Source organism: Macrosteles quadrilineatus, unplaced genomic scaffold (assembly GCF_028750875.1).
Source record: "Macrosteles quadrilineatus isolate MER2022 unplaced genomic scaffold, UCM_ALF_1.0 Scaffold_6__1_contigs__length_79288215, whole genome shotgun sequence".
NCBI lineage: Eukaryota > Metazoa > Arthropoda > Insecta > Hemiptera > Cicadellidae > Macrosteles > Macrosteles quadrilineatus.
Window position 1 is genome coordinate 72206473 of NW_026542599.1, and position 72089 is coordinate 72278561.

Sequence of the window (72089 nt, forward strand, 5' to 3'; positions counted from 1 at the left end):
TGAAATTGTGAATATTTTAAATTAAAATTTGTGAAATTGGAGTTGTGGAATCAAATGGAAATTGTGAAATGGAATTGGGAAATAAAATTATGAAATTGAAATTTTGGAATCGGAATTGAAATTGAGAAATGAAATTGTAAAATAAAATTGTGAAATAACATTGTGAAATGGAAATTGTGAAATGTAATTGTGAAATTGAAATAGTGAAATGGAAATTGTGAAATGAAATTGCAAATGGAATTGGGAAATGGAATTGTAAAACGGAATTGTGAAATTGAAATTGTAGAATCGAAATTGCAAATTTGAAATTGTAAACTGAAATTGTAAAATTGAAATTGTGAAATGAAATTGTAAAATTGAAATTGTAAATGAAAATTGTTAAATTGAAATTTTGAAATTGAAACCTCTGAAATTGAAATTGTGAAATAAAATGTTGGAATCGAAATTTGTATTATTGATGTTAGAATGCAATTGTGAATTCGAAATTGTGAAATTGAAATTTTGGAATCGAAATTGTGAAATGAAATTGTGAATTCGAAATTGTGAAATGAAATTGTGAATTCGAAATTGTGAAATTGATTTTTGGAATTGAAATTGAAATTAAATTGAAAAGTTTGAGAACTTAGAAGTTTCGGAACCGCATTTAGTTAAATGCGAACTATCAACTCCGAATGAGAAGATCGGAAATATTTCGATAAACTTAAAAGCAAGATACGGATTCTCATTAAACTGGAACACTAGGCCTTTGTGAAAACATACAAATTTTAACACGATAAAAAAAAATTTTCACCATTTTAAAGTTTTCTAAGAAAATTTTTATTTAAATAACTAACATTTGATAAATAAGTTCCATGTTGATTTGTTAAAAGTACAGTAGCATCTTTGATATCACCAAACAAAATTACTTTTTTAATATTTATTTAACGACAAAGCTCGCAATAACTAAACCCTGTGCTGTGTACATTAGGCACAGAGCCAACAGTGTTATTAAGACGGTTTAAGTGTTTCTATATGAAATTAAAACTATAATAATGTATATTTAAATATGCATGACCACACATATAAACATATTTTTAAATGACTTTATGAATAAACAATAAAAAGCAATATTTACATGCCATAACGTTACACTTAAAAAAAAAAAATCACACGGATCTTCCAAAATAGAAAAAGTAGTAACTTTCACGTTTTAAACAATGACGAAAAATCCACTAATCATTATTTTACACTTTTTTATTCGAAATTTGCACTAAAAAGATTGGCGTCTCCTCAATCGTCCAACTAACAGTAAACTCCATACAACATTTTTTTGAAGGACTTTACAGATTCATCGTAAAAATTTTCATTCTACTACTTACTACTGTTATATTTATACTATTTAAAAACTAAACCAATGTTTACAAAAATCTTCAAGATCAGCTTTTGAAAAATGATTAGATATTTACAGGAAATTTGGATTATATCGATTTGTTACGTACAACTTGATCATTTCCATCATCTTTGAGTTGAATCTTTTAAAGTCATCAGAAATTATGACTGTTATTCGTTTAAAAATATCGCCTGTAATACTTAAGTAGTTGCTCGAATTCGAGCAACAGGGACACTAGTTTATTTTAACTATAAAAATAAGGAAAAGGGACGGGTGAAACTATATTATGTCCAAACTATATCCATGATAATTTTTACAGACCCAAATGTTACAAAGGGTTTTATTGACTAGAAATAGTCATCATGATATAGAATTTTATAATTGAAAATGACCATTGTTAGTTTATTCAAGTTGGATAATTTGATAGACTAAACAATGACATTTTCCACACTTGTGTTTTAGAAAACATAACCAGGGCAAGTAGCAAAAAATAGAATACCATCATCAGATATAAAAATGTATGTCAAGAATACCCGATTAAAGTAGGAACTCCAGTTAAACCCAGAACGTCCAATTAAAATGTAAATGTATAGTTTTATATTTAGATTCTTTTCAAACGTGGATTTAAATGGAATGATTTTACTTATCTTTAGCAATTCAATAACCAAGATGCCTCATTTTATTAGATTTAATGACTTTTAAAATGTAAAAAAATGTAATCATAGAATGTTATTTATAACATAATTTATAACTTATAGGGAAAACTTGATGTTTGGCTTCTACGTTCATAACGACTTTCCTGTTAAATTTGCAAGTAGCTTAAACCTTTTAATTTCCTACATGAGTAATCCTCCTAGTTTACAATATAATATTCATAGAAGAGGAATTATTGTTTGTGTTTTACTTAAATATTATATCATTCAATATTATTTTTTATCAGTATAGATAAATGTTACGTTCCATCCATATCAAAACGTATATGTCTCTGAAATTAATTGGAATATTATTTATTAAAACTATACTCACCTGAAAAAACTGGCTTTTTTGTTGGTTTCATTTATTATTTTATTATTTATTATTTTGCATTTGTTGGTTTTTTTAACCAACAAATGCGTTACAATGCGATTTTTGGGTCCTTATTTTTACTAGCAAAACTGTTTCAGTTAACCCTTAAAGGTCAATTTTTTTATTTTTTCGACGTATAGATTACCGTTGAAGCAGTCGGGAAAATGGCGCACGGCGACCTATACTCGCCATTCGACCGCAAAGGGTTTTAATAGAAGTAGGTTTTAAATGATTTCTTGATATTATTGTCTATGTATATTGGCATCGTTAAACATATATTATAAAATATGTCTTAAAAATTATAAAGTACATTCGAATTCTCTTCTTTGTGATTTTTGACGAAATGGTAAATGTGTATAAGAGAAAGTGGAGACAGACTTGGTCAAGACAAAAATTTTATCCAAAATTTAAAAACTGTGTTTTTAGGAGGTTCAAAAAGACTCGAGCTCTATCCCCTAGGAAACAAACTAGTCAAATATATGATTTTTATTTGTAAACCTTATTAACATATTTATCAAAGCTCAGGTTTCCAGGTACGTGGGTAATGAGGTAAGTTTCTCCTCAAGCCTTATTACATCATATTTACATGAGGAACTCATAAAGGGGATCTCTTTTCATGCATTTCTCTAACATGGTGTTCCTGGGACTTTGACACTTACATACATTATTTTTTTGGAAATGGTTACTGCACTTTGGAGTTTAAGCTCAACACAAGTTTATAATTTTAATGATAAAATTGTATGCTGATAAGCACGAAGGGATTACTAAGGTGCCATGTCTTTTTTTATATATTTGAAAACCTACCAAGCATCCGTAGTTAAATATGTAAAAATATTGAAACCTCTTTGATTCACACATTAGGTCTTCCAACATCATAACCATAAATAAATCGTTTAGAAACATTATATTTAGTTGTAGTAGTAAATATACAATATACCTTGTTTTACAAAGCAAACCTAAACATGGAAAATTGAGCTTTTGTCATTTTATTAAGATTGTTTTTTCACCCAAACGTAAATAGTAAAATAATAGTTAGCTGTTAATTTTATTATTATATTGTCTAATATTTGAACTTAGAGTACATTCTGATACTTATTTTCTTGGGTTATTATTATTTAGTGAAAAGGACCTCATTTAAATAGTAGAAATACCTTAAATAAAAGTCTAGAGGCTTCCACTAAATATTATTGTTTAATTTATCATACTTTTAAAAGTAATTATCAATTAATTGTTTATAGCAAATCAAATTGAACCACTTTTGTTTGAAAAAGCCTAAAAGAATGTCTCTTTGTTAATTTTTCTCTTCTTTGCAACCAGAATCCAATAAAACTATTTAAAACATCTGTCAGCTCACTACAATTATTTATTGAACATTTAAGGAAGATGGCGTAAGTTTGAGGAATATTTTTAATACCTTTCAAACACCTAACACTTTAACTACCCAACTAAGCATCACTAATTTAGTCTCCAAACTTATAATGTTCCTTTTAAATAGTTTTTGACCAGTGGTGCGGCTTGCAAACTCGATAATTCTCTAAAGTAATTTAATTCCGATAAATATCCCTGTTTAATGCTTGGAATATTTTTTTAGGATTCGTTTAGTTTATTTTACTAAACATAATAATATGATGGAAATAGAGTATCTTAAATTTATCAACACCTCGATAAAATAAATAGTTTAACTGTGATTAGTTATGAAAGCAATCAAAAAGAAGAAAATTTATACTTTCGATAACATAAATTTATATAGGGAAACGGTTATTTTCTTTATTGACAACAAGTAATTTACTTCGTTGACAGATTGTGGTAATTGTTATTATTAAAAACATTTAAAAACACATTTAACTTTTTTGGATTAACTTTTTAAACCTCTTCCTCTTGGTTTATTGAAAATGGTATTAAACAAAAATACATAAGACATTTTATGATAATATTTTCAAAATAACTCTTTATTCAACAGTCATCTTTAGATTAGCATCTAAACTAAGATCAGCTGTTTCTTTAGCCAAGAGCTTGGTCTAGTTTTGATATTACAAAAAGCTACTAAAACCTTTAGGAACTCCCGTAACCTATACAATATACGATTGTTTTAAAAGTATTTGGTATTTGCTGACCCCTCCCTGAATAAACATTGTGTTTAGCAAATAATAGGAAATAAGTTTTGCAGCAAAATTAATTGGAACAATAGCTAGATTTTGAAATCCAATCAATTCTGATATGATCTTTATTATTCCAATCGCTGGATGTAAACATTTACTTAACCGAGTCAGCACTGCATCGCCCGCTTGCAAACGTTAACTTTCTATGTCATAGCCAAGGTTCGAAGTTTTTAGTGATATTCAATGGCATTTTTGTAAATAAACAATCAAGTTGCATTTGATAAAACATAATTTAAATCATGTTTACCAAATATATTTTAAGTGTAAGTAAATGTAGTTGTACGAAATTATTATAATTCTTGAAAAAATCCATCAGTTAAACAAATATCCTGTATCATCTGGCCATCTTAGAGTATAGAGGATGGATATAAAAATATACCCTTTATTGGATAGTAAATACCAGTAAATTTGATATATTATATTTAATCCAAAAAGAGTTATATTCAAGCCTATGTATTCTCTAGTGCTATTTTATTTACGAATTAGATCAATTTCTTCACAATAACCCGACGAACATTCTTATTCACCTAGTACTTTAAAGATGGCGATTTATTTTAACTGTTCCGTTGTTTAACGAAGTACTTAATCTGGTCTAGGTGAGCTGGTCTAAATGTATAGAGCTGGAATTAGGTCCCGAAGTCTCGGGTTCAAATCCCATTAATCACCAACGGAGTGTATGTAAGTGATAATGCTTTAACCTCTAAGCCTAGCCTGAAGTAATGCAGAAACAATGGTGCGATGATAGAGCATAGTTCAGCAAATAATCACAGTTTATTACCTTTTGAATTAACAATCATCCAAAACACAAATAATAGTACATTTTGTATCTATGGCCGAAAAGAGGGTATTGCTGACTCGAGATAGTTTTTAAGTTCGAGACGAATTCGAGGACTTATACCGATCGAGAGCTGCAAAACCATTTCGGCCCGTGGTACGCTATTATTCACCACACTTTACTCTATTACCATTATTTGCCACAATAATAATGCACACTAACAGTCAACGCAACTACAACTTTAAGGTTATGTAAAGAAATAATTTGAGGAATCAGCAAAAAAAAAAATGGTAATTAGTTGCTAGAAAACGGTGAAAATAAAACAAGTCCATAGCAATGCTAGGGATGGATACTGATTGTGTATATGCATTAATGTTTTAAGTAAGTAAGCAAACAGCTGGTTTTCGGCCCTAGGTATGTAAAAACCTGCTCGGTCCCCAAACAACGACGACAGCTGGCATATACATCAATACGTAAATTTCGGCCTCCAATAAACGTTTGTAAATGGCTTGATGTCACAAAACATTCTTTCTTGAAAATATGTAATTTTGTGTGGAAAATACATTTGCTGGCTTGCTGCTGGGTTAAGATGAGTAAACATATTTAGGGACTTGTCTAATGGAGTCAACATAGGGGCTAGGTTAATGATGAGGGTGTAGTTAACAAGTTGGTATGTATCTTGAATAATTTACATTGACTCGATTTCTACCATTAACTTTGTTGTCCAATATGTGTCTAGTGTATGTTGAAGTCGGACGGATTAAATACTGAATTTCTAACGATTATGGCAATACTCTTAACTTTTAGAGTAGGCCTCATTATGTTTTTAAGGTCGTGCGGACCTATTGGTTACCCTGGGAAATCATGTTTTTTCCTTATTCCGATGACTTTGAGAAATGGTACTACCAAATTCGATTATGGTAAGGTTACCTAACCTTTAGTGTCAATCAACATGTTTATGTTTTAATTTTTTCTACGGCTTATCATACTTAAAGAAAACCTTTAAGGACAGAGTAAACAATTATATTTATTTGGTGTTATCACATCTAAGATGCATCATAGTTTGCAAAACAATTTCAATATCTGAATATCAAAGAGCGTAAAAAACATTAATTAAACTTAATACAAATTAAAATGAACCGTTCATAAGATAAAATATCATAGTAATTTCTTCTTGGGCCTTGGGTGAATTACTTTCTACAAAGTTTGGTTACACTTATTTATCTTTGACATTTACAACTTGAAAGGATTATGACTTGATTTATGGCATGTTTTGGGGTGATTCATTTTGCAAGTAATAGCTATTTACCTTACAAGTGTAGTAAGAGCGTTTTTACATCACGCAGGTGAATGTTGTGCAACGAGCGGAAGCGAGTTGCATAATTTACCTAAGTGCAATATGCTTCATTATCAATTTCACTCATCTTCTAACATCATTCATTTACAAACAAAAGCTAGGTTACCGTCAACCGGGGTTAGATTGACCCCTTTTTTGATGTTTTTGTTGATTAATTTTTGTTTATATTGATTAATATTCACAATATATTTTTTAAATGATATACAGGTTCTGTGTGAATACCTACCAGTAATTATTTTGTTTTTTATTGTCATATGTTAATCATAAAAAAAATTATAAAAGGGGTCAATGTTACCCCGTGTCTTGGGGTGACATTGACCCCCTACATTTATTATACTAAAATTGTACATAATAAAGCACTGGGGTCAATGTTACTAGTGTACAATGAAACTTTGACCCCTGTAAAAGGGGTCAATGTTACTTAAGAACAATAGAGTGGTAACAACATCAAGGAGTGAACATAAAAATCTTTTTTATGAACTCACCTAGGCTATAATGATGGAATAAATCAAATTAGCAATTTTTTTTTATCACATGATTAGGATGTAACACCAAGGTAAAACATCAAAACTACAAGTTATTAGTGACTAAAATCATTAAATTTCCTTTACTCAAACCCTTCCAAAAAAGTTATAGAAAATTTTGCGCCCATTAGATTCCAGAGTTCCCGGCAACTTATCAATCAGATCTACAGATGGGGCAGAATAGAAAACACATCATTTATTTTTGGATGTAAATTTGTCCCCATAGTTAGTGTCAACAGAATTAAGTCACATTGCTTCAACAAACTGTTAATTTTTTTAACTTAACAGGCAAAGACCTGGTTTAAAGTGTTGTTTTCCTCGCTTTCCACAGATTGCTTTTACCTCAACTTCATAGATAAAAATAAAACAATTATAAATCAACATTTTTAGTAGGTCTATTACATTATATACATAAATCAATTAAATTAAATATACCAGAATTAATAAAAATGATGTGTAGGCTAATTACTAATTAGTAACTTGGAATTATAACGAGGGGTCAAAGTTATCCGAAGGCAAAAAAAAAGGGGTCAATGTTACAAGGCCTTAAAAAATAATTATTAATTTATTAAATTTTCTTTATTTGCTTGTAATAAGTGCTCAAATATTCCTAAAAAAATATATATTTTACCATATAAAATCCTGACAGTGCCAGAACCAACAGTTTTTGCTGGGCTGAAAAAGTTTTTTATTATGAAATTATACAGCTGTATTGTAGATGATTGTATTATAATTTTTTTGTATTGTTATAAAACTAATTTCTGCTAAATATTATTTGTTTTCAAATTGCTACCAAACTACTGAAATTTATGTTAAGTTTTATTTTCAATTCATTTATAACCTACTATTTAAAAAAGAATATAATAAAAATAATTGACCCCGGGGTCAATGTTACCCCTGGGGGGTCAGAATTACCCCGCTTGACGGTAGGGAAATTATTCAAAGCATAACAATAACAATAAAAATCAAACACAGCTGATTTCTAGCGTTGAACGTCGTTGGCTCCATAGAGGTATAATTTTTAAGTTATCCACTCAATGTTATTTAAATAGGTTTCATTACATCACCGAGTGAGTTTTTTTCAACTTTACATCACTCGAGAAGTAAGGAAGTTGTATACATCACGCTTGGGATAGGGAAGTTTAACATGGCGGGTTAGGTAAAATATTTAATAGTTTATCTTATTTAGTTTTATCATTTCTTTTAGTCGAAGTTTCCTAAGTTCTTATACTGATTCTAAGTATTGATTAAGAGTAGTAAGAAATGACAGAGCAGAGGTCTGCTCTGTGTATGAAACAGCTAACGAAGATGTACTCTTATGTTGAACATTTAAGGTAAAAGTTTTGTTATAAAATCCACAAAATATATTTATGAGGTCTCCAGAATCAAAGAAAATAATTAAAATTTTGCCCTTTTTTTAAGTAATAGAGTAATTGTATGATACAAGTTTTTAATGTCCTAGCGTAACTGTTGTTAGTTTTACGTATCTGCAGAATTAATAAAAAAAGAAAATAATAAATAAACATAAACATACAGTATGTATTTTTACTAAACTAATAAAATTGTTACAATCAAAAACTTTAAATTGGTATTTTATCAAATATTAAAAAGCTAGCAAGCATACTAACTACAGCGTAGTATTCATTGTTAAAGTTCTTAATTTTTATACTTTATAAATGGACAAAAACGAAAATTTTTCTAACAAACTATTACTGGCATTTCATTAAAAAATAATAAATGAGAGGGCAATTTGAAAAACATAATTATAAACACATTGACAGGCCATTTTATTCCCAGTTATCTTGTGTAAAAACAGTATATTTTTGAATTAAGTAAAGACAAAACAGAAACTCAAAGACATATTTTTTTCTAATTTTAGGCCTAAGGCATTTGACCTATACTAATTGATTTTACCATTCAAAGTTTAATTCGATGAATGCATTTTGAAAATACAAAACCTAGGTTTTCATTTCCTATCTTTATCGGTCAAATCACCAAGAATATTAACTTATGAATAGACAATTGCACAATTACAATTACAGCCATTCTACTTAAAAGAAAGCCATTTAAAGAAATATTAAAAATAAATAAGGATATTTATTTGATTATATCAAATTGAAGATTCATCAAACAGAATTAGTTCAAAAGGAATTTAAATAACCAAATAGCAATGGCGTCAAAAATCCTTATTATGTTCGAATACTAATTAAGATAAACCGTTCCCAAGATGAAATATTATTGTAACTTCTGATTCAGCTTCGGGTAAATTACCTTACACAGAGTTGGACCTCATTTATTTATCTTCTGACATTCACAACTGGAAAAATGAATTAATACATTTTACGAATAAAATATTAAAATAGTTTAACTTATTGAGTTTAATAATTTCTTTTACTTGAAGTTTTCTAAGTTCTGATTCAGCTTATGAAAGTATACTCCCATATTAGGTATTCTGTTAAATAAAGGAATATCAATGAATTAAATTGACAATCCAAATCCTGGATCTCAAACCAAAAAATCAGTTGTTGATATAAATAATTATTTTTATCGATAGCTTGACCTATTTTATAAGACTCAAAGAAATTCCTAATCAGGAACTGGTTCACAAGACTCTGCAAGGCTTAGGTGTGGAAATGTTTTTATTATAATTTGCTAAAAAATTCTGGATTCTTTAAAAACCTAAAGCCTAGATGGTTTTGAACTCCTTTTTGATATAAAATATTGTAAAAATTGAGAAAAAGGAGATTTTAGATGATTTAAATCATAATAATTGAAGAAAGTATACATAAAAAAAATACTTTAGTACAACACCTGAACGTTTCTTATTCTTTTATAATTTTAAATACACATGTTGATTTGAATTTACTAAAATAACACAAGCAGTTAATGTGAATTCCCTCTCACATATTTTTTATATTGATTAATTAAAAATCGGTTTATAACTTGATAAAAAAAACTAATTATTTATGCAAAATCACTAAATCTAGGTATTAAAAATCAAACCAAGGCACATTCTGTTATACCGACTGATAATCCATTTATTTAACCGATTGAAGCAGGTAATCGAATTAAATGATCAGTTTGAACTGAAACTGGGGTTAAACCTGATCAGGTAGAAATGAAATGTTATAAGTTACATTAAAGTTTGTATGAAAGTGAGTGCAAGGTACAACAAATGAAAATGCGTTTAGTATTATTTGCACACAATAAATTCATAGAAAATATGTGGATGACGTCACACAAATATAAATATATTCCTATCACTAGTAAAAAATTACAAATTTGTAACAGTTACATAATATTTTAATAGACGAACGCACACAAAATAAAATAACAACAAGAAATACTTTAATGGACAGATATGACTCCTTTTAAGGACTTAAACACAAGTTAGTAAGAAATTTTTATGTAAACAAATCTCGTGAAGAATTAATATATGTATAATATTGGCTACCGTTGATATAAACACACGTTCGAATAGGAATAGGTCATAGGTTTATATGTTTGCAACAAATTTCATCAAAGTTGGATCATTGTTACTTAAGTTATCGTGCTAACGGACACACATAAATTTAAAATAATTGTGTTTTTGGCCTCTATGGACATCACAACGAAAAAATAAATCGGCTTTGGGTCTAGGTCTTGCCATGATTCCTACGGTAATAGCTTATTTGAGATAGTCAATAAGATTAATTTGTTGTGAAATTTATATTTAACACAATATTATCTCTAACGTTAATAAAATATGTTAGCTGCAATGAAGTACTGTATACATGAAAATCAGCAATTATGCGTATGTGCATTAAATAAAATGATATAAACACCTTAACCGATCAAACATTTTTATTAGGATAACAAAATTTATTTCTGGACTAAAAAGAATCATAAATGCAGCAGAGGGAATACTGTTTGCACTAGATAAGCACACTCCAATACAATATAATGGAAGCTTTCAAAAGCTTAAAGCAAATATGATAAGTTATGACACAAATTTATCAAACTGTTTTGACCTACACATCGAAACCTATCAATAAAACTCGGATAAGCACTACCAATTCTTGTAAACAATTTAAACGAACATTAATTTACGTACAGTATTTATAAAAAAAACATCCATGGAAAAATATAGTTATAAATATATTACATAACGCGATATTTTGTTGTAAAAAAGTTAGGAAACCTCCTTAATTCACGTTTTGATGAAACAATCGTTGTGTATTGTTTTTTTACCATCGCGATGGAAAATGTCCACAATAATCCTTTGAACAACGTTTAAGTTTGTTTATAAGTTGTTTTTTTTAAAGTAAATAGCATCTATGAGCTGCCTTGGATCTGAATATGGGATTAGTTAAAAGATAATAAAACATAAAAACCAAGATTATAAATAAAATATGTAAAAAATATTAGTTTTCTAGAATGAAAAAAATACCATGTTATTTATATTTAGGATACTCTTTAAATTGTTTAGTCATTAACAATAATATTACAGGCATTTTTCAAAATATACAAATTGTTTGTTATCAATATATAAAGATTAAAACCCATAACACTATTATTAACTTTAATTTTACTACTAACGTTTTTGGAACACTGTTGAGTTTTAGTATTAAGTGCTTCATCCAATTCACCTCTAAGCCAATAGAATGAAGCCATTTACGGGGAAGACGTTCTCCATTCCCATTACGTAAAGTGGAATGAAGTGATTTTTCCTCAACTTCACCTTTCCAGAAAACCAATTTCTGTTAGGTAAAATATACGTATTTATGATCCAGCTAGTGAATCCGTGTGTTATAATCAATAGTGACATTTTGTCAATGTGACGTTGTTTTACATTAAATATACATCTTTAATTTTAAAACTTTATTGTTAATGGTAATTTTTTTTAAATAAATTCCGTAGAAAGAATATGGAATTGTGTTAAAACGATGTGGTAATACAAAACATATTTCTTTATTAACAAAAAGGTATCTTTTGTGAGATAATCTGTTGGAATGGAGATGGAAATGTATTCTAATGCAGTCATCATATTTCTAGCATTTGTTTACTATTAAGGGGTTTCTTTGCTTACTTTTGTTTATTTTAGTTTGTTTACTGTTTACTAGCAAAACTATATGAACTGTTTATTGAAATTTCTCGCTGATTAACAGATTAAAAGAGATAATGGAAATTAATTATTTTTTAACACAAAAACTTAATAGCTGATGAAAGATTAAAAATCCATTAAGTAGTTAGATCAATACGCGTATTTGATAACGTAGATAGATATGGATTATGACTATTTTAGGATCTTCAATACTTTAATCTGAAATGGTGACCATACAAATGAAGGTATTTTTAAGCCAAATACGAATGGAGATGAGTGTAGGATGAGTGGCGCGATCTTGTAGTCTTGTTAGTGACTAAGGCCGATTTTTTTCTTATTAGCTGTTAATTAATACATACAGCCAATTGAAACTAAGGGACCTACAGATTGTAGTGGAATCCAAACCTAACTTTTTCCTCGTAATGACAAACTGGTCTAAGTACTCACTAGTGCGGAAGTTACACCAGGGAGTATCGCATCCACAGTGCATGCTTATAAATATCCACGATTCGTAGTAGTTGGATTACAGGACGACGCCAACGTCCAGTATCTTATTTTATATTGTTATCATATTCATTTCTCTTCGGTTATACCACAGACAAAAAAAATGAAATACAGACCGTCAGCTGTGCTGCCGTTACCATAGGTTCTGGTGCACACCGCTGGGAGCTACGTAACTACACGGCGCTCCCAGCGGTTTGCGCCAGAATCAATAGTAACCAAGGTTAACCGCAGCACAGCAGACATATATAATTCTTTTTGTCTATGGTTATACCATCTGTACTAACTATGTATCAAGCATGAAAATGAAAGCTGACAAATTTCAAATACAGTATAGTGTTGGCCATCTAGTTACTTTTGTGATTTGCTGAAGTTTTCTGATGTACCAATAATTTCACAACAAATCGTAGTCTTATCCTAACTACCTCTAATGCCCTTTGCACATAATGGAGGAATTGTATTACCTGTATTAATATAAATATCACTTTGCTCCGTCGATTAAGACGTTATCTAAAGTAATCTAACCCTTACTGCCCATTAGGTCATAAGATGGTCTCGTGGTTTCTTACGTATTGCTATAACATCTTTATAAAATAATTAAGAACCTTTTACAGAAGCATTTACGTGAACTTGATAATACAATATTTGATACTAAAATTACAAGTATACAACAGCATCCAAAAGAAAGCCAAAATCAAACAAGTATTTTTATTAAATCATAAATAAGTATATTTTAATAAGTGATTGAGCTCAAAACCAAAATATTGTTATCCAGCACATTCAAAATAAATACGATTGCAATAAAAATATTCTCGCACTTAATTTGCCAATCTCATAATATTGTTTTCCGTTGTGTCCTTAAATAATTTATACAAAGTAGCCATATGATTTTTATTTTGTATTAATTTTCTGCTTGTTAACCCTTGAATGAGGTCATTCTTATTTGCTACTTAAAGATCAAAAGTTAAAATTAAGTGACTTCTACAAAACTCCGATACCTTAATTATCGAAGTCATTAAAACTTCTCCACTTCTTGTTCAAGATACCTAGTGTAATAAGACTGTAATTATCGGGTCCGTCTTTCTAATAATATTCAATGGAAAAAATATATAATTTATTGTATGCTTAAAAATTTTCATTATGAATATAATTTTTACTAGCAGTCTTTTTATATTCATACCCTTGCTAAAACTAAATTAGCTAAGATTTATTTATTTTTTTTAGTTCACCTATTTGCTGCTAATTATAAGACAAGCGAAAGAGTTATGGTAAATAAAATCATTTTATTGTATACAATGTTTTGGAAAATATGTCAAGATTTTCACTTGATTTCGTTTAATTACAATATTTAATTTTTTCTAGATTTTAACTTGTACTAAGCTAACACAGCCTGTACTTTACCCATAATATTGCTTATGCAATTGACATTTTTAGGCATATATTTTTAAGGTATTATTAGTTTAAGCCTATTTTATAATGGTTGAACTCATACAATATTTATGCAGGTAATAATGGCTTTGGGAGGCTTAAAGCTACACAAATATCATTACTGACCCTTTTCTTATCAGCTCCATCCACGCGTTGGACTAATTTCAGTTAACATTCAAGATCAATATTTTTATTCATTTTGTATTTTTATTTGTAATTGGACTCAAGCCGGGAATAGATTTTGTGAAATTCTCATATCTAAATACGGTAATAAGCTATTACCGTAGGTTTCATGGTAAGAACTAGACCCAGGACCATTTAAATTTTTCGTTTCCGGTCGATTAAATTCATAAATATACGGAAATGTGGGCTTGTCTGTTACCACGATAGCTCGAGGAAAAACGATCTGATTTTGATGAAATTTGGTATACACGTGTAATCAACATTTATTAGGCCGAATTTGTGAACTAGCATGGTTTAAGTACGATAACTATAATGTTTATGGGGGATTTATGGGGTAAAAATAGATTTTCCCCCATTTGTTGACATTAAAACGTCCAATTTTGCAATTTGTTTCCAAACCACTTCGTAGAATAACAAACAAAATAGTTTAGTATTAAAGTGTTAGTAAGTGCTTAATGGCTAGGAAGAAAATTAAAAACAACTTACATTTAAATAACCGTGTTTTTCTCATAGAGAATAAGTAAACTTGTACTTTGCTTGTTTGTGAACATATTTTGATTGCATTTGGAAAATTCATTTATTTCATGATAAACAATTAACATTTTACAAAAAAGATAAAAAAAAACTTCATTACCTTCCTTGTAGAAGCAATCCTTTACACCTTAACATGAACCCTTAACATCAATAAACTAACATTGTTTAAAAAGAAAATACATATGACATTTTTAAGGAGAGATAGTGAAAATTCCTTCAGAAAAATATAAATTCACTTTGTCTGCAGGTTTGCTGCGGGGCATCATCACACTCGGGGCGTTATGAAAGCCCCACCATCTACTAATAGACCAGCTCGCTCCCTATTCCCCATAATGTTAATAGATCTACTACGTAAAACGGCTTAAATTTTTTATAATAATAAAAACATACCTAATTGAAACTCAAAAAAAATAATGAATGTAAGTTATTTTTCCAATGCTGTCATTTACGTATTTATTACATACAAAAATACTCACTTAGAAAAGTTTGTGAATTACGTTGAATCAACAGGAAAATTTAGTGTTCATACTTAGAGCGCTAGGATAAAGAGCTCTAAGGAGCTTTTAGGAGAGTAATTTTCTAAAACAATAAATTGCACTAAACTTCAAAATTAATAACCATTGACTGCGTACATAACCCACAGCTATATATAATTTTGGTCAAGCTATAGCAGTTGTAAGGTAAACTGACATTTGATTGCATAGCATTTAAACAATAAATTTAAATTTAATCACTACATTATTCAGAGGTAAATTATTTTGAGCATAAACTTCATACGGTTCTTTACAATTCATGTAATATTAACATTGTAATAGTTTATTCCCTATATGGGAATTTCGCAAAAAGATTACACCATGTGATTGCGTACATATTATTCTTTACTGACATATTTTAAAAGTTGTGATAAGGACAATTGCATAGTGATCATCACAACCTGGAACCATTCATTATACACCTTTATAGTGAGACGTGTATGTATAGTCAATGCTGGAACTAACAGAATGTTAGAAAATCCGTCCAAAGCTTGGACTGTTGCTACTGCGATAAGCTGATTTACATTGGTTTGGAAGCAGAACCAGGCTGATTATCTACTCTTAAACTCTAACTGGGACGATTCCTAAATCATGTTTAATAAATGAAAAGTCGAGAAAACCCCTAACTTACTTACTACATAGCCCACGTAAAGTTCCTGGCTTGGCAGTGAGAATGTGGTCATGTAGTTTTTCTCCTGAAATATCCTAAGGAGCGAAAACGAAACTTTGTAGACTGGATTAGATTTTTCAGTATATTAACATTAATTTACTTTTATAGGCCAAACGCTACTTTGGATATCTTACAGTAAATTTTTCAACTCGTCAAAAAATGTAAAACAATTTTATCAGGTTTTTATCATAAAATTCATTACATATTGTTTGTTCACAATGTATAAGTTTATAAATATATCAACGGTGGCGAATAGATATCTACATTTATTTATAAAATGTTACAATGAAAAATTCTTGTTGAATTTTCAAAGTTGTTTTTTCGTTAACAAAGGCCAAAGTTGTAACGACCGTTTATTTACCGGACTGGTGTTAACGTCTATTGTTCTTAATGACGCCATAATTAAGGTTCTTAGTTCCCTGTTCAGGCGTAGGCTTTTTAATTGTTTGAATATAACATTGTTCAGAATGTCCTATCAATATTCGTGACATTATTTTGGTACGAAACAACTTACTTCATGTTATTTGAAGCATTTTTTATGTTACAAAAAATCATTTTACCATGGACAAGTTATGTTCGTGATTTATAAGTTCCTCAGTTACTTTGCGTTAGTATTATTTTATTGGTTATACATATTATTTTTGTTTGCTGCGTATTTTTTGCTGATGTATACGCCAGTAAGGAATTTTTCGAATGAAGAAATTTCAAACACTTTAAAGGGAAAGCAGTTCAAACCCATGAAATGTTTTGAGGATTTGTCGGGAATCGAACCCTTCCTTCCGTAAATTTTCATCTAATTACCAAGCATCTTTGGATAATCTCCATACTTCTAAAATTTCTTTTATAAAGTTTACTATAATGACGCGGATAACTTGAAAATTCTATTAAGTTTTTCAACGCCAGTTTCTTTCTTCGTGAAATTCTTAGAACCATTTTCTTGAAAAGTTCCATTTACAAAAGTATAATCTGCTGAGAATATAGTAACGAAACGTCATTAATATTATAATAATGTTATATTACAAACTGAAAGATTTTTAATTAAATTTAATCCAGATTTTGAACTACTCTAGCAATAATAATCAGTTAATTACTATAATTAAACTATTAAAGCGTTCCATATAAGTATTGTTGTAAATGTATGTAATTTAATATATTGAAATTCATCTGATTTATTTTCTTTTTCAGGTTGGTGGAATTGATTCAACTTACAGTTAAAGGTAAACAAATATCACATAGCTGGACATACAATACCTTTATATTTCCATTTATGTATGTACAGAATAATACTAAGCCATTCTATAGTAACAACATTTTGAGGGTTTAATTAAATTAAATTGCCTAAAAATATTTGATTTTATGATTCAACAGTTTATAATGCGTTATTTTTGATAATCAACTGTACACAAATCGTTGAAACCAATTTGCCACTTTAAATCATATGTTATAAACTTATTTATATGAATAATTTCTTTAAATATAATAGAATTATAGTGTAAACAAATTTAATAAGTTATGTGCATTGTAGAACTACAAACGAAGGATACAAATTTGAGTATAAGGATAGCACAATTCTATAGCTAGTGTAACGACATGTCTAGCATTTGAATTCAGAATTGGAGCCAACGTTGTCTTCATAACAGGAAAACATAGTAGATATTCTCAGATAGGTTAAAGTGGATTTTTGAAATGCTCAAAACATCGTATTTGTATTGACAATAGCTTTGTCCTATATTCTAAAATTCTAGCCCAAGTATTTACTGTGAAATTTTACAAACAAACAACAATCATATCACGATTTTATTTGATCGGCTACTATAAATTTGGATATTCTTGATCAATATAGAGAATGTATTATAATGTTAACATGCCTTTATTTTACTCGTAATCTTGTCAATGGTTTAGTTGATGCCAGATTTATAAGTTTTTCAAAACGATATAAAATATTACTGTTTAACGTTACAACGTAATGTATTATTTAAGTAAATAAACAACAATAACCAACCCAGTACGTTTTCCTGGTCTTGGGATTTGATTACAGCATATGTCACATAATACCTGTACTTTTTATACAATTATAGTTCATCAACTTGTATGCGAATGAATTAAACTTTATAATTTAAAATTGGTGTCCAAGCTCCAACATTTATGAAACATATCAAAATTACAACAAAGCTTTTAGAGTGCTGTAAATTTTAATGGAATACGAAGGATTTCAAACTACATTTCTTACAAAGGTATACTAAAAAGACTAACCAATCGAAATAATTTGACAAGCAACATACTTTAATTAAAACTACTTATTTAGCTACAGCGTATGGCAAAGTAGGTTCAAAATAGATGTGTCAGGTCATGTTGTGATTTTACCGGTTTGTTAGATACATAATGCATGATTAAACTGCAAATTCCATGCTTCCAGGTCTACACATTCTCTAAAGGTAAAGCATAGCACAGCAAATCTATATAAAGCATTGTGAACATTTATTTAGTCCGTACATGATAAAAAGTAAATAACTAGAAATTTCATGTACAAATATACATTATATTTACTTACCGATGACGTGGGAAGCTGATCTAGGTCCCGGCGGTCTCGGGTTCCAATGTTCCAATCCTGCTAAATCACCAATAGATTTTGTCTAAGTGATAATGTCGGAACCCATAGGTCTAGCTTAAAGTAATGTGGAAACAATACCAGGTTCGTGCAAAGCGTCCTAGGATAAAAACCTACAATTTTTTACAATTGTTACCAATTGTTACTGAATATTTACCTTACTTCCCCGTTATCGTGTAACTTAAGCCTCATTACAATAAATGTCACGCAGTTCAAAGTTTGCTTGTTAACGCAACCACTATTAATATTCTGAACAGGTGGTCCAACCATGCCTCTCGGGGAAACAGTGTTAAATGATGCTTCAAATTTCATAAAGGTGTTGTGATAGATGTTCATTTAAACTCATGAAAATGGTTTAAACTAGTATGGAGTAAAAAAATAAAAATGGCAATGTATGTCAATTTAATAGTTTAATACTGTGAGCATCAACATCTGTCAAATAGCTACGCATGCTTGTTTGTTTTAACGTAATAATACTATATAGTTAAACATGAGCTTTGATAACGCTACATTTAGAAGCTGTAAGTTTCATACTTAGTTTTTTTTAAGTTCTATAGGCAATTTTTTAATTAATATGGTACAATAAAATGCAACTGCGATGGAAGTTTAGGTTTGATCATTATTAGCGAATTTCCAATTTAGGGAATAAGCTATTACCATAGTTCTCATGGTATGACATAGGCCCGGGACCAATTTATTGCTTCGCTTTAAGGTCCTCAGGGCAAAAAATGTGCCAGTTAGCACAATAACTCGGACAAAAATGATCCGATTTTGATGAAATTTGGTGCAAACGTGTAAACCTACGTTTATTCGAACGAGTTCTCAAAGCAGCATAATGAGACTATGGGAACGGGGATTTATGGGGTTAAAAATGATTTTCACATTTTTCACTCTAAAACAAAAAATTTCATTAATTCTGTCCAAACCATTTTGTAGAGCTAAAAAAATAAATAATTTTGTTCATTGAAGCGTTTTCGTAAGCCTATTGGTTACGGATTATAATTAAAAAAGTTATTCTTATGGAAAATAAATAAACTGTTGTAGTTTGTTTGTTTATGGATATATTTTATGTTTTTTAAATTGGGAATAAATCTGAATATTTTTAGGGAATATTTTCGTAGAATTCCAGCCAGGTAAATGGAAATTTTAATAGTCTGCAGGTACCATATATCATATTCTAGCATGTTTACCTATATAGACTATACCTAAATATATTTTAAGCATATACGCAGATATTTCTATTGCTGTATGTATAATACTGTTAAATATTTTTGATCTTTATTCATTTTAAAATGAGTTACTACAAATTTATTCTTTCATTCCAATCTTGTTGACGTAAGATCTTCAACAATTTCAATCACGATTTTCCGATGCTTACCCTGACGATGGTCAATGATTAGATAATCTCAGATCCAATCTTCCCCATTGTAGCCTATCCCAGGATCTTATAAAGAACATATTTTATTCAGCAAATGGCTAAAACATCTGAAAAAATTACCAATTGCAAAATCCTGCTTTGGATGAGTACTTTTATAATGTAAATGAAAACGTGGGTAACATAAATAATAAACATTTTATTCCGTAATCAATTTACTTGAATAACAGTTATGCGCCACATATGATGTGTTTTACGCAATGTAAAAATTTCAATATAATAACAAAAAAACACCATATTGGTTTTGTAATTAATTAACTAAAGAAATTTGTCTTACTCTAAACACAAATAAAATGAAAGTATTTTATCCTGGATATAATAAATATGTTAATTTTGAATGTATAAATGCATTAAATTTGACAAATAACAGTTACTTCTTTTTCATTATTAAGAAATACGATAAGAACCTTGCCACCTATATGCTACTTTTGCTTTAAACAGGATTAAATACAAAGTTTTTTTTTGTGTCATCATGATTATTTTATTTTGAATCTAAAAACTTATAATTTATACAATACAGAAAAAGCAACTAAAACTCTTGGCCTGAAAGTTTGCTTTGTCTTCTGAATTTAATTGAATTTGTATGAAAACACGTTCACATTTTTAACAATGAAACATTTATCTTTAACACATAAAAAACGAAGTGTCCAAGTCTATAAGCTTTGAAGTTACTTCACTTATTTATCATGTCCCTGTGGACTTTTGATAAAGAATATATTATCACCGCCTTCCACAGCTCTTTGTTTTATCACCCGAAACCTTTGAGTGAGATATTATTTTTAGCGGCTATTTTCCTCTTATATTCCCTACGGTCTTCTCTTTCATCGAACGAATTTTCAGCTACTTACTCTAATAGGGAAGATACTAGGCCTATTATCGTATGTGGTGTGGTAAGATTTACTTTTCCTCTTGGATTTTTTCAGAGGCTTAAAACTTGATTTGTAATTTTTTTGTCACATGTATGTAATAAAAATGTATTGAGCATAGCTTGAAGAATTATGGGTAACTATTTATGAAATTTTACTTTTAATTTTTTTAGTTGGATATACAGTATTTAAATGAATTTGCGAACCAGCGTAATCGGACAAACAGAATGGGCTTTACGGGGACTTCTTTGGGTTTACCCTCAAGTATAAAATGTTGCAACTTCATAGTAACGTAATTTTGGGGAACTTATAAAACTAAATAACAAAAAAACAACATTCAAATAACATAAAACTACATTAAAACTAAAAAAAAAACATTTCAATGACATTTATCTAAAATTTAAGAGCTTGAAAATATAGGGCATTTTCAACTATGAGGTCACGCAAAAAGACGTAAACATGTATTTCAAATGAAGATTTCAATTCAACCTTATCTCTTAGACCTACTGCAAAAATATCAACTTAGGCTACTTATACTATACGTTATACTAGCTTATATTACCTTGATTGTACTTATTGTTGTATACACGTAGAATAATAAACAATAACAAATACGAAACAATAATAGTTCTGATCCATGCCATTAACAGATGCAAAGCTGACACCAAATAATGCTTCAGCAGAGTTTCGTGAGTCTTAGAGTAGCTCTTTGCATAAACAAAGTTCCATTTCTATGCTAAGTGCTTTTCTTGTCTTAATGGACACTTAATCGATTTCCTTAATATTATAATATATTTAAAATAATTGTGAAATATCGAATCCTTTTTGATTCTGGAAGCTATCTCAAAGCCAAAATGTGATGAAACAATTTTGTAACTTAATTAAAACAATAGTTTATATACACTCTAGTTATTTTATTATGTGTTGCATTATAATGTTGTAATGATGGCTAAAATAATGAGATAGTTATCTGTTAGCCCATCTAAAGCTTGGAGTTATCTAAATAATTTAATATTTTTGATACTTTAAATAATATTTATTAAGAACTTAGTACGATTACGTCTACTAATAAATAATTTATAATACAAAAGGTTATTTATTCAAAGGCGTATTTGTACTAATTTCCTTAAAAGTATTATTAAAAGCATCAATGTTAGATTATTTAGATAACTCAAACCTTTAGATGGGCCAACAGATAATATTAATTTTGTTAGCCATTATTACAAAATTATAATTCAACACACAATAAAATAGCTACAAAGCATATAAATTACTGTCCATAAGGTAGTTGTGTATTTAGGAGTTGCACATGACAAATAAAACTACCGTACAACAACAAGAAGCTTTTAGAGTAAATCTTACTTATTGTAGTACTAGGGTAAGTAATGCAAGGGAAAAGGAATTGCTTGCATTAGTTGTTTCTATGTTTTGCGACAACATACTTTACCCATTATCTAAAATGCACAAGAGTATGCAGATTCTGCAAGCAATGCAACGAGCTAGTTTGTATATAGTTAATTTACAGTGCAATTAACGATAATTATAAACAAAAAATATTCCATACAACAACTTACATCAATACTAATTTCCCCTCAATATTTTACAGAACTTAAATCAATAATTTACCTTCTTGATCCCTTAAAATCGGGATCTAACCCTTTTTAATTTATGATATTAGTAAGATAAGTAAGATTTGTTCGTATTTTATTTAATATGTCAAGCATACGTTATTTCAATGACTCAAAACTTCAGGGTGAGGCGTTGCATGTTGTAAATTTACATGGATATAACACAGTTTGACTCGTGCAAACTGACGTTTCAAAATACGGTAAGGTTATATCTATTATTTTCGAAACCATTTTACTAACTATTAGACCAGTTAGGTTATTTTAAAAGACTGTTAATTTTTTAGATTTTTGTCCTAGGACGCTAGGACGCCAGGGATTGTTGTTCACATTACTTCAGGCTAGACCTAGGGGTTGTGACATTATCACTTAGATAAAATCTATTGATTTGGTGGGATTTGAACCCGGGACCACAGGCACGGAAGTCCTACTCTCTATCCACTGCTCCAGCTCGCTCCCAACTTTTTTTGGAAGAAAAACAAAACACATACGCTATGAGAAAAAACAATTATTAATATTCATTATTGACAAACTACAAAGACAATAAAAAATAAAGTAAACAGACTGTCTTGCAGTTTAAAAAATAAGTACTATAATCGTGTATATTGTTTCATAAAATATACTGGCGACCAAAATTTCATAAATATTACGTTATTATAAAATGTATGTTAAATATTTTTATATTGATTTCATATAAATATTGTTGAACGCAGATGAAAAGGTTTTAACTGGTGGTGGAAAATAAATTCAGGAACCAATTATAGTTTTCTGATTTTTTAATAAATTTAATCATAAACAAATATTTATTAAGAAACACCAACTTCTTGGATTTTCATATATTTTAAATACAGATTTATTTTATTTCTGTTAAAGAAAAAATTGGCACAATTTAATATTGAACCATATTTACAAGTTTTTTTTTTAATTTTCGTTATTTACATTTAATATTTAGTAATGCACTGTCAGCAATACTATTGCACATATTTACAAACCTATAAAAAAGTAAAGAACAATATAAAAACATAATAACCTAAAACCTGGTGTACATATTTTATTATTCGGTCTGTAGATTTAGAACAAGGAATAGCTTTCAGTATAAATCATACTTAACTTCAAACAATGAATAACGGATGTAATAGTACGGAATAATCCTTTTCAGTTTGTTTGTGTATTCCTACAAGATGTTTGTCCTATATTGAATCCCGGACAATATTTGTCTTTCTGTTTTGAAATGCTTAGACAAATATATTTCCAGTTTAACCTTGTTTTATCTTAGTTTGAAAAGGCCAAAATACAGTAAAGTACAAACAAAATACTGTACACTGACACTATTGACCTTATATTTGTGTAAGTATGATCCTATTTATTTAACACATGATAATAAGCTGTTGTAGTACTGTAGGCTATGACAGAAAAACCTTGTGTAATATGGTCTGGATTGCAAAATAATAATTTCAGGGTTGGCAATTCGAGCTATCTTCAAATCAAAGGATTTCTTCAAAAAGTAATAAGAAATCAGTAATTTAATGATTGAACGCTAGTATTGCAAAAGACAGTACCTTTTGAATTAATAAAAGACCTAGTGCAGCAAAGTAGTTGAAGTTTAAACATTTCTAATTGATCTTAAATTGTAATAATCTTCATTGCTCCAGTTTTGATGGTTTTAATATAACCTGGTACTTTATTTCCAATAAAGCTTTCTCACTACTCACTACTCACTACTTACTTCTCACTACTCACTACTCACAACTCACTACTCACTACTCACTACTCACTACTCACTACTCACTACTCACTACTCACTACTCACTACTCACTACTCACTACTCACTACTCACTACTCACTACTCACTACTCATTATTCCTTTACGCATTACTTGTTACTTATTACTCGTTACGTGTTAATACATCAACATCAATAACATCAAGGCGTGCTACACAAATGACATATTTGATACAAATCAATAATTGGTGACATTATTCAGTCGCTAGATTATATGACGGAAAGTGAACATTTGACTGTGTACTGTGACAAAGGCTTGCCACATCAAAGTTGTCATCCATATCCGGGAAAACCACCGATATATGTAATTTGTCGAATATATTACGCAGTAATAATTTAATTGGTAATTGTATAGCAAAGGAAAATTTGTTTACATTGTTATTCACACCAAATCTTTTCTCAATAAAAAATATAATTACAAACTATTGTGTTGTTTTATGAAGATTGTTGATACCATATCAAATATTGTAGAGGTAGTATTATTAAAGTGAATTTCTAATTGTATATTTCTCTTACTTACTCAAACTGAACAATCCCTGTTAGATGTTTATTTTTCATGTACTGGTTTTATGTACTTATTCGTAATTAATTTTTTGAGTTGGGTTAAGAGTCTCAACACTTTATAATACATATTGTCACGAGGGCCGCTTCTTCGTTTTCACATTTTTTTATACACTGTTGGTTGTTTATCAAAACAACTCCCCTTCTTACCCTAATTGCAGAGATTTTTTTAAATGTGTTTAGCTATACGAAAATTGAATTTTTGTGTTGAACTTATTAAAAAACATTTAAGGAGGAAAATTTTATCATAAATAATTATGCTCGTCTCTGTTAACCTTGAAATGCCTTATATAGTTATTTTCCCTAAAGTAGCAAACCTCACTATCCATTTTGACAATCATAGTAGGTATGAACCAAATAGTATAAGGTAAAAGATATTTTCTAAAACACAAATTTATGCAAATTATGACAGTTGAACTATTTACAAATTGATATTCAAAAGATTTGAAAAAGGGAAATTTAATTACATTGTATATTGTGAGCAACATAAACTAATTAATGTTCATCAAATGTATAACTTAGACGTTCTAATATCAACGGAGATACAAAGGCAGAAGGAGATGATTAAATCAGCTTATCTAATACTTCACGCATGACAGGATGTTTTCAGTCCCTAAGCTTGCAATACTAAGATACATCCTGTACCCTAACAAAAGAGCCTTTAATTAATTATATATTATTTTCATCAATACATAACTAAGATGCTCTATTATCAACGAAGATACAAAGGCAGAAGGAGATGGTTTAATAAGCTTATCTTATCCCATCACGCATAACAGCTTATTTTCAGTCCCTTAGATACATTACTCCATTACACCATACATATTAACAGAACATGAACATTACTACATTACATTACTAAGATTTTAAATTCTTACTAGCTGTGTGCCCGTTCTACGCACGGGGATCTTATAGTAGTCAGTTGAAACCTTCTTATATTAAGATTAAGAACAGCAGTTAGTTTGCATATTTGCAGATATGCTGGCAAAACTATTATATATAAACCTTCGCAAATACAGTATCTGACAGTTCAAGCCAAAATAAATGCTTCGCAATTAAATGTCACCCGGATCGTTATGGTCCATATGTCCAATGATTAAACTAAAAAATGTTTTATAGATCCATGAAGCGTAGCCCTAAAGTAGGCCTATAATTGAAAGTTACTTTCCACATCGGTTAACTTAAACGTATTTAAAGGACTACCTCAACCTCACCATTTAACACTTTATTCCGGTTGACATTTTCAGTATCAAAGGTGCTCTTGTCCATTCCGTGAAACACTGAGAAATAAGGACATTAATGCGTAACCAACAGACATACACACAACAATCCAAAAAAGGCCACGAACTATTGATACATAAACAATATAAAGGCGTAAACAATTCATGATGGTTTGCCCAACAAATGTTTTACTAAAATAGGTTATCATTTTCTTAGCATACCGGGTAAGCTAAGATTTGGAATCCAGACAGAAAAAGCAAAACTTATACAGAGTTAAGACATCACTTAAATTGAATACGGACGGCTCTAATAAATAAGGTGCAACACCAACGATAACTAATTTGTAAACTACAGTGATGTGTTGGTACCTACGTAAAAATGATTCTAGCAGCTACCAACGGTTCTAAGGAAAAGAACCAGTACCTACGTAAGAACCTACCTAAGAACTATAGTACATCCGACCAATTAAATACATTAATATCTAGTCCCGAGGTTATTGATCTCTTGCTTTTGGATTTTCTCGTAAAAAGTTATAGCGTAAACCTATCGGTGTCAGTTTGAAAAAAAAAAAACAACCTTACCCAAACAATTTTTTGTTATTTAATAGATTACGCATTCTCTAAACAATGATTAGTATATCTATTAACATTAGAAGGAAATGTGACGAAAATCACACAATGTTGGGGTTTTGGTAATTTGTAATTATATTTCTTAAGTAGGTAGGCCATGTATTCTATGGAAAAGTACCGGTATCAAGGATCGTCGTCAAAAAGGTTGTTATGAATAAATATGTAGGCTTACGTACCCAAGATATGAACTATGGGCCTATTGGCTGTATGGTCCAGCGATTGCATCACACGGTGAGTAGAGACAGAAAGTGACACATTGGAAAAGCGAGTTTAGCACTTCCTCTGTTAAACCTCTGTTACAATCACCCACTGCAGTTGTGATTTTTTACTTTACACTTTACACAACCGCCATTGAAGCGCCGTCAATGAGTGGAAACCTTTTTTGTAAGCTATTGGCGACGGGAATGTTGCTGAAAGTCAACAGTCCCGGAAGATCAAATAATTTATACCTGTGCCGCTAGGTCAAAAACTACAATGTTTGCAGTGTCTGTAGATCAAAATTCCCAGTAAGTCAAATAGTACAGTCCGAGCTAAAAACGTGGTCTATGATAAAGCAATTGACTTATTGGGAATTTGACCTAATGCAACAGCAGTTTTAATATAACGAAATACGGTAAAATACAAGTTCAGTTTCGCTGAGTCAAAAGTGCCGGAAGATCAAAAGCAATAAAAGTGAACGTCGATTCAGTATAAAGTAGACCTCCTGCAACGCTTACTACACCAACAAAACTCGCTTTTAGTTACTTCGTGTTTTGTCATAATTAGAATAAAGCTAAAATTATCATATTTGGTACATAGCTTATCTATTAATGCTTCTTGCCAACTGTTTGGTCAACACTGTAAATAGGTATAGTTTATGTAATAAAAATCCTTTTGTCAAAATTTGTGGCATGAAATACACGCAAGGGCGATTTGAAAATTTCTGGTTATTATATACGTTTGTAAAAGGAGATCCATTTAATTTTGGAACTATTTTATGAGTTATAATGTAGTCTACACATAAACTGTGTAAACGTATTACGCCTCGGAAGGGTTGAAACCTGTCCAAACTATCATATATATTATTAAAACGTAAATGGGGTTTTTTCACATTCTGAATCAACCAGTCGACGGATTTTCATTATTTTTGTGTTGAAAGAAAGATAATTTTGAGAACCAGGGAATGTCAAAGCCATAATTATAATTAAGGGTACCAGTTTTTTAGAAATTAAGTTTTAATTTTTTTAAAGTCTAGCAGCCGACGCTAACCTTCTAAGCTAGCTTTTAGTTCAATATAATTTGCTTAACATAACAGCTGTAAACATTCAGCATATGTGACACAAATTTAAAGACATATTTAGAGTTGACTTATTTATACTATGTGTAATGCTGACCATTGATACATTCAATTCTTAGGTATGAGGATGGCAGATTAATTAAATATGCATAGTAAACTACTAGGATGTTCAAATTAATTTTTAAAGGAATCTTTGTAATCATTGATTTGTTTTAGTCCCATATAATTTGTTTTAACCAACAGCTGGTTGAATGTAATATATTGTTCTATATAACTATTAGGTTTTTGGTGAATTTTCCATATAGGGAATAAGCTACTAAACACCTGGACCCGGGACCGATTTAATTTTTAGTTTTGAGGTCCCTAGAGGCCAAAAACACCATCCGTTCAAATTCATATAAACAGGGTGATCGACTCAAGGAGGCCACCATTGGGAAATCGGAAACGGTAAGAATTAGAGAAACCTTTAAATGGGGGACATTCCTTTATTTTTTGTGGCAGTTAAAAATATGATTTTAGTTTTTTTATCATGTTTTCGGATAGAATATGCAATTTAAAAACTTTTTTATACTTGAAATTTTTTCGATAAACCCACTCGTTTAGGAGTACAGCCTATGGAAAAATGACTTCCGGTGTACATTTTACATCATGTAGCTCCTAAACGAGTAAGTTTAGAGCAAAATTGCAGAAAGTAAATTCGTCTTAGAATTGCATCTACATTCCTTAAAGACTATAAAATAAGTTTTCCACTTTTCAAGTTTGCCGCCATTTTTAAAATAATATAATTCATATTTTTAATGAGTTTTATGGTCTTTTTTGGAATGTGGATGCAATTGTAAGACTTTTTTACTCGTCGCATTTTTGCTATAAACTTACTTGTTTAGGAGTTACATGATGTAAAATGTACACCGGAAGTCATTTTTCCATAGGCTGTAACTCCTAAACGAGTGGGTTTATCGAAAAAATGTCAAGGATAAAAAAGTTTTTAAATTGCCTATTCTATCCGGTAACATGATAAAATATAGGGTGTTCCATAAGAAATTTCAAAATTTGGCCGCCATTTTGGAAAATGGCTATGGTAAAAAAAAGAAACTAAAATCATATTTTTAACTGCCACAAAAAATAAAGGAATGTCCCCCATTTTAAGTTTTCTCTAATTCTTACCGTTTCCGATATCCCAATGGTGGCCTCCTTGAGTTGATCACCTGTATAGCCTATATTTATTTATTTATATATTTTCCCCGGGGGGAACCCCAGGACCCCCCTCCTTTTTGGGGGGTATTCCATACCCCCCAGGCCCCCGGTGACCCCCCCAAAATATATGTCTAGGACCGCCCTTGTCTTCTTTACCTATAAAACACATGGGATACAGCCTTTCTTCACTGATCACGTAATGCGTGATTTTCTATAAAGTCTTGGAAAAATAAAAGGTAAAATAGATAGAATACAGGTGTACTGTATGTGGTTTACACACAATGATATAAGCAACGGTTCTTGCAATTTATTGCTTATTGTTTTTTTAGAGTTGTTTTCGGACTTACTCTGTTTTCGGACTTACACTCGTATAAGGTTGTCCACAGCTGTTAATTAATAGTCCATACAGTCAATTAATAGCAACAGAGGTCAAGTTTGGTATCAAGTTAAAGGTTTTATTCATAAAAATACATTGCCGCAAACCCAAACTCAAACGATGATGATGATGATAATCATGTTAATGATGTAGCTAAAACGTATCGTTTGAAATTAAACAGCTGAAAATAAGTGAAATAGAAAAGGTTTTTGTTAAATCCATAAAAGTAAATACTAATGCACTTGTGATCCCTCCCCCTTCGGTTTCATGTATTCCTCTCAATCAGTTCAAACCTAGGAGGATTAAACTATAATGTTAATTAATGTTAAATCCTCCTAGGTTCAAACCTGAAACACCCAGATCGAAACTCACCTGTCGTTATTTTAACATCGCCATATTTTTTTACTATATTTTTCAAAAAAGAAAGATTGTATTGATTTACTTTGGATTTTAAAAATGTGAACGTTTTATTTTATTAAAGATTTATATGGTGATACGTAAATATTGTGGTCTAGTAAAGTATATTATATTGTAGTTAAGTGTTAAATTTTGAAATTTTAAGGTTAATAGAGATGAATCTTTTTTAATAACATGGGTCTCTCCTACCTTAACATACATACCAAGTTTCATTAACATCGGTTGGAAAAGTGTAAAGATAAATATTTGTATGTAAAAAATACAAAATGGCGGATATCTGGTTAACGAAACGATTTTGGAAAAAATGTTACGGTATCCTTCATTTTCTGTTTATTTTGACCCAAGGAATTACTAGGTAAAATATCTCCCCGCTTATTTTTAACACCCTGTTTATGATGTATTCTTATTAATATAAGTGAAAAGTGTAAGCTGGTAATACAGAAAGATGTTTTATAAATAATATGAATGAACTGGTGATTTGTATATTCATATTTTTCTTGTCCTTAGAAGTGTAAATTAAAAGTCCACTCAGCAGTCCCATCGTACGATGTAGTTCTTTCCATGCGTTCGAAATGCTAAATTTGCCGTCCTCTTCAACCCAAGTTATCTATTGAACCGCTGATTGTAAAAATTTTAAAAATATATATATTTTACGCATCACACTTTTAGCTACAACTTTGCCACAGACAAAACCTCTCTAACCCAAAAACAAAAAAAAATCTCGCATGCTAACTTTTTCATGTTAGAAATCACGATTTAAAACTATTTCACCATACATTTTTCAATTTTTATTAATTAGATCGGTAAATAGTTTAAAGTTCCAACAAAATAGTCATCGAGTAGGACTAACCAAGAAGCTCTGTGCCAAATTTCAAAATTTTAGCACAACTTTAAGTACACCAAAACACGAAATTATTGAAGTCATGCGTCGAGAGGACTATCGTTGTTTTTAACAGATTATACTTTTGACCTTCCGGCACTGTTGACTCAGCGAAACTGAACTTATATTTTATCTTATTTCGTTATATTAAAACTGCTGTTGCATTAGGTCAAATTCCCAATAAGTCAATTGCTTTAACATAGACTACGTTTTTAGCCCGGACTGTACTATTTGACTTACTGGGATTTTTGATCTACAGACACTGCAAACATTGTAGTTTTTGACCTAGCGGCACAGGTATAAATTATTTGACCTTCCGGGACTGTTGACTTTCTGCAACGCGTCCTTGGCGACGATCATTTCAGTGTCCTAGCCCTATACAACACTGATTCAAGGTCTTCTTTCTGGTTGTCAAAACTCAAGAAACATTTTATACTCAAAGAATTTCTGGTTCCGATTTGGACGATGTCTAGTTATTTAATTTCATTTACGGTTACACTATTAGACTATATTATTGCACTTGCGATTAATTAAATCCGTTATGTAAGAAAAACGTTTTTAATCTCACTTGGTTGGGATTTGCTTTCAAAACGTGATTCGAAATGGTTGCGGTATTTGTAAACAACATTTGTAAACATATCATTGACAGATAGAAAAAATAATCTTGATCCGAACAGCTGTTCGTTATTTCATAGACGATTATGTGATAAAAATTGAACGAAAATTTGACAAAAATCGCACAAAACTGCATTTTTGAACGTCCGTAATTTTATTTACAAAGTAGTGAAGCTATATTTAAATCACTAAAGACACTCTCGCCAATCCAGTGAATACATTAAAATGACTTGGATCTTGATAGGTACTCTGGTTTTCACGGAGAAGATTGCGTAAAATGCCATCTTGAGTGTTACAGACAAAGGGAAAGACAGACAGACAGACAGACAGACAGAAATAGAGATAAGACTCGTTTCTGCTTCTTTAATGTATAAAACGTAAAAATAACCTAAAAGTATATAATTCTGAGCAATGTACAGACAAAACTCTAATTTTATTTATATAGATAAACGTCTGCAAATGAACTCACACAATGTTAAATTAATAAAATGAACTAAAAATATAATAGGCCATCTTTGATTGAAATTACATTTTAATGCAGTTATAAAAAGTTGATACCAAGTCAACCGGAATAAAGTGCCATATTGTGTTCAAACTTGGCAAATTTATTTATTTTTACTAAGTTACAGTACTAATATTTTACTAAAAAACACTTTATTAGCCTCCCTGTAGCAGCAAACCTAGTCACTGGTTAAACCAAAAGCTATTTAAATATATTTAATTGAAAATCAATTTAGGCAAATGGAAATTTGCTTCGTTGGCAGGTTTGCTGCGGCAGGGGTATTATGGTTTGTAACGGGTCGACATTCTACATATTAAATATTTTACTTTTATAGCGTTGATAAGCATTGACCAAAAGCTATTTTATGCTCGAGAAAACTTATGTAAAGTATCAAATAGTAATCATGTACTCATGCCGTGGCTTGTGGCGAGTTTGGCCAAATTAAAACAAACATTTGCGACGTGAGCTGGTCGTTAGCTCTCCATCAAGTTTACATTGTAAAAGTTTTTTTTTTTGCTTTGCATTCATTCCTAACTAGTGTACAATGTTGGTTACATAAGAATCTTAATATAGTTATTAATGATTTACAAATGTATTACTGAGTACATGTTACTCGTATTTGTTATGAACTTTACTATTATCACTTGCTAATATGTGTTACAGCTTATTAGATCTTATTTATTTTGTGTTCAAATGTATTAAATGAAGGTCATGAAACAAACTAAAACTTATATTTTTTCATTTAAAAACTGGTATATTTGTTGAATCTTTTTGGCATTATAAACTAATTAAAAAAAATTATTACTAAAATTAGAAATGCTTTTGCTTAAACACTACTTACATCATAAAATTACTACATTTGGAAAATAAACCCTTTTTACAGCCGAAGAGATAGTCTTGAAATACCAATCAAATGTTTTAAACATCTTAAAGGGATTAAATGTAGGTTTGTAGAACTAAGAGATACTTAAAGTCAGTGATAAAGCTACTCCCAGAGCACTTAAAGACATTTATGAACTTTTTAACTATACAAGATACTAAACAGTTTTACTTATATACTTTTTATATTTTTATTATTTTTCAATGTAGGAAAAAGAACGTATTTATTTGTCCCCCTTTATTTGGCACACAGCTTTTTATTGAATATAGACAATAATCTTTCTCTACTGGGTCTAGTTATAAGCTTAATAAAATATTGAGTTGTTTTCTCAAGGTCAAATCGGCAATATACTTTCCAAGACTAGGATTATAATTACTTTGATCTTCAACCCCATAGTTTAATCTGTTTTCTTACTACACGGTAACATACTAGACCATTATAAATATAGACATGTTAGGGTTTACCATCAATAATAAATTTTAAATTCTTACTAGCTGTGTGCCCGTTCTACGCACGGGGATCTTATAGTAGTCAGTTGAAACCTTCTTATATTAAGATTAAGAACAGCAGTTAGTTTGCATATTTGCAGATATGCTGGCAAAACTATTATATATAAACCTTCGCAAATACAGTATCTGACAGTTCAAGCCAAAATAAATGCTTCGCAATTAAATGTCACCCGGATCGTTATGGTCCATATGTCCAATGATTAAACTAAAAAATGTTTTATAGATCCATGAAGCGTAGCCCTAAAGTAGGCCTATAATTGAAAGTTACTTTCCACATCGGTTAACTTAAACGTATTTAAAGGACTACCTCAACCTCACCATTTAACACTTTATTCCGGTTGACATTTTCAGTATCAAAGGTGCTCTTGTCCATTCCGTGAAACACTGAGAAATAAGGACATTAATGCGTAACCAACAGACATACACACAACAATCCAAAAAAGGCCACGAACTATTGATACATAAACAATATAAAGGCGTAAACAATTCATGATGGTTTGCCCAACAAATGTTTTACTAAAATAGGTTATCATTTTCTTAGCATACCGGGTAAGCTAAGATTTGGAATCCAGACAGAAAAAGCAAAACTTATACAGAGTTAAGACATCACTTAAATTGAATACGGACGGCTCTAATAAATAAGGTGCAACACCAACGATAACTAATTTGTAAACTACAGTGATGTGTTGGTACCTACGTAAAAATGATTCTAGCAGCTACCAACGGTTCTAAGGAAAAGAACCAGTACCTACGTAAGAACCTACCTAAGAACTATAGTACATCCGACCAATTAAATACATTAATATCTAGTCCCGAGGTTATTGATCTCTTGCTTTTGGATTTTCTCGTAAAAAGTTATAGCGTAAACCTATCGGTGTCAGTTTGAAAAAAAAAAAAAACAACCTTACCCAAACAATTTTTTGTTATTTAATAGATTACGCATTCTCTAAACAATGATTAGTATATCTATTAACATTAGAAGGAAATGTGACGAAAATCACACAATGTTGGGGTTTTGGTAATTTGTAATTATATTTCTTAAGTAGGTAGGCCATGTATTCTATGGAAAAGTACCGGTATCAAGGATCGTCGTCAAAAAGGTTGTTATGAATAAATATGTAGGCTTACGTACCCAAGATATGAACTATGGGCCTATTGGCTGTATGGTCCAGCGATTGCATCACACGGTGAGTAGAGACAGAAAGTGACACATTGGAAAAGCGAGTTTAGCACTTCCTCTGTTAAACCTCTGTTACAATCACCCACTGCAGTTGTGATTTTTTACTTTACACTTTACACAACCGCCATTGAAGCGCCGTCAATGAGTGGAAACCTTTTTTGTAAGCTATTGGCGACGATCATTTCAGTGTCCTAGCCCTATACAACACTGATTCAAGGTCTTCTTTCTGGTTGTCAAAACTCAAGAAACATTTTATACTCAAAGAATTTCTGGTTCCGATTTGGACGATGTCTAGTTATTTAATTTCATTTACGGTTACACTATTAGACTATATTATTGCACTTGCGATTAATTAAATCCGTTATGTAAGAAAAACGTTTTTAATCTCACTTGGTTGGGATTTGCTTTCAAAACGTGATTCGAAATGGTTGCGGTATTTGTAAACAACATTTGTAAACATATCATTGACAGATAGAAAAAATAATCTTGATCCGAACAGCTGTTCGTTATTTCATAGACGATTATGTGATAAAAATTGAACGAAAATTTGACAAAAATCGCACAAAACTGCATTTTTGAACGTCCGTAATTTTATTTACAAAGTAGTGAAGCTATATTTAAATCACTAAAGACACTCTCGCCAATCCAGTGAATACATTAAAATGACTTGGATCTTGATAGGTACTCTGGTTTTCACGGAGAAGATTGCGTAAAATGCCATCTTGAGTGTTACAGACAAAGGGAAAGACAGACAGACAGACAGACAGACAGAAATAGAGATAAGACTCGTTTCTGCTTCTTTAATGTATAAAACGTAAAAATAACCTAAAAGTATATAATTCTGAGCAATGTACAGACAAAACTCTAATTTTATTTATATAGATAAACGTCTGCAAATGAACTCACACAATGTTAAATTAATAAAATGAACTAAAAATATAATAGGCCATCTTTGATTGAAATTACATTTTAATGCAGTTATAAAAAGTTGATACCATTCGGTTACTATAAGGGGTTCCTGTCATTCCATAGTGAATTTCTGTATGTGTATTTAATACTTAGGAATCGTCTTAGATATATTAAGTAACGAATTATTCTCCAAAAACATAAGTGTACACAGAATTCCCATGAGGAAAAATTTTTGTCGTAAAATTCTTTGTTCATAATACCAAGTACAAGATACATCAATGAACACTTATCAGTGGCCTCTTGGATCAAAGAAGAGCCTGCGCAGTTAACTGATAAAATTTTATAATTTAATTTGATAATGATATGATTATCACCTGTCCGTATATTTTATCAAAAATACAGGAAATAATTAATGAGTCTCCAAAATCATAGACGCCCACATTGGCAATAGTGTCAAAGTTACAAATCAAGTCAATGTAAATTATTCAAGATACATACCACCTTGTTAGCTGCACCCTCATCACTAACCTAGCCCCTATGTTGACTCCATTAGATGAGGCCCATAATGTTTACTCTTGTTAACCTTACAAACATTAACATTGTTAACCTTTTCATTTCAAAAATCCCAAAAACTAATAGTAATGTTTGTACTTGCTGGTTTATTGGATTTAATAACTTATGAAATACAATTGTTTTTTTCTTAATGCATATATTTGAATTTATAGAAGTGGAGAAGAAAACTAAGCTACTCCGTTCACAAACTTAAGGCAGTTTTAGGGGTGGAAATCTATCCCCTCCACTTGATCAAACTATTAAAACAATAGCTCAACAGCTGATGTTTACCAAAACCTCAATCAGCTGCTACACATTAAGCAAATGGAGAGGGGAAATTTTCCCTCAAACCACCCACATTTTGAGAACGGACTACGGAATAAAAATTACTGTTGTATGTTTTATAAGTAATCGTCCATTGGGACATTGTTTAGGGCATTGACGTGTGCAGAGGCAGCAGCACAGACAACCGGGGTTATATTTATTATTCCGTCTGCTCAAATATGTAGCTTTTAAGTATTACGAGTAGAATAGTGTTTTGTAACTTTATAATACAGTTATGTGTTTGATTGTGTATTAATTAATTAGTATAATAAACGTATAGTTTGTGTCCAGCAGCAATTCATTACAACTTAAAGCCTATACGGTACTGGCCATCTTCTGACTTTAGCAGGATTTTTCACAGCCAGTTAATATTTGCTCGTTGATATTTCATTCTACCCAAACAGTAGATTCTACACAAAGTATATACTTCATAGAAATCACACTGGATATAGTGTTTGTGTAGAAAAACAATACTTTAGACCATCTTTGATAAAATAATCAACATAAATAAAACAAGTTTACGATACCAACAATTTCCATCTTATATTTTCCCCTAAAGATAAAGACTGTAATAGGAGGTTTAATGTTCTTAAACATAATTTCAAGTAGTAAGTCATGTATATATTCCAATGTGTTAAATACAACAAACATCTATGTTTGAAAATAATAGATGGAATTATATTCATAAAGATATACTTTTATTCTTGATAGTTTTTATGAGCTTTTATTTGTCTATATTCTCAGCATATAATTCTTTTGCTAAAATAAAACGAATAAAATATTCTTAGCTTTTTATAAAGGGGATCCTGGGTATAAAAATACTTTAGAGATTTTCCGAGTTTACTAACCACATTATTAGAGTAGTAAACTATTTAAAAGAAATGTTCGAAGTTTTGAGATTATCCGAAGATGCTTAGTTCTGATATTAATGAAGAGGAATCTGGAGTTTGGACGTTATTGAAAAGTATTTCACCATCGCAGATTTTTAAAGAGAATATTATGTTCAACAATATGTATTATAATAAAAACTATTTTTTGGTACTCTTGTATGCAACATGAACCCAATTTCACTAGTAATTGAGATTAAAATTTTACCACTCAAACAAATAATGTCCCATAAGCGAAGTATTTTAACACCATTAAATGTTTCGTAAATTGATATTTGTAGTTTAGAAACTTATCAGTAAAGCTGTAAATTAAAAATAAACAATAACAGGTTAACAAGCAAGATGTTTTGCTTTAAAATTAACATATAAAAAAATACAAATGTTACGGTTTTGTAAGATTTGTAAACGAGGTATGTAAATTAAACTTACATAAAGGCAATTGATTTGTCCTACTAAAAAGGTTTAGGGGTCTAGGACTTAGTTCGAAAATTTGTTATACATAACAAAAAAAAAATATTCTCAAAGTATAACCCCCCCCAACTAATATTTCATGCATACAATTTGCCAATTTTTAAAGGTATGGAAAAAATTAATTAAACGAATTATCATAAATACAATAATCTAACCATTTAGGGGATGCATTTATTACCTTTTGAGGATATATTGTGCTATTTTAAAAGTTTAAATAATGTTAATAATAATACCAAACAACTAGTTTTGTCCTAAATGTTCAATTCTATATTTATAGGGTATTTGATACGATCTTTACACAAACCAGTTTACAAGACTAAGTAAGTTTCACAGGAATCTGAAGCTGCTAATTATGTCGTCATTAAGAACCATTGAAGTTTACACCGGTGTGGCTTATAAACGGTATTACAACTTTACCCTTTGTTAAAGAAAATACAACTTTGATAATTTGTAACGAATAGTTTCCGTAACAATTAGTTATGAAATAAGACAATTTTGTTTTATTTATTTTACCTTAATAAGTGATAATTAGTTCTAACAAGTATATAAAGAGCTTGTATGTGCTTAATATGTTTAGTTTTGATATTTGTTTTTGAGTTATTGAGCTTTTTATTTCGCGTCCATGCCTATGATATTGTGCATAAGCATGTGAATTATACATACAGAAAAATTTAGAAAGTAAAAAACTTCTACATGTCACTTTATAACACATCAATTTGCTAAGCAAACTAACCACAAACCAAAATGTAAATAAAATGCTTTAATTAAAAATGGACTGACTGTGCAGAAAGTTAATAATCTTTGTAGTTGGATGATTGTGATAAACTACTCGCTTAAATAAAACTTTGACCCTTACTTACAACAAAAGATTATAAATAATATCTCCATTGACATTCTAGGGTAGTATTACGAAACCATCTTAAAAAACACGAAGATTAATGAAGTGAATATATCTCGTTATTGAATGGGTAAAGTTAAGTAGATTCAATTATATTTAAATCCCTGTTCGAAAAGAAGCTGAATAATAAGCCATGGATTTCCATTTTAATTGGATTTTCTTGTTTGTGTCGTTATATTGACTTAATTTGGTTTATTCCTACCAACATTTGTATATTCAGCATTTATATTTAATACTATCTGTTCTGGTCTTATGTATCTTAACTTATTAATCACAATGGTAAATTGTATTTTGTCGAGTAACTAAGTGATATAAATATACTACTTACTACTTTATATATTACTACTTTATATTATTACTTTATATGTTACTACTTGTATATGTTTTTTGTATTAAGCCATTTAAGTTTTAAAAAACTAGATTTAACCATAAATCTATTTTACTGTCATACTCAATAAAATTATAATAAAATGAGTATGTAACCTGATGTGTTAATGTCAATATGCAAGATTGAATATGATGCATGATAGCCTAAGTAGATTTCACTTTTCGTCAGCTGAATTTATGCTGATGAGGGACCATTGATGGTTAATGGTGACTTTAACTTGTTATGAAAATGTATAGGTCTACTTTCTCAGCACCAACACCATTAGCATTTTAGATCGACCATGGACCAAAGCTGTAACTTTTAGAACTTACAATATGCTTAGAATTTAAAATAACACGGCTATATTCTAGTAAAACATTTATAGAAGTCCTTGGTGAGTCGGATTCGATCCAAACATTTTAACATCTCCTAAGTTGTTTTTAAAATTTCCTAGTTTTTTTAAACTCTCCGAATTAAATGCCAATATGGAAAACTGGTCAAAGAGAAAAGTTTTATTGAAAAACCAACCCTAATCAACTTAAGTCAACATTGTACCAACATAGGACGGAGTTTAATTCGCAGAGCTTCGTGGGGATTTATTTTGAAACTGTTTAATATACATGCATACACTCAACAACTGCTATTTAACTTAAAGCCTAGGACGACGCCACTTTTTTGTCTTTCTGTAATACATGTAATACATTTTGTAATTTTAATAATAAGTTTGATAAACCAATAATTGTAATACTCGTGGTCATTTTAACGAAACAAATCATGCTATAGGCCTTATTTAAGCTGTTAAAAATGTTTTTGTAAAGTGCAAGAAAATTCAACTAAAGGATATTTTTTCTCACTGTCCACCCTTTAACTGAAAGTTATGATCAAACTGTCAAAAAGGTTTACATTGATAAATATACAAATATGCACACCCATGAGCAACAATATTATTTTTTAGTTAATTGGTTTTTCAAAAACATTTAACTTCAGTTAGGCCCAAAATAAAGGGTTGGGTATAACTTGGTAAGCTTTTTCAAAGATCAACAGTGTAAGGTATAAGTTATTTATTTTCTGCCATGGGGGTGGGGTAAATGTATTTTTTTATATTTACGACAGCTAAAATGATTAATGCCGAACGTTATAAATAAAATAACTAGAAGCATTGCATATTGTTACAATTTTCTATCAACAAACGGAGAATAGTTGGCTCTGCGCCTAAAATATACAGCCCAGGGTTTAACTTTGATGTAACAGTAATATTTAGTTAATATCAACTGTCCATAAAACAATAGCTGGAAAATGTAAACTAATGTTTTAAGTACTACTAAAACATGGGAATTTGCTAAGCAACTATTTTAGTTTTAGATTGTAATGATATTACCAGATTGGTTTTGTTATGTGACCCAACCAGTGTAAATCTGTTAAGTAAGCGGCTTATTGCAAAAGCAGAGTTCATCCGCTAGATGGGTTTGGTGAAATCCAGCACTGTTAAACCCGTATTGTTTACCCTGTTAAAATCTGAGTATGGTTGGGACTATTTATAAAACCGTGCGAAAAGAAAATATGTAAACACCGATTCAGTTTACAGTTATGCTTTTTGATACGGACGAAATGGTTCAGTGTATGTAGAAAATGGAAATTACTAAAACAAATTGTATTACCTAAATAACCTAAGTAGACGTCAGGTCAAAATTGTTTAGCTGCCCCTACCCCTTTACAAAATGTTTCAAATTAACCATGATTATTGTAGCCTTTCATATCTAAGAAGGTTGCCGTAAACTGATTTCAAATATCTCAAATGGTTGAAAAGTTAAGAGGGGTGAAAGTTACTTTTCAACCACACTGTATAATATGATATTTTGTTATTTTCAATTTTTTTATTTATCAACTCATACACAAATTTTTTTAAATCTAATCTTTAAAAAATCTATGTTTTGACCTCAGCCATAAAAAATTATAGTTCCCTTGTATTTAGGAGTTTACTCCATATAAAAACTGTACTACAATTCCATTCCGTAAATTAAAATAAACGAATTACCTGCTTATGAGAGTTAAGGATACCTCCTTCGCAGAATGATAATACTTACGATAATTTTATGTGTAATTAAAGTACTTTTTTGGGGCAAAGGGGGTTTTGTCCGTATTTTTATCTTACTATTTCCATCCAAATACACGATAAAAAAATAATGGCCTTTTAAATTTGCCAAAACATGAATTAAACAAGCGAGGTAACATGTGGTGGTGAAACAATAATTGCAGTTTTTGCTGGTTCGTGTGATTGTGGCCTAAATGTAAAGTGTCAATGTTTTTGCTTGCAAAATATATACAGTACGTCGTAACTTTGTGATTGATTAGTAGTAAGCTTTTTCTCACGGTTATGTTTGTTTCTATCATATAGGGCTGATGTATATAGCAATTAAAACGCCTAAGGTAAAATTTTATAAAAGATTTGTTAAACTATGTTATATATTTATTATTAAAAAAAATAGTTTGTAAAAATTTATATTCCTTCATAAATCTTTTATCGTTCCGTTTTACAAATATAAACAAGACATAGCTAAAAACAAGGTTTTGAACCGTTTCCGTATAAAAATTTAAAAATTCCACCTCCGTTGATAGTTACCAAAATAAAAAAATAAATCAATTCTATGTACCATTAATGTCTCAAATGTTAAAATGATGTTTAAAAATCTTTTAATTTGTTAAAATTTATTCTACCCAGCAAATATTTCATAAATGCCATTAATAAATGTCATTAATCGTTTAGGTTGCAAAAAATCTTCAAATCACAATATTTCTGTACTTTTGTAAAAGAGAATTTGTTTAAAACACTCCTGACCAAACTCTGTCCCTCGTTTTAGCAGAGTTGACTTAAGTTAATTAAAGTTGGTGGTCAATTAATGTTTTCTCTTGGACAAGTCAATATTGTTCGTACATGTAGATTCAAACTTTTGATATGTTGCAAAGTTATTGTTACCGCAAATTAAAAAGGAGTTTTGTAATAAAATAAAATAATTAAGTTATAATAGTTTGTGATTTCATCGACACGGTTTGAAAACTAATCTGCGTTTTGATAGGTAACGTAATTAATTGTAATAAGCCAAATAATATGATAAACAATCTGAAAAAGAGTATTACGATGGTAAACAAACATAATTTTTCCGTTTAAGGTACGGTAACGTGATAATTTAATCAATTTTCAATTATTTGAGATGGGGACGCCACCTAGGTGTGTATTTTAACCTAAATATGAGTGAGGGATGATTGTAGTTTGGTGTGAGATGATCTGTGTGGTTTAGTTACTTTATAAGATCAGCTGTTTGATCAGTCAGGATCATTTATTTAAATGCCAATGATCAGGAACAGCTGAGTTCTGTACATTTTACAGTAAAAAATATATAGTAAATTTGCAATGTTGTACCTACAAAGGAAAATTTATACCAACATTAGTTTTAACTAACCAAACACAGATTCATTTATGAAATTGTATACCCTCGAGAGACAAAGATTATTAAATTAAAAGCTATAGTTCAGTTAAAAGTAGCAAATATAATAATAACTGTACCTTTTCTTGTTATTACAATCCTCTCGTGAGCTAGTTTGTATTAATTTTTTGTTTAATGTATTAATTAATTGTATTGTATTAATGTTTAAAGTGCCACATCGTAGCATCTTATTATTGAAATTCCCCTTAGGTATTAAACATCATTAACATATTTATCAAAGCTCAACTCTCCCAGGTATGTAAGTAACGAGGTAAGTTTTATCCGCGCGCCTTATGACTTCATATTTACATGAAAACCTCATAATAGTAGATGTATTTCCGCGGTTGGTAACCTCGAATATTTTGCTTTTGAAACTTGCATATTTGAGATTTCTCTAAAGGTGTTTGGACCTTTCAAATAGTAAAATATATAACTGTACGTTTAATAAGCTTAAGTATTTCTGGATTAGTAGAAACAACAGAGATAGTAAATTATGTTTGATAAACTTTGAAAATTATCCATTACGGCTTGTAAGGCTATAGACAGTTTATAGAAATAGGAGGTCATAATTTATTATTACTTTTGAATTCGATATACATACCTAATACTGATAAAGTAATTATTTGTGCAGTGTTTGTTATAATTGAGGCGGCCATTATTTTTTTTAATGCAATAACTAACTAATTTATTCCGGTATGGTTTTAGTGATGGCATTATCAATGCTATTCTTGGTTTGTTGGCTTCTCATCACTAAAATAAATTAATCACAGTTTACAAAAAAAATTTTGAGGTATATTTCGAGTTTTCATCAAAACCCATCTTCAGCCTCTGGTAACAACATATCAAGTAAATAAACTATGATTTATAATGCTTATTTATAAATTAACATATGTTTGAAATATGCCTCCACTTTTTTTAGTAAATTGTGATTAATTTATTTTAGTGATGAGTAGCCAACAAACCAAGAATAAGATTGATAAGTAACTAGCAACTCGAATACGTTCACTTGCTCGTAAAATCATTATTGTTAAGGTATATACAATTACGTATACATTCATTTTGTATTCCCAACTCTACAACCTGAACAGATAAATAATTCAATTTAAAATATTTGTAAATGTAATTTTCACATGCTTATTGTTTTAACTCCTACTTTATTATATTTTTACTTGCAAAAATGGTAAGCCTGACTGACATGGATTAAGTCATCAGTTAATGTGTCTTAAGATTTGTTATTATTTTGACGGAATAATTGCAATTGACAAGTGAGTGTTGTACTTAATTATAAATCTAGTGGCTGAGGCATAATTTTTGTTATATGACCTCAGTCTTTATTAACACAACGTAAAGTAAATAGCCTACTTACAAGTCTCGTCTTTAAGATAGGTTAGTGCAGATCTTACGTTTTTACTCAGGATCGCCGTTAAATTCAACTTTGAAGTTCGCGCATGCGCACAAAGACTCCAAGCTTGCAATCGGTGGGATCAAAGCGACGAGGCGGTAATCCAACCTGGTGCAACCAGAGTGCATTCCCACGCAACCTATTGGCTATCGGCGGAACTGGCTAAGCGCCTGCATACGCAGCCTAGGCAACCACGCAACACACACTTTTCTTCTGTTGGTATCCCGATACTGCAGGAACCGAGAAAATGACTGGCGTTATGACTCGACGAGGGCGCGTCAATTTAATGCGTGAGGCGGAGAAAGATCTCAGCAATTTAAAAGGTGACCTTATAAACGATGAAGTGATTGACTTTGCTGTAAATCTTCGTGGAACGCTCTCGACTCTATCTGAAAAGTACACCAGAGATGCCATAGTCGACTTGATTCCTGACATTACCATGGTTTTAAATAAGTTAGACGCCTCAATCACTGCAATTAACGTTATAAAAACTACTAATATTGCTTTGACAGAGGAAAACAGACTTCTCACAAAAAAACTGGAGGAGGAGAAAACGATGAGGAAATTAAACCTAGAGGACATATCTTTTTATGAAGGAAGAGCTGAAGAGGAAGTTCAACTTTTGAAATCGGAAATTGAAAGCCTGCAATTGTCACAAAGTGGATTAAAGGAAGAGTTAAAAAGTAAAAACGCAATAATAAACATACTTCAAGCTGAAATTCACGAAAAAGTGAAAATTACATCAAATACAATGCCGGCCACAGCTTCAACAAACTCAGTATTCACAACACCAAGAAAATCAGTTAAAGCGAGCCTTAGCGTTAACACGTGTGATACAATTAAGTTAAACAATAGATTTTCTGTGCTGGCATCGGACAATTCGCCGCCGTCATCAGGTACAATTGGTCATCAAATGCAGGTTCAGGCTGATGTGCACAGGTCAGCGTCACCTCAAGTTAAACAAGTAAACAATGGCCAGTCGTGTGTAAGATGCACAGGTGAAACTAAAAAGAAGAAGAAGCTTACAATTTTGGCAGATAGTCAAGGAAAGGATATTGATAAATACTTGAAAAGCATGGGAAATGAGTATAGTACCTTTGTTTACACAAAACCTGGCGCTAAATTAAAACATGTTATTCGAGACGGGCTTAGAATGATTCGAGACTTCAATGAAGACGATTTTGTTATCATACTGGCTGGCACCAACGACCTACACCGCTACGAACCAGGGCAACTCACTATTTCTCAAGGAATAGAACAACTTACTTCATTGCAACTTAGAACTAACGTTTTGGTTTGTAGTGTGCCCTATCGTCATGACGACCCCTCCCGCAACGATGATATATTTTTTGCAAACCGTTTATCTATGAAATTAATCAAGAATTACAAGGGAGAACCCAACTTATTCTATGAAGACATCAACTACTTTCTCAGGAGGTCTGACTTCACCAAACATGGGCTCCACCTTAATCGACGGGGTAAAGAGCGACTGGGAGAGTTTCTGATGGGATTCATCGGAGATGCAGAGCGTCGCCGCAGATCAACTACCTCGACACCCGCGACTGAGTCTACAAGTGCCAAAGCGGTGAGTGAAGTGAGGCGTGACAAGCCTAGTGAGAGTGTTCCTGCACCTACCACCGACACCTCTCTGATCGAACCCTTCCCTGATGTTTCCTTGAAAACTTCCATACACAGTTCTTCCCCAAAACATCCAGCCTGGCAATCACCTACTAAAAAATCCCTTCCGGTTTCTATGTTCCGTATTGAAGATTTCCCACCCCTTTCACTCACAACCTCAAAACCAGACCAAAATATCCTTGACAATAGTCTTTTAGGTGTTAATGGCTCCAATGTAAATAATTCTAATCTAAATACTAGTTGTTCAGCTGTTAAGGATTTTTTAGGAATTCTACTTTCTCCAGAAGTTTCTGTAAAGTAAAGACCAGTTGTAAAGTAATCTCTCCTAAAAGTTTCGAATCTTGGTTATTTCATGTAAATATTAGGAGTATTGTCAATAAAATAGACGAGTTATTAGCTTATTTGGATTCAGGCCAATACAGTGTAGATATTTTATGTGTAACAGAGCATTGGCTAAGTGAAGATAACTTTGAGATTCTTAATAGGCTTGAGGGTTGGAAAATAGTGTCTTTTTTCGGAAGGATTAATAGTATACGGGGGGGAGTTTTTGTGGCTGTAAAAGACAACATACCTTCAAGGGTTAGAAGAGACTTTGTAAGTCTCTCTATTGAAAATATAATTGAGTGTGCAGCAGTAGAAATCAATTATGAGAAAACCTCAACTGTAGTGGTGGCGTTATATCGCCCACCCTCTGGAGCATTCAGTGGGTTTTTTGATCAGGTAGAAAAAATTTTGAATTTAGTTAGTAAAGATTCAAAACAGAAACATGTAATTATATGTGGTGATTTAAATATTGATGCACTATCCGACTCGGCACAAAAAACTGAGCTTTTTAGTCTGTTAGACTCTTTTGGGTTGTTTTCACATGTTAATGAACCAACAAGGGTGACAGAGAGGTCGGAAACTTGCATAGACTACATAATAACCAACCAGGAGGGAAGTGAAACAAGGGTAGTTGATTTCGGATTATCTGACCACAATGCTCAACTTTTGAAATTGAATCTTACAGACAAGGTAAAAAATAGCAGTAAGTCATCAAGTCAACTTAAACGTGTTTTTTCAGAGAGAAACAAAATTAATTTTAGAGAAGTTTTGTCAAATATTGATTGGAATAATGTGTTTAATGTCAAAGATGAAATAGATGTAACGTTTGATATTTTTTTGAGGATACTATTGTTGAATTTTGAAGAAAACTTTCCAAAAAAACTTGTAAAAGCTACTAATTGTAAAAAACCATGGCTTACTAAGGGCATTAAAAAATCATTGGATAAGAAACAAGAAATGAGTAGAATTGTTAAAAGCTCATCAGATCCTATATTTATTAGTTATTATAAAAGTTATGTTAAGTTATTGAGGAAGTTAATTTTAATCTCAAAAAAAAGATGTAATGATGAATTATTATTGAAGTCTAAAAATAAGCCAAAAACTGTTTGGAATATTGTAAAAAAAGAGACTGGTAGGAATAGGAAAAATAGGGATACAGAGTTTTTGCTTATAAATAATGAAAAAATTTCTGACAAAAAGTTAATGACAGAGTATTTTAATAAGTTTTTTATTGAGAATCCAACTTCTCTAGCTCCGATACCCTGTGGGACTGGATCTATGCGAAGGCTGCGTTCTTTTTCCCCACAGGTGGCATCTTCAATGTTTCTAGCTCCAACCAACGAAGTCGAGGTGTTAAATGTCATCGGCTCGCTAAAGAGTAAGAACTCATGTGGGTGGGACGGTATCTCTCCAAATATTTTGAAATTTTGTGGTCATCAGTTGGCTTACCCTGTGTCTATTTTGATAAATCAGTCCCTAGAGCAAGGAAAATTCCCATCAAAACTCAAATTCGCAAATATATTCCCTCTTCAAAAAAAGAATGACAGCCACTTGCCAAATGACTTTCGGCCTGTTGCTTTGGTGTCGGCATTATCAAAGATCTATGAAAAGGTTGTTCTTAGTCGTCTCTCTAGTCATTTGTCAAGGTTTAATATCATAAGTCCACATCAATATGGTTTCCAAAAAGGGAAGTCCACTCTTTCTGCTCTTTATGACTTCACGAACCGGATATTGCGATCCCTGGATGAATCGCAGAAGACGATGGGGGTTTTCTGCGATTTATCCAAAGCTTTCGATTGTGTGGACCATTCGATCCTCTTGAATAAACTTTTTCATTATGGTGTCAGAGGCATTGCTCTGCAGTGGTTCCGCTCTTTCTTGTCTGGCCGTTATCAAAAGGTTTCCATAAATAGTTCCTCAGGTCCGATCTCATCGTCCTACATGCTTTCTCGGCGAGGGGTTCCCCAAGGATGCATTATCTCTCCTATTTTATTCCTATTGTACATCAATGATCTCCATTATGAAGGAAATGACTGTCACATGAATTTATTCGCTGACGATGTAGCACTTCTAATCAAGGCCCCAAATGCAACCAGCTTAGAGAACAGATTCACTTCGGTCATCAAGAGCTTAAATAGTTGGTTTGAGTACAATGGTCTTCTCCTTAACAAAGACAAAACACAATGTCTCAATTTTGGTCTGATTGGTTCGTCTCAGAATAATCAAAGTAGTCCTGAAACGCAGCTCACTAATCCCTCATTGACCACAAAATTCCTAGGTGTCATTTTTGATTCCTCCATCAAATGGTATGATCACGTGCAAAGTGTTGTTAACCGCACCAGTTCTGCTCTGTTTGCCATTCGAATTCTCAGTTCAACTTGTAGCAGGGAAGTTCTTGTGGATGTCTATCGTGGATATTGCGAAAGCATTTTGCGTTATGGCATTGCCGTTTGGGGAAGCTCTTCTGATTTGGAAAGAATACTTAAGCTCCAAAAAAAGATTCTTAGGCGCATTTTCGGTCTCTCCCATCGCCATCCTTGCAAGGAAGTGTTCAAAGATTCTGGCATCCTTACAGTACATTCGTTGTACATTCAGCAGGTCCTCATTTTGACCTTTGTCAACAGGGACCAATTTCAACATCTAGGGCATTTCCATGACCACCGGACGAGAAATGGAGGCATCCTCTGTTATCCGAGGCACAGAACTGCGGCCTTTGAGAGGAGTCCGTTTTACAGGGGGATCGATTTTTTTAACAAATTGCCTCAGGCAATAAAATCCCAAGACTCTTTGTCCCTATTTAAGAGGAACTTAAAATATTTTCTATGCTCAAATGCCGTGTATTCCGTCTCAGAATTTCTAAGCCTATAATGTGTATATATGTAGATTCTCATGTTGTATGTTTTAGTTTTAGTTTGTAAATATTGACGATGCATGATATTTGATACATGTTATTGTATACAAATCTAATGTGCAAATAAACGATTTGATTTGATTTGATTTGACTTGCGAAATCTGCTTTTGACGCTCACAAACATAAATTTGTGACCAGTTGTTTAACATTTACATTATGTAGTTTAACAACCCCACATTTTCTAGTGTACATTATGTATACTACATTATGTGGTATTAAGCAATCCTATGACTAAGTCATTCAACTATGCTGAATATTTAAGTGTTGAAATACGCAACTGGGATCAGAGAACAGATAACATTATCTCTCCGACTCAAGTAGTTTATGTTACCTCAGGGAATATTCATCATTTCACCAAACATTGTTATCCAGCGATTCCATCACGGTAACCAAAGACAAGGAAAGGGGGATTTGCGAATAGTTTAATTTACAAATATGATTAAAGAATTAACATGGCTATATACAATATAATTTTTAACGGTAATAGGTGAGGGAGTAAGGCTTTATTGAATATTTAGATAAAATGTAAATCTTTTCCAATAATACACCATCTGTTGACTTTTGAGCTGGTCAACATGTAGAATATTTTACGATGCAGGTTTTTTTGCCAGTGACCCACCATCTTCAGGTTCAATTGGCTACATCGATCTTACAAAGGAAGAATTAAAGTTAAGTTTGAAATATTTTGAAGGCCTAGAACCTGCCATGTTAGACGAAAAAGGTTTAAAGTGTCGAACAAAAACAAGTAGTAAACTTTTAAACCAATGTTATCATTCTAGTATCAACGATTCATATTAAAATCTTTTTTCCCAAGATTACAATAATGTTATACAATATTTTAATTTTTATACACTAATCCGTGAAAGGATTGGCTTACAGAATCGTAAATCGTAAATTTAACTTTTAATCAACAAATTAACAATTAAAATTAAAATCCAATTTTTGGTGAATCCATTACAAAAAGAGCATCACAAAGGTTGTACGGTATGTGGTAAATAAAATATTATCAAAGATAAACTAAATATAATGTATCACCCGTGAAAATGAAATAAAAATTAAAGCTGTCTAGCATTGGTCTATACCCATCCAACTCAAACATTGTGTTAAATAATGCATTATGTATTTTTGTATACAAACCATATATTATTTAATTCAAATCATGTATAATTGTATAAATTGATTTTTTTTTTTTTAACAAGACATGCCGTACATGTTGAGCATCAATTATTGCTCAGATTGGAAAAACTTACAACCATGATAAAAAATGGTTTTAATATTATTCCCAGAACGACATAATACCGTTTAGTAACTATTTCATTGTGTAGCTAACAAAACATGCTATATTAATAAGAAAATATCGGTGGAAAAAATATACACAACAAAGTGTGAGATGGTATTATAATTAATATACAAATATTGTTAATCGAGCAAGCTTTTTCTGTTCTACATTAAATAATAAAAGTGATTTTTCCCTCCTGATATTCTCGAAATAATTTATATATATATATATTTATGTATATATAGAAAAAGTAATATATAAAGTGAACATTCATTGTAAATATTTCCCCCGGAAACGTATCTTGAAATGTTAGTTGTACAAAAGAAAAAGCTTCTGGGAAAGGATACTAAATACTGAAATGAAATATCAACATAAGCCATGATGGCTGAAACAAATCTTCATATAAAGCCAGAGGATATCCTGTATTATCCTTCCATCTGGGTGTATATGCTGAAGTTGAAATGTACTTTTGTGAATAATAGAATTACATTCTAGACTATCGTTATTTTATATACTTTTATTGAACATATTTAATTGGATATAATATTTTTCCTGTGTGTCCATAGTAATATAATGCACAAAGATACCATTTAGTAACCATACAACTTAAGGATATAATTAATTTTAAAATATTTCTTCCTAACATAATATACCTAATAACAAAATGAGGCTACATACACTCTCTGAAGGATGAATATTATCTAATAAGTTAAGCTATATTTTGTACCTGAATAAGCAAATCCTGATGGGGGATTGACCTTCCCATAACTTTTAAGTAGAACCACGTAGAAGCTGTATAGCTAAATCTGAGTCAAAAAGCTACATTCATAACTATGATTATACAAATTTAATGATTTTGTTATGTGAAAGTCTCTAGTTATTTTCACGATTGACCTTTTTTATTTTAAATATATGAATACCGATGTTAGCGAATTTCCCTATAGGGAAATAGCTATTACCGTAGGTGGCACGGTAAGACCTAGACCCGGGACCGATTTACTTTTTCATTTTGATGTCCCCAGAGGCCAAAAACACTATTCGTTCAAATTTTTATATATGTATATATATATATATATATATATATATATATATATATACTTATATATATATATATATATATATATACGTCCGTGAACGCGATAACTTGAGTAATTTTTGTCCGATTTTGATGAAATTTGGTTTTAAGGTGTAAAGCGGGATAAACTTGAATGAGTTTGCGAACCAGCACGATCGGACCATGGGAACGGGGCTTTACGGGGGGTTTTATGGGGTAAAAATTGGTTTTTTTGCCCCTCAAAACACAAAATTTCCCAATTTCTGCTTAGACCTTTTTAAAGAGCTTAAAAAAAAAAATTTAGTATATAAAAGTATTTTTGTTCAATTATTAGTAACGAAGAAAATTTAAAAAATTGTAAATTTAAAATTCCCATGTTATTCTTATGGAGAATATTGTCAAATGTTGTAGTTTGCTCGTTTATGAATACATTTTGATCAAACTTGTCAAATTTATTTATTTTGTACTATGCTATCAATATTTTACTCAAAAACACACTTTATTTGTTTCCTTGTAGCAGCAAACCTAGGTACTCGTTAAACCTATTGTTATTAAAATATAATTTAACTGAAAATCAATTCAGACAAATGGAAATTCACTTAGTCGGCAGGTTTGCTGCGGCGGGGGTATTTTGTACTTGGCTTTGCTTGCTTAACTATCCATACATATACAATTCAAAATGATAATTTTCTCTAAGAAATAGTGCATAAAATAATTTACATACATACTCTTTTTTTCGTTGTATGTTTATTGAATCAAAGCTCTTAAATAAAAAAAAATTACCTTTTGATGTTTGTTGTCCCTCAATAAATTATACGTATGAGTTTTGAATTTAAAAACACATATTAGCTTTTAAAATTTGTAAAAAAAACTGTAAAAAATATGTTCAAAAATAAATTGGAACTTGTCAAGAAAGAGCTTTTCACGAGAGGGTCATGTGGATAAACAAGCATTAGAGGGCTTATACACGTGGATGGTTCTAACGTAACACATTTCTGTTTACTCCAAAATTTCTACTTATAAAAGTTAAGACTTTGATTTAGCTATAAACTTTAAACACCTTTCGTCAAACTTATAAATTAATCGATTTTCGTTTCGTACATACACTTTTTGTACATAAAATATAGCGGGTTGTACCATTGGTTAGAGGCAAAAGGACTATATCATAATACATTATTTTAGTTAAAGTAATTCGGACAATCCTTGGCAATTTTCTTTGCAATAATTTGAGTTTTTTTTTCAATTTGCTTTTAGATTGAAGTATATTTTTTCTAGACTTATCTTAGTCTTAGAACACTAAGGGACTGAATGCAAGCTGTCATGTGTGAAGAGATAAGATGAGCTGATGTAATCATCTTATTCTGCCTTTGTATCTATACTGAAATACACAGTCTGTGCGATCTTATGATGGCTATATCTTTTAAACAATACCAGAAAACTTTCTTCTTTAAAGAAATTTGCTGATATGGTTGTAAATAATAATCCTACCATCACATAAAAAATTCAGTAAGTGCATTTTCCACTTGGTTATAATACACGTGTGTGTACACAAGAAAGTTTATGAATTTATTTACTCCGTGGTTCTAATCTTGCATAGCTGATGTCATTGGCTGATTAGTAAGGTCAACAATAATAACTCAATTAAAAATAATCGATATAAAAAAAATAATAATTCATGAGTCTAATGTATCTTTCTCCATATACATGGTGTCCCAGAACTCTCCACCAATTTTTTAGGTATTATTCCTGGACCATAGATAAGTCAAAATATTCAAAATTTCAAAAAATCAAAAGTTACTCGTATAACACCCATTTTGTCGTTTTCATAAAAACGTATTTAATTCAAGAACGGCTTGTTATAAAATACATTGGCTAGGTAAATAGGCTAATTACCGTAAGAATTAATTAAATAATGTTACAATAAGCAACAGATATGAAATTATTACATTTTAACAATGTATTGTTACAAACAGCTGATCAGTGTAAATAAGCATAAAACAGATGATTGATGGGGCTTACTATAGTTCGGCCGCTTAGAAAACGACCTGCGCGCTAATGTTAAACCAATGCTAGAGGAGGTCGTTTTCTAAGCGGCCGAACTATAGCAGTGTTTTTTCAGAGTAACAAGTAATTGGTATTGACATGATCACATCGTCTTAAACATACGTTTTCTAACTTAGATTTTCTTAATTTTGCTATCATAAGATTTGTAATTAAATTTTCTTTAATGAACATTGAATTTTCTTCACTATGTGGTCTTTGACATATAAACATTTTAAACGTTAGAGCGGCCACCATTTTGAAAATAAACTTAAAAAAAAATAATTTTATTTAATCAGTAATTTATAAGATAATAATGACATGTACACAACTTAAGTTCTTTTATAACAAGCCATTCTTGAATTAAAAACATTTTTGTAAAAAAATATTTTAAAACGGCTATACGAGTAACTTTTGAGTTTTTCAAATTTTTAAGATGATATTTTGACTTAACTATGACCCAGTAATACCTGTAAAATTTGATAGAGAGCTCCGGGACACCCTGGGTTTGATATTTGAGAATGATCGGTGGTTTTCCCGGTTATGGACGACAACTTTGATGTGGTAGGTCTTTGTCACAGTCCACAGTCAAATGTCAACCGACCATCAGATAACTATTGCCTGCTAGATGAAGCCAATTTTAGTTGTTTGAGCAAATACGTCGGACGAAAAAACCTTTTAAGGTCGATTCACACACATCAGTCCAGTCACAGTTCCGTTACAGTCCAGTTGCAGTCCAGTTACAGTCCAGTCACAGTTGCATCCGCAATTTCTCAGTCAATTGTCTGTCAGTTGGTTTCAGTCAGTCTTCCGTCTCTAAAATTCACAGTAATTTATAGTCCAAATTTTAAATTTATAAACCTATATTCTATCAAATTATCATCGTCCATCTTGTTGATTGTTACAAACAGTACTCAAAATACAAACGCAACCATTTAAATAACAATAACACTATTTTCTAACCTCAAACAGTTCCGTCAGGCGTCCGACCAATCAAAAAGTATCGTTGGAAAGAAATCTCAAATTGACTGACGGATGCCGGTAGAGCGACTGACGGGACTGCAACGGATAAGTGTAGATAGCGCAATAGAAAATCCATTAAAGAATATTTTTGTTAACTGTGACGTGCCTGAAGTGGCCTGAAGTGACTTTACTGTGACGTGCCGTAACTGATGTGTGTGAATCGACCTTTAATGTGAAGATTATATTTTTGTAATATTTAAATTCTACGCTTTCCTTGCTACTGTGATATATAAGTTACTGAAGACAAACTTTGCATGAACACAAAATGAAAAGCTAGAAAAAACAATTACTGTAACCAAAATATTGGGACCTGGTCTTGTAAGGATTAACCTTTTTATTGCCTCTGTAATATGTTGAGGTGAGTTGTTTTGACTTAAATTAGAGGCAACATCAAGGAAATAAAAAAATAAAAATACATCGAAGTAAATAGCTGAAACCACCCAATTTTCTGTTTTACAGGCCAGGCAAAATGAGGTGCTCCCTGAAAGCTCATATTCATTTTGTCTAACTGAGAATCATGATGTTAGCTATTTAATCATTAATTAATTTTAATTTATGTCGATTACTAAGAAATTTTAATGGAAAATAGATTGGTGCAAAATAAAGTAATATACATTTTTTAACATAATCTTTAAGGATCCCAGTGTTTACAAAGCTAATTAGCCCATTTAACCGAAATCTCCTTTTGTTGTTCCCTTGATTTAACTTACAATTTACTTGTTCCTAGTGACCCATTCATAATATTTACTGTACTGCCACAATTTGTTTTTTAATGATAACATTAACAAGACAAGCAATGAGTAGATAAAAACTCCTGTCATTTAAAAAAATAAATGCTTTCTATCATATAGGCAAAACAAATTAGGTATGTGTCTAGACACATAGTGAATACAGTTTTTCCAACATATCTCCTATTTGTAGCTATATGTAAACTGATCATTTTCAAAGCCGGTTTGCTGTTTGGTCTTTTACATCAAGAAGAATACGTTCTCATTCGTCTGGGCTTAACTAAAGCCAAGGAGCTTTTGTTTCTGTTAACACAATGTCGCAATGTTTTATGTTATCCAACGAAGAAAATAGTTATTACACATTTTATGAGTTCAAAAACCGAAAAGGTATTTCTAAGTTTTACAAAATAACAATCAATAAAGTGACAGTTCACCATGACAAGTAATATTTTGTTAATTAAATTTCACTTGTACCGTAATGTAGATTTAACTTATAATGGGTTTCTTCTGACAAAAATATATTTACAATATTTAAATCAAAGGTAAATTTTTTGTTACGTATGCCTCGTTAGTTTTACAACATGTTAATCGAACTCTAATTAATATTTTAGTTTTTATATGGGCAATTTTTGACGGTTTATTTTCTAGTTTCCTGTTATTTCGCTCAAGCAACAATGCAGTGTTTGAGCACCCTTACTTTGAGGGGTAGTAATGTAACTATAAATGTATCTTAATTGAATGTGGGTTCCTTGTTAATGTATACAGGGTTAGTAAAAAGTGTGGAGACCCCCTGTTATTTTTTTAACGGCCCATACTAGAAAAACTAAACTCGGCACACCATTATGGCATGTTATGAAGTACTTTTTGGGCATAACCACCACTTGGTGTTCCTCCCCAAAATGGGGGATTTTGGGGAAAACTAAAAAATTTCAAATACAAAGACCCATCGAGTGACCCCTCATTTTGAAGGCCCTGGTAAAAGAAAAGCAACAACGCAAACTAGAGGTCTCTATCTCAGTTCAGTACAAAATGGCAGCCGATTGAAATTCTCATAAGTTCCCAAACCCAAAACGGGGGATTTTGGGGGAAACTCAAAATTTTTTAATGATAAGCCCCATTGAGTGACCCCACATTTTGAAGGTCACAATAAAAGAAAACTAACAACACAAATTATAGGTCTCTATCTTAACACAGTAAAATATGGCAGCCAGTTCAATATAAAATTGCAAGTTATTTCCGATTTTAAAGATTTCAATCACCTTCCATTTTTTACTGAATTGAGATAAAGACCTCTAGTTTGCGTTTTTGGTTTTCTTTTACCTGGACCTTCAAAATGAGGGGTCACTCGATAGGTCTTTGTATTTGAAATTTTTTAGTTTCCCCCAAAATCCCCCATTTTGGGGATGTACACCAAGTGACGGTTATGCCCAAAAAGTATTTCATAACATGCCATAATGGTGTGCCGAGTTTAGTTTTTCTAGTATGGGCCGTTAAAAAAATAACAGGGGGTCTCCACACTTTTTACTAACCCTGTATAATGGTCAGTGGTCACTTATAATGGTTACTTGGCAACTCATAAGGCCAATGTTAAGCTTTTAAATTTTCAAACGAGTTTTGTCGGGAAATATGAATTTCCTGAGGTAGTGGCTGGCATTAATCACGTTTTTAGGACTATATAATTCCCTAACTTAAATCTTTTTTTCATAATCCTTTTATATTACAGACAGACATACAGTCATAGCTCGTATTAGAGCATAGGGTATAATGTTATCTTGCAATACAAAGTAACAACTAGTGCAAGCAAGCCCATTCCCTACCAGGGCTAGAGATATATTCCTTACTCCGTGCAGTGTTCTCTACACACTAGTATTACGTTAAGTAAGATTTATTCTGAAAGCTCTTCCTTGCTGGAGGACTGTTACATGTAACATAACTCCAACTACGATATTATTTCATTCGGTTATGGACATTACATAATATTATATTAGTGGATATACTTGTCCGTAAATATATACTTTTTAATACTATACCTGCTTCTCCTTTTATCATTTCATTTACTTATGTTTACGCATACCGTAAAAACTAGTGATGGGAAGATATATTTTAGTATTATAGAGAAATCTTCTATATTCATCAGATGAATTAGTAGATACATATTTTTCAAATATTTTTATTCGGGCTTCCATTCAAACCACATAACAGTATCATATTATAACAAGATAAATTAATTTAAACATGTCAAATTAACTGTTGTAAAGCACTAAGTATAGAATGAAATTTCGTTCATGCTAAGAGCCACTCTAAGACTCATAAAACATATATCTCATAAGACTCGCATATGTTGGAGCATTACTTTGTTCACCTTTGAATGTAAAATTGGCATATTCATTTATGTGTAGATTTCGAGTAAATGCATTATTATTTAGTTAACTGATTAAATCATTAAATATCCTATGGTGGTGATTAATGTTTAATGTTTAATCATTTTGAATAGTAATGAAGAAATCACTTTTCTAACAAATATTATCGTAGCAATGGAATATTAATTTAAATTATTTGTTTTAGTTACTATAATAATCAAGGAACAAATACAAAGTAGGACGTGCCAATTGGTCATATTTTAATACACGTTTAGTCATAGAAGGAAATATATTGAGGGTAAATGAGATAGGCTATACGATCGGGAAGATTGGATTTAAGATGATCCAATCATTGACCATCATCAGGGCAACTTTAACTATATCGTGGTAGTAAATGTTTAAGATGGCATTCCATTTACTTTATTTACAGCAAATTTATTTCATTCCAACGGCAAATAACCAATACTTATAGGAAGAATGATGCAACATGGCTACATACAAAGAATATACACAAATACAGATAATACAAATAAAGAAATATACAGAAATATACAGAAATTACAAATATAGAAATATACTGAATTACATATAGAAATACAGATACAGAAATACAAATAGTATAGGCCTATGTACTTTAGATTGAAATGATAAATTAATAGTATTTAATATCCAACTCATAAAGATACATGAAGTATTAAAAGGGTTATAAACAACCGTTAAATATATGCTCAAATTCTTTTGCTTAGAATATTTTCTATATTCTTATATAAATACATAAAATATTTTCTTATATAAAGCTATATTCCTAACATAGATGAGCTGATAACCCTGACCAAACTAAATTTATTTATATTATAATTGTATTTTAATCCAAAATACCTCCAAATTTGATTCATATGGAAATCTTGGTAAATGTAAATCTATGTAAATACAAATTTATAATATAAATTATATAATTTACTTTTAATTTATAGTATATTTACGTTACCTTTCTCTACTTTCGGTTGCTGGGTACGAACATCGAACAATGCATGCGAAATGTTAAGTAAGCTCATTTTTCTACTTTGGGGACATTAGCTTTTTGTCATTAAAAAATAACTAGAAAACAATCGTGAAAGGGATCCACAAAATATTATTTTCATATTGAACGCACTTGGTGTCAGTGCTACTCTTTCTTCATTAATTTGTATATATTTTGACTTGAGGTTTAGTTTAAAATATACAGTTTTTTTAGTAATTTATTTATTGTGGATTTTTACAATGTTTTTTTATTAGACCTACCAATTTCCATGGCGAGAAACAAATTAAATAAGGAAATGTAAGTACATACTATAAAACAAAATCATGAATCATTGTTAAATCTTTTCCCTCAATATAATTGTTTTAAGTTTTTTTCAGTAGCTACAAATAATAGTAAAAATGAAGTCATAGATCTTAACCTTCAAGTAGAAAAACATCCTATCCCATTTCTCTGATTTAATAATTTTTGTTGTGAATTTCTTATAATTTTGGCAATATGCTAGTTTTACCAACATAAAATGCGTGGCCCTGACACTATAGTTATTTGTGCAAGCACTTGGTGTCAGTGCTACTCTTTCTTCATTAATTTGTATATATTTTGACTTGAGGTTTAGTTTAAAATATACAGTTTTTTTAGTAATTTATTTATTGTGGATTTTTACAATGTTTTTTTATTAGACCTACCAATTTCCATGGCGAGAAACAAATTAAATAAGGAAATGTAAGTACATACTATAAAAACAAAATCATGAATCATTGTTAAATCTTTTCCCTCAATATAATTGTTTTAAGTTTTTTTCAGTAGCTACAAATAATAGTAAAAATGAAGTCGTAGATCTTAACCTTCAAGTAGAAAAACATCCTATCCCATTTCTCTGATTTAATAATTTTTGTTGTGAATTTCTTATAATTTTGGCAATATGCTAGTTTTACCAAAATAAAATGCGTGGCCCTGACACTATAGTTATTTGTGCAACTAGTGAGAAAAGTGAGCAATTGACTCACTCGAGAGAAATCCTTACTCACGAGCCGTAGGCGAGTGAGGAATGGTTTCTCGAGTGAGGCAATTGTACTTTGAACTCGAGTTGCACATTATACTTTTCCTACAGTTACCATAAAACAAAAACATTTGTGAAGAAACATGAAGAAACATAACCTATTTTTACACAGAAGTGAACTTTTAATATAACATTTAATGTGAAGTGACAAATACAACAGTACAACAGCTGACCAGCTGATTTACAGCCAGTGCTGCCAACGTATTTCGCGCGCATACGACGTTGCCTGCATGTTACGCGCTCACTATTTCGTGCCTTCACGTTGCAAATCTGGAGTGAGACAAAGTAATTAGAGTGAGACAATGTTAACATTGTCTCACTGGTGAGCGAATTGGCCACTTTGCTTTCTCAAATCAGTGAGAGAACATGTACATTGTTAGGTAACTGTAGGAAAAGGTCTTTTCAGCTCAATCATGCATTATGGATCAAACGAACCGTTAAAGTCACCCACGACCTTTTGAAACTCCTACGTTGAACTACAGAGGCCAGCTACAGTTTGTATGTACAAACTTTGTAAAAAAATTTATTGTACTCATGTTATGGTTACATTTACTTGGGTAATTTGACCTTACATTCTTATGTATGTTTTATACTTATTATGTATGTTTTGATATCAAACGTTACACACTTGTAGAGATTACTCTTAAACAAATGATTCCATAAAAAAACATTCTGGTATGATGTAATCGTACACCATTATAGCAATATTTTTTATGAAAAAATAAATATACTTTATAATTTTTTGCATATTATAAACCTTTTATTGAAAAGTGTTTTTGCAGAAGTGTAAAATCTAAATTTTCAGGCCTATTAATGATATATAAATTACAGAATTATGAGGCAGATTAATGTATTATAACATTCTATTAACCATCCTACAGTGATCGAAAAAATACTGTCATGGCAGTATCAGATAAAAATATGTGTTTTGTAAAGTCATTATTGTTTACTTGTTGCAGGTTGGGGCAAATTTGAGTAGGCCTATGGCTTTGTAGAAAATAGGACAAAGTGAATAATAAGAATAAGATGTTTTACACTATTCCAATATCCGATTTTAATTAAGAACTCTACTATTAAATATTTTCCTGATTGCGGAAGCGCCGGTGTTTATTCTTAAAGCTGATTTCACACATAGTTTCATTACCTATGGAGTATAATGCTGTAACTATATCTAAATTGTTTTCAATTATTTTTTGTAAAATAAGTTTAAAAAAAGTTCTTTGTAATCAGATCAAATAATACTTATCTTCTAAAATAAATGTCAACTAGTCTACCTGTTGCTCGAATTCGAGCAATTGCATTACAGGCGACTCAAAGATTATGGTAATACTCACAATCTACACAACAGTTAGATATAATCAAAATCTTTTGTAAATATCTTATCTTTTTTTCAAAAAGTTGATCTTGTTTTTTTAGTGTTTTCTACAAAATTTTCCCTCTCATAGTCACATTAGGTTGTCTATGATAACGATTATAAATGAAAAAAAAATATTTCTATTTCTTCTACTTGGTTGTGTTCTATGACTTTTTCTATGTTTCCATTGTTTGCAAATCGGTTATTTCAATGATTGCTCAAGAAATGTAGAACAGTGTTAATTCAGTTTTATTTTTAGCCTATGTCAAACTGTCCAGGATTTCCCACTCTTTTCAATTCTATACACCAACCCAAGTTTCGTCTACAGATGCAATATGCCAACGAATATCACCTACGTACAATCACCAAGAAGTGGTAAAAAAGGCAGAAACCAACCCATACAAAAGATATAAGTTAACTCCAAAAGTAATAATTTTAAGAGTTACTGTGATATTAGGATTTTCCACTGATTTAGTCATAGAACATTATATTGCAAAACATGAATCGATGCAGAAGAAAATCCAATTTAAAATCAGAAAAACCCATTGAAAATACTGTACTTCATTTTGACAAATTCAATAAATCACAATTTAATTATAACAGCTGTTTCATTAAAAAGTAGTGTAGAATTATGCATATGGTCGTAATGTAAACAAATCTGGAGGCAACTTTAAAGGCTTCTGGGGCAGAGCCCCAAGGGAATTGACCTCGTCCCTCTTTTGATGGCTCATCTACAGACCAAGACCTTTCTTTAGAGACCCCTACCAAGTTTCTACGCCCAGCCGTGCTCTCAAATTAGCTGTTACAAAAATCCCGTTTTCCTCCATAAGAATAACATGGGATGGGAATTCATAGGTTACTGGGGCAGAGTCCCAAGGGAATTCACCATGTTTCTCATTTGATGGCTCATCTACAGACCAAGACCTTTCTTTAGACACCTCTACCGAGTGTCTACGCCCAGCCGTTCTCTCAAAATAGCTGTGACAAAGAAAAACAGTTTCAAATTAATATATAGATTAAGTTAGTAATTTTTCAGCCTCCTTTATAGATAGTTGTGGTACTAAGTGGTTTATTACTTCCTCTAATTCTTTTACTGAATCTTATATTTCTCCTGTTAAATTATATATACTATGGTGAACCATGCATTGAAGGGTTACCATGTAAAAAAGCGGATATCTGGTTAAAAACGCATTTTTGAAACAAAAATCATTCTTTATTATCTTTATTCAGTAAAACTGACCCATAAAACTATTTCCAGGATTTTGGCATCTTACTTATCGGACACTCTGCATAAACTAATTTAATATTATCATGCACTACCATTAAAACATATTAATAGATGAATTTTAAAACTAAAATATTTTTTAATTTTCTTAAAACTATATTTTTATACAAAAAACAATGCCGGTTATAATTAACTTTGAGGCAAGTAATTTTCGTGTAAATTCATGTAACTATTGCACTAATGAACGTTACACAAAAGTACATTCACTTATCTTGTAGCCAGCAGTAAATGACACTTGTCATTGTTGTGGTTTGTTTGCGGTGCTGTCACACTTTGCTGTTAATCACAATCTCTTGAATAAGGTTAAGAACATTAGCCGTGTGTTCTGTAGATTCAAATTAGTATATTACAATAAAATTAATAAATGAAATAAAGAATTAAACATTAGTACCCTCAAAGTTAATATTTTATACAATAAAACTAAATAACATCATATTACAGTCTAATTAGTATCTTTGATTCGCTTAGATGTGTTATCATAAGGCTAGGTTACGAAAAAGCTTAGTTATAATTAAAAGTGAAGTGTTTAGTTTTTATATGGTTTCTAATAATATAATATATGGTTGTCTCATGAGTTTATTTTGTTTATTCCAGGTTTAAGTATAATTTATTTTCGTATGCATGAGCTTAATCAATGTTAGTGTTTATTGCCGAAAACAATAATTGAAATTAATTTTCTAACAAATAAATAATTATTATATTATTTTGTTGAATTAAAACCTTTTCATATGGAGATTCAATGATTTAACGATTATTCATCATACAAAGCATTGTATGAATTCAATCTCTCTTAACAACTTGTTAAGTAAAATTTAACAAATAATCGATTCAGTCTAAACGTCCCGATATGGCTTCTTTTTAGCTTTTTATTGTACACTGCTTTTTATATCAACTCAAACGAATAAAAAATAAATGCATGACTTTATGGAATAACACTTAATATAAAAAATACACAAGAACACATATTTTACTCTTTAATCTAAATGCAACTGAATAACTATAAGCAGAACGAGAATGTATTAAAAAATATTGCAAGACGAATATTCCAAATATAGGGAATATCTGCTATTACATTAATCTTAGAGATGTAACTTGAACTGAAACCATTAAAAGTATAGATTTACAGACGAGTGTGGGCTGGGACGAATTATTTCCAAGAGAAATCATTAAAACGAAGATTCAAAGTTCAATTTGTATTCCGAGCTTTCGGGACGTTTTGTATGTTGTGGGCGTATTTTATTTTCAACTGGATGTGGATTGAAAAAAATCTGAAATTTGATTTAAAATATTAAAGATGTATTTTTTTTCTTTTGTCCAAAAATACCCGTATATTAAATTTATGAGTATAAAAAATATATTAAGGAGGAAAAGCTTGATCCTAGCTATTAAAACAAGTTATGTTTACTAAAAATCATTTTAAAACTTAATAGGAAAAGTTAAAACAAAATTTACTTTATGATTTTGCTACAGGTTTTGCAGAGGTTATTTATAAGTAAGTCTTCGTTCGATTATTTTTATTAGTGGCATTTATGCTTTAAACAATCTCATTGGAATATGGAAAAGTGATAAGGAAAGAGCTTCTGATTGCTTATAACCTTGGATATTTAACTAAGGATAAAAAAAGGATTTTACATTTTTATGCAAAAGGTTAAAATACAGCATCATCAACAACGAAGACAGGTTAAAAAAAAAAATTATGAATTTAAGATTTTAAATCCACGAAGTGAAAAAGATCAGTAAAATATCCAAGCTTAAAGGATTCAAAACAACAAGATCACAGTCACATAAATTCTACTGTGGTGACACCCAAACAATACAACCCGTATGGGACAGTGACTTAGTCAAGTGGGTTGTTTAATGCATTATTTATTTCTCATAATAATGAAAGTTATAAAATATAGTATTTTCTATTTATCTTCTTCCTTTTCTCAAATAAGCAACTTTTGTTTAGATTTCAAAACTTGTTTATAAAGCAACACTACGGTTAGTACTGTACAATAAACTTTAACTTTTCAAATATTATACCTGGTGTCCAGAAAATAATCATCGGGTTTTAATTACATATATATCGCTGAATTTTTGTCCCACGAAACTTTGACTCACAAATAAGCCATGTTTTTGTTTAAATTTCAAAACTAGTTTTTAAAGAAAAACTAACCATATAATACTCTTGAATTTTTCAACTATTATACAATACCTATTACTTCATGACAGTCTTTAGGTAAAAAAACCACGTAAACAATAAATAAAATTTGTTTATTGCAGATCAATAGCATAACGAGTTATTTACCTACCTCAATCAAGTTACAATAGTCACTAAAAGTAGTCTAGGCTATTTAAAATATATTTCAAAACCGTTTTCGTTTCTTGTTTACAACCTGACTGCGTTTAAACATTACACTAATGGCTCGGCTGTTTTTAAATTACGATGCACATTTTAAACCATTTTGAGTGAACTCAAGAAATAAATCAACATGCATTTAAACCCTACTTTTTGCTTATCATTCGTCATACTTTAGATCATAAGTTTTTTGATGACTCCTAAATCGTAGATATCTGTTAGGTAAGACTGGCGAAAAGGGAGAATAGAGAATATAGATTAATAGATGAAATAGGAGACAGAATTTTTTAAATGGGAGGAGGTACATTTATTTATTACATTCATTAAAAATAAGGAGGAAATGTTAACTGTTGATAAAAATAAACTGGGTAGATCACATCATGTCCCACGAGAACCACAATAGATCTTCGCCAAAGGCTTCAGAACAAAAGGCTATTGTCAGAGATTCTTAGGAATTGATAGCCGATGTATGTAAAGGTTGAACATACTAGTAACCTACTGTGCTTGTGTTTAGGAAAAAATGAGATATATAATAATACAAAAAGACAGCAAAGGGAAAACGGCAACTAAATTATGGCTAGTAAAACATCGATACGGTTTATATATATAAAATAATCTGGAAATATTGGGTTCGAAACTTATATAAGAATAATTTGTTATCGACAATAAATGTGTCTGCTCCTTTTCTCTTTAGTTTCTTTGAATAAAAATATAGAATTATTTTTAAATACTTCCTAATACAATTATAACCAACCACGCGTATGTAAATCTGTCAACTGGCTGTACTGTATTAACTATGTTTTGTATTAGTCGAAGTTATGATTAATAAATGATATTAGCTTGAGAGAAATGTTGTCCAGATAAATCATTTGATATCGCTATTCTAACTACTCTACTGGGAACTATCGAAGTGTCTACATCGACCAATTTACTGCCTATAGTTACTGTAAATCAGTATATTGGTTTTTACCCTTTGTTGTACATATGTGCAATCCGAGTTGGTTAAACAGTTATCATTTTGGTGTGTTTGACTGCAAAACCTTTTATTAAAGCAGAATACATGGGTACAGGATTTGTGTAACATGCTATTTATTAAGGGATTACTTTTTCACTAGCTTCGCATCTTGGTTGTTTTCGAAGATTGGGTATAAACTTAGATTTTGTATATAAATAGGTTATAAATGATATATTAGGAATCTTTTGACTGAAGTTAATTTTATACCTTCCTCCTTTATTAAAGCTTTATTTAGGCAATAATATAATCTTTAAACCACATGACTGCGTTATTATTATTATTAGTCTATAGTTTTATGTGAAATATCAAAACCATAGTTCATACTATACAATATGTGGCATATAACACTATAATTCCTAATTTATAATTACAGGAAAATTAATCTAAAATTTATTACAAGTCAACTGTTTACTTTTAGCGTTTCTCAATGATAGGACGTAACCATAATGCATTGTAATCTAATATCACACTTTGGATCTAGATGAAAAATCACATATGTCAATTAATTAAAACCAGAGTCAATCATTAACCGTACTGTTATTTCCCTAGACTTCTAAATCACCGTGGTATACTCACCGTATCATCAGTTTCGGTAAATTGTGTTTTTATTAGAATATAGGTACTTAAGAAGTTTCAAAATAGTTGAGCCAAATATTCAATAATGTGGGGAGCGAGCTGGCGTAGTGGTTAGAGCACTGGACTTGAGTGCCTGAGGTCCCGGGTTCGATTCCCGCCAAGTCACCAATGGATTTTATCTAAGTGATAATGCCACAACTCCTAGGTCTAGCCATCGATGTATAATAACTCGATGTATAATGTATATAATAAATCGATGTATAATAACTGTAGAGTTATTATACATCGATGGGTCTAGCCTGAAGTAATGTGAAAAACAATCCCAGGCTCGTGCCTAGCGTCCTAAAAAAGTCAATAATGTGAAAGAAAAGCAGTATAAAGTCCTTAAGGGACATCCAAAAGAATAAGTAAATTGGTCCTGGACCATAAGACCACCTCTACCTTATTCCCTTGATTTAAAATTTACTAAAACGATAGATAAGTCACATTTATATTTCAGTCCCATATATTTCAACGTACCAAAGCGTATAAACATACCACAATATGTCCGGGGTCTATTTCGCTATACAGTTTCCATTTAAACGTGCAAACACAATGAATACAAAATGTATCCGCATGAATAAATCACTTTGATAGTTCCATTAAGGAAACGGCAGTTCTTTGCATTCAAGGCAGCAGAATAACAAATAAACAAGAAGCTTTAACCGATGTGATATAGTGCAATGAAACGTTTTGGTTGTAAAAAACTGTTGGTTCCAAATCTATTGTTTTCATAAACTTACGAAAATTTATTTATGCAGTCAAAGAGATAGCTGTGTTACATAACTATGGATTTTTGAGGATTTAATTCAATTAATTGATTAAATTAGGGGTTCAATTTAAACTATTAATAGGCCTATTGTTAAATTGTAATAGTATATTTTTCAATCTTATCAATGAATAAGTGTAGTTGCTTGTAAACTTAAACAAAGATGTTATTAATTAGTGGTAATTAAATTTAAATCGTATTATAATATGAAAGTTAAATAAAGCTTTAGGGATAACTTTTACAAGCATTTTATCACCATTTTTTTTGTAATTACACAAATACTTATATTAAGTTGTATATACGTTATTAAAAACTGGTATATTAAAATACGAAATTAATTTTATTCCTTTTTAAGATGCTATTATCAGTAAGTGCTGGGGTTCAGCGTCCCAAAATTGTAGAGTTTTACTAATGTAAACAAACCATCGTTGTCTTTCAAATAAAAAAAAATACAGTTTAGTTACACAGGGGGTCCCAGACAACTTCTTTAGCTCGTATATGAAAGCAACTAGAAACCTAATTGCAACTGGAACCCCCTATTTTGACCCCAAGAAATTCAGCTAAATTATTCGTAAACCCAAAAAAGCACCCCAAAGGGCAGATTTCGGGTGGTGGGGGTTATTTTTGAGAAGTTTTCAAATGTAAAGGGGGGTCGTGATATACATCATTTTTAAGGTCTATGAGTCCTAAGTATTTTAGTGGAGAAGGGTTCAGATTATTTTTATCCTATTTACATGGTGTTCAAAAACGTACAAAAAATATACTTTATAACTTATTTTCACTGCAAAGAGGTGGAATTTCCAGTTGCATTTTAGTTTCTATTTGCTTTTATATTGGAGCTATGGAAGCCAGCTGGGGTGGTCTGGAATACCCTGTGTATGACCCGTAAACTTAAACATTTTGGTTGATATAATTCAATTCTAATTATATTGGATATAGTCAATATTTTATGCAAATTAGAGTTGTTGGATATTTACCATGGATGAGAAACTATTTCAGCAAAAAAATATTATAAAATAGCACAATTAGCACAAAAACGCTTACTACTATGTGCTCTTAATTACTCTTTTTCTATTATTTTCCATACAAATGTATTTTATACAAATATTCTCTTTAACCTATCAAACAATTAGGTTGCATTGTGTATATATTTTCATATAAACGTAATATTCATTACGTGAATATCTATTGACATATATACTGCAGGACTGGTGTCAGCAGAGACATATGTATTGGCTTCGGACCAAACGGATGTTGTAGACATTTGTCACCGGTGATACAAGCTCTGCTGGCTATCGACAACATTGCAATTCTAAAGAATAATCGTATACAAGCAATTAGTTTAAAACATCATATTATTAAATGTATTCGAATTCAGTTTTGTATTTGGTTTGCTTATTTAAAATAAAATGCATGTCAGTTACTTAAATTAAGACGGTTTATTAAAAAATGAATAAGTTTGTTTGTTTTTTTTTCAGAATAACAACGACAGTTTCATTATTAACCTCGGATGACAAAGGAAAAACATCATATATATATATATATATATTATCATATAAATTCATACATTTAGAATTTTCTTCAGAACCTCTTTTTTATAGTAAAAGACATCAGAAGAATATTTTAGGATAGGAAAGTAGAAAATTAATTTCTTTACAGTAATTTATTTTTATCTATTTCGTCTATTTTTCTTTGCCATGTTAAACTGTTTAGTTAAAAAAGAACACATTTATCTTATTTTCATTTTTTAGAATGTACTTTAGAGATGCGAAGGAAATATATTTACAAAATGGTATAAACATTTCATACACCCTTTTATGTAACCAGATTGCACTAAAAACATTTCAATAACTTGTGGCATAAAATTATAAAACGTGCAAAAAATGAATAATGTAAGCTGTTAGCTGGTAAACTAGGTTTTCATGGAGTGGCATTACTGAAAACATGTTTTAATGCAATGAGAGGTAAACATTTATCAACGAGCTTAGAATAATCGATCACATAACCTAATGTATATTCTTGCCTTCGACATAGATAACTCCAGAAGAATGTACAATACATGTTTGTGATGTTGCCTCTGTAGAGCTCCAAAGCCTAAGACAAACATTGTTCTTGTTTGCTTTCCTTTACTCAAGTCCATGCAGGGATCCGATTACACCACAGGGAGTGCAAAAAAACAAAAAAATTCACAGCCATAACATTTTTTTATTTAAAGTAATACATTTTCTGTGAGTACGATAATAAGCTGAGTTGAACATTACAGTCAAGTATGCTTAAACGTTGTTTATATATTTTTTTATAAACAAAAAAGTTAATATTTAAAGCTATCTTGGCTCTAAAAAATATTAACACGTGTAGGTTCATAGCTAATTAAACAGCAATGATTTATTTATTTTAATTCCAAACTTATAGTAATTTTTGGTGTTGGTAGGTTTTTAGGTGAAATATGTATTCTTATGTTTCAAAAGAAGACAGACGGTTAGTTTTATAACCATAATTACTAAGAATGACTTAACTGATATTCTATGTTAATAAACCATCGTTTATAACAACAGCAGTACAAACAACTGAAAATTGAGAGTTTTAATATATTATAAAGTTCTTTATTTCTAAATGTTGATTCAATCTTATGGAAACTTTGTTCGAAGCCAGAGTCTCCAAGGACTGTTCGGGTTTTCCTTATCAACTCTCGGGGGTAAAGAAACATGTTTCTGTTGTCATGTCTAAAATATTACTCAGTTGAGTTTTGATGACCGTAATGTTTTCGACGTGACATCTTTATAAATACATTTTCATTATATTAATACGGTGGCAAAGAGAATAATTTACTAACCACAATTGTGTTACTTTATGAACAAAACCACATTCAATTAAGAGTCAAATAATAATACATCACCCGTACATACGTCATTCAAAGGTATAACGTTAATTAGAAATCATGTCATTGATACCAATATAACAGTAAATTGCATGTCACCAAAATCCAAGTTACCAAAATATTTTCTAACAGAATTTCCTTATAGTGTTTGATGATTTTAAACATATTAACTTGTATTTTTCTAATCTAAATCTTGTATTCTAATTTAAAAGTTATTGTTTTCTCTAAAATAAAATAAAAACTATCAATTCAAGCCAAGAATGTCAATAGTATAATGTGTAGCGTTTATTAACCAAATAATAAAATCTATAATTGTTGATTAACTGGGCTGTTTTAATTTTTAGTGATTGCCTTGCAACCAGTTTTGATGTACATTTTTATTACTCCATACTGAAAGAAGCCGTTTTGGGCCTTTTCCGTTAATTCACGACCACTAGTTTATGGAGAATATTATTAGCAATAGAAGTGGCAGAGAATGACACTTTGGTGAGGTTAGGTTAGGTTAGGTTAGGTTAGGTTAGGTTAGGTTAGGTTAGTATAGAGTTTAGTATAGTCCTAGACTTAGAATACCGTATCCTAAACTAACCTAACTACATTCCACTAGTGGTAAATAATTAATATGATGTAATATATTACTGCTAGTCTTAATTTTTTTCCAAGTTATGTTTAGATGTCATGTATAGGTACTTTAACTCTATAGCAAAATCCTTTTTTACTTTTGTTTAGATTGGTGACCTAAATAATAACTAATTTTTAATTCCCATGATTTAATAATTTGTAAAAATATTGATCTTTACATAAAATTTGTAATACTAATTCGAAACTTTACTTTGTTGCAGAAATTTAATATACAAGAAGGGAAATAATTGGCAAACCCTTAGCTAGAAGATATTAGGCATTGAGCCAGCGTATGCTTACAAGATAAGGTAAACTTAGTACTATACTAACATGAACTCCTTTACATAATACATTTGTTTTCATAGTTCCAAATGTTCCTTGAAACGTTTACAAAATTTTTTTCAACGTGAAATAAGTACAAAATGTAGTATTTATTATCCAACCATTAATATGATGAATCTTTATTACAATTTTCAGTTCACCGATATATTCGTATTTAAAACTAACATAACTGCCAATATGTATATTGTTTTGCTATATTCAAACACTCCGAAAAGACACAGAAGTTTAGTCAATAGATTCAAACAAAGATTGAATTATGAGAGCGGAATAAAATCTTGATTAATAAGTTGTTTTTTTTATGGCTGTTATATATTCCTGCTTTAGGTATCTAACTGCATTGTTTAAAAAACGTGCAAACTTATGTAAAACAGTATATTTAATATTTATGTGGTGCGCAAAACATAGAAACTCCTGACACAAGCGAGCCAAATCCTTATTCCTTCCAGCGTTCTACTTACCTATACAACGATAAGTAGCATTTACTCTAAAAGCGCTTCCTTGTCTTATGGTGTTTTTTTGCTATACGTCATACCTTAAGTATGTAACTGGGATACACGTATTTAACATATCATTTTATGTACACTGAAGTTTGTTAGTTTTGTTTTACAACATTCCTAATGGTCAATAATTTACCAACTTATGTGTTAAGAATTTATTTAACTATTCCAGATGAGACTTAATGATGTGCACATGAAATTAACAAAGCTACCATCACTGCCGTTTCTTCTACTACACTCAAAAACATGTTTGCATTCAAATGTGCTATTCGAATGGTAACTCCAATATTGAACTAAATTTCTTAACTGTCATTTTTTAATATTAAAAAGCAGTTTTGTAATTTTTTTAATCAGTTGATATTTTAATACACCAATAAAAATTAGTCACATTAAAAAAGTGTGTTTTTTTTTAAGAATATTTTCAAAAAGTATCTACCACGTAATAAATGTCAATGTTTATATTACAATTAATCAGAAATACATACAAAAGAAATTATCATATAATCTAGAAGTATATTAAATCGAAATAAATTCTGTACAAAACAAATTATTTTGGTTTAACGAGGCCTACATCGATAACCAATGCAAGTAGATACAAAAAGCAATTCCACTAACAATCTCAAAATTCGATATACTTCAAATAACAAGACTTCTTCTCGAGTACAATATTGTTTATTTTTTAATGTAGTCACTTCAAGAGGGTTAGCCTATTGGAACCCTATTGCTTCAAATATTTGATATGTTATATTCTTTTGACTACCGTACTTGCCTAGAAATTAACTTTTGTTATTATAACCTATTAGTGAATTGGTTTTAACAGAATCATAGAAATTCTTGGAATTTTTTTTATAAAGGCTACGTATTTGGAATCTGGGCAGCTGTGCGGTTTAAGTTTCAATTCCCTATTTAG